Below are 56,727 nucleotides of genomic sequence, written 5' to 3'. Positions count from 1 at the left end.
CGCAACCTCGGAACTGAAAAAAATGGCGGCATCCCTAGAAGAAAGCAAGAAATAGTTTGCTGCTAGTTTCATCAAAGAACTGCAATTTACAACATGGCTATCAAACGTGATAATGGTAAAAAAAATTCAGGTAAATGGCACATATGCGTCAACTTTACAAATCTTAATAAAGCATCCCTAAAGATGCCTATCCACTACCTTGCGTTGACAAACTGGTTGATAATACCTCTGGTTTTGGTAGTTTAAGCTTCATGGAGGCATATTCTGGTTATAATCAGATTTTAATATATCTTGAGGACCAAAGTAAGACGGTCTTTATTACAGAATTTGGCAACTTTTGTTACACAGTAATGTCATTTGTTCTTAAGAATGCAAGTGTCACATACTAAAGGTTGATGAATAAAGTATTTGAATGACAACTAGGCCAAAACATGGAGGTCTACATTCTTACCAAAACTACAGTTACCTATATAGTTCAAAACAGCTTACTTATCCACATCCCATTTCAATAACTCAACAACAGATAATAGCTCTTTGGATTCCATCCCGTCAATCAAAAGTTTCATAATTATATCGTCATCAACACATCTATCCTCGACATCTAATATCTGTACAAGTTCAGGGGACCACGAGAGGGAATCTCTCTTCCAAATATTCATTCAGATAAAAAGAAAATTCGTCTAAAGCACTCCTAATCTTAACAAACATCATTTTAAAATCTTTAAATGATAATTTATATAGTACAAAATTGATCTACCATGGTGACTACTTAGGTTCACCCACAAGCTACTACCAACACCTTTCACTTGAAAAAGCGAAAAGAATAGTCTCAGAGACTGAGGTTGCTTGAGCAACTCCATCAATATCTAACAAAACCTAGGAATTTGGATGCAATTACGTTAGAGCAAAATTTAACCAATACAAAACCCCACATTAAAAATATGAAAATGACAACCTAACACCTAATTCCGTCAACAAACAGCAATACAAATAAAAGTAAGGTCAATCGCTCAACTTCTCACACACACGGTCATTCTCCCTACACAGCAACACCTCTGTATGTATTTGGCTACCTTTCATGACCGAAACATCTGAACCTATCACCTCTATAGATTCGACACTGTCAAAACAAGAAACATGACTCTTGACGCTTTCGTCTACCCAAGAGCAAGGGTCACTTAGATCAATCTCTACTTTTGATTATCCTACCACTAAGAAAAACCTAGAAAAGAAAATATTCAAAGAATCTAAGACTTACTTTTTTCACTCATGTTGGGATAAAAGAGAAGTTATACTTTTTTGTCCTTTCTCCGAAACTTCCACAAGTATCATCTTGGGGAAAAGAACAAAGATTTAAGATAAGGGCAATGTTACTGTGCTGAAGCTTCTTTTTTTTAGTAAGTACTGAAATGAGTTAGATGTGCCTAGAGAGGGACGCATATTGCTGCTGCTGCCAGACGCAGAGACAAGATCTCAATCAAATAAGCAATGGCAGGAACCTGTCTGAACTGATGCAGTGTGTTTGCGTTATGGGGTGGCATAATTAGTATGGATTAATTTATTCTTAATTATGCTAACAATTGGGTTGGATTTTCTTTTATTAGGGATGGGCTCTTATTTTTTTCAAGTGGTTTGGACTGAAAATGTATATACTTGATCCAAGCAATTTTGGCATAAGACTTTTTAAGAATAATAATAATTGAAGATGTGGTGAGGGCTAGGACTTTGTTTGAAACAAAACTCACATCCAGGAGTGTCCCACCTTCTTTTTATGAAGTGGACCAACAAAAATGAAATGAAATTTATTATCACTTCTCCCCTCAAGAATTTGTCATCATGCCTATTTTTAGTTTTTTACCCATTATTTTACACATCATTTTTAACATATAGATATTTAATGTCTATACAAAAATTTGATCCCAAATATATATTTTTAAATTTGTAATATAAATAATAATTTTTATGTTTTACTATTGTCATTTTTTATACTCATACAACTAAATATTAAGTTGTTAACGATGTATATTCATATAAATATGTAAATTATTATTATAAATCCTAAATATAAATTTTCATGTTAATAAGAAATTAAATTATATTAAAAAATTAAAATATTATTATCTGATATGCTTTATTTTGTTTGTATAAAATATACTATCGTAATTAAAGTTAAATAATATTTAGGAATTAAAAAGAAAAAATAATTTTTGTTAATATTTTATAATTTGATGATTTTGATCTTTTATTTTTTTATAAAAAATTTGAAGAGCACAGTAAATATAAAGTAATTAATGAATCATTAAAACTTTAAAAGAATAGTAAATTTATGAGAAAATAAAACAAAAAAAATATATATTGAATTTAAAAATAAGGATAATTTATGTTAATAAATTAATTGGAAGCCAAAATTACATAGATGTCTTGAATAAAAATTGATTACATACATATCTCAAATAGATCTATATAAATTGAATAAGACAAATTTAATTTTTAGGCATTTATATATAAATTAAATCAGATTGATTCGATTTATTATGCACAAGATATACACAGTAAATCGAATATATACATAATAAATAAGTATGGATTAAAATAAAAAATTTATTATAATTAAATTTTTATTTTAATTCATACATTAAAAACTTTTAATGTATTTATTAACATAAAAATTTATATTTCGGATTTATAATAATAATTTACATATTTATATGAATATACATAGTTAACAACTTAATATTTAGTTTTATGAATATAAAAAATGGAAATAATAAAACATAAAATTTATTATTTATATTATTAATTTAAAAATATATATTTGGAATCAAAATTTTGTATAAACATTAAATATCTATATGTTAAAAATGATGTGTAAAATAATGGGTAAAAAACTAAAAATAGACATGATAATAAATTTCATTTCATTTTTTTGGCCCACTTCATAAAAAGGTGGGACACTCCTGGATGTGAGTGACAAAATCTTAGCAATCATCACATCAATTATTATTATTATTATTATTATTATTATTAAAAAGTCTTATGCCAAAATTGCTTGGATCAAGTATACACATTTTCAATCCAGACTACTTTAAAAAAATAAGAGCCCAGTCCCAACAAAAAAAGTTAATCCAATTGTTAGCATAATTAAGAACAAATTAATCCATGCTAATTACGCCATTTCATAACATAAACATACTGCATTTGTCCGAACAGGTTCCTGCCATGGTTGACTTAATTGAGGTCTTGTCTCTGCTTCTGGCAGCAGTAACAGGCGTCCCTTTCTAAGTACAACCAATTTATTTCAGCACCTACTGAAAAAAAAAAAAAGAAACTTCTGCACAATAGCATTACCTTAAGACAATAGTAAAAACTACGGCTGTGTATACTTAACTGTCTTCAATCTGAATCATTTATAAAAAATATTCAAAATAAATTGATCAAACGATTAAGAATTCACCGAACATCAATCAATTTAGGAGCGCATGAAAGTAGGTAACATTTAAAATATAATTAATAACTAAACTTTTCACATTCTTCAAATGAATTAGAATGAATTTGAGACTAGGGCACTCTATTACACACCACAAGACATTACCGAGGTATAGAAGTAACAAAACTTGCTCTGTTTTCTTTGACACAAGTCAAGCTTGGGAGCTATGATGTGTATCTAAAATCTCGAACGGTTTAATTTCAGAACTCATATAACGATATGTTTGACTGACCATGGATCTCGACAAATCTCATAACTAACACAATAAATTCTTACTCTATATAAAAAACAAAAACAACACATCACAACACACTCATATTCTTTATTTATTTTGCTTTTCTTTTTTTTTTTTTTATAGTTAAAGATTTACTTATGACTTGAAGATCGAAGCATCTTTTGCAGGTATTTCACTTACGATGTTTGAATAAAGTTGATGTGTAGCCCATCCAACAAAAACAGCTCTTTAGGTATAGAAGTTGGTATAGCTCGGCAAGACCATCACAAACGGAACAGTCACCAAAAAATATAAACTTACTAGAATTTACTATTCAAGTTTCAAGATATATCAAAAAGATTCAAATTGACCATAAAAAAGAGATGAAAAAACCTCCATTTGTTCCTTCTTCAAAGCCAAAGCAATCTCAACACCACTATCACCATTTCTACTCTCAGAAAGTGCAAAAGCTCCGGTTTTATCCACCGAAGCAACATCAACTTTCTTAGGCCTTCCATATCCAAAATCAACCCCATAAACCCCGAACCGGGTTGAACCAGCAACGGAGTACGCTCTCTTTCCTTCCAAAAAAACAGATTCAATCTTCCTCTTCCATTTCTCTACGTCATTCAAAACCCCACTCTCCAACCCATTCAAAACCTCGCTTATCCCTTTCAGCACGGTAACGAACCCCTCGCTTGCCATCACCTTCTCTGTCTCTTCCGAAACCAAACGCCCCAAGAGGCAGTTACCAAAATAAGTTGGGGAAACCACTGGTTCCAATCTTGATCTACAATCCACAGGGAACACAAGAGCAACTTGCTCCTGCTCTGGTTGTTCTGCTTTCACTAAGCATGATAATGAATAAGCAACTGTAACAGAAAAAGTTGAAACCTTAACGATGCCGGTTTTGGATTTCACATAATTCTTGAGCTTCTGAATATGCGAGGGCTTCAATTCAAACACGCCTTTAACCGATTCATTATTATCGAGCTGGACTTCTTCACGGTTGTTTTTGTTTTCCCAGAGCCTGACGCTCCTATTGTTTGGTCCAGAGAAGTTCATCCACGTGTCAGAAAACAATTGGGCGAGTCCTTTCGCGTCCATTATAACGGATCTATCAAGAAACGGTGTTAGATTTTCAGGTAACGATATCGTTGGGAAAGTTGAGAGAGATGGATGTTCCATGATCTTGGAGCACGCGTACGCCCACGCTTTTACAAAAACCGTTGAAGAGTTTCCATCGACACCTGCATGGTGAGTTGTTATTCCGATGACGAAGCCGGAGTTTGGGAAGAGAGTAACCTGTAATGCGAGCAAAGAGGTTTTGTCATCGGAAACGCTCAAGCTAGGTACCAAACGGCGTCGTTTGGAAACCTCACAGAAGTCAGAGGAAATGTGGTCAAAGTCATCGTTTGACTCTGAAACAATGAGAGAAACGGAGTCATGTCCGGGGACGTAGGTGATGATAGGAATCGGAGAATCTTGTGGCCAAGTGATGTTACCGGCGAGGGGGAAGAAGTGTTGGAGAGTGAGTTCAAGGGAGCGTTTGAGATTGGGAAGAAGAGAGTCAAAGAAAGAAATGGTTGGGTTTGGGAATGCGTAGAAGAAGAGACGCTCAACTGGTTGAAGCCTTAGCCATCTTATGTCGAAGAAGGTGAGGGGTAGGGTGGTGGTGGTTTGTGACGGCGATACCCTGTAAACTTCATGGACTTTGATCGGTCGTGGTGTTTGCGCCATCATCAAAAAAAAAAAAAAAAAATGACAGAGATGCAAGTTATTAGATTTTATTTTTTTCGTTGCAACTTATGTATCTGGATGGCACTATGGCGCCAGTGTGGGTCCAGCCCGCACACAGCAATTTCTCTGGGAAAAATTTACACAGAGAATATAATATAGATATTTTTAAAAAATTCTTCAGATGAACAATTTTTATTATTTTTAGTTATTATTTAATTATGTAAATATTAAAATATTTTTAATAAATAATTTTTTATTTTATGTATATAAATTTTAAAAACATAAATGTAAATTATATTAATTCATATGTAGAAATTTTTAATAAATATAAGTATAAATTTATATTTTTTATATACAAACTATATATAAATATGAATATAAATGTCAAAATTGATAATATAATATTTATCAATAATATAATATTATTTATTTTTTTAAGTTTTAATCAAAATTAATTATTTAAATTAATTATTAATATAAAATATATATTAAAATATAAAATAAATATAAATTAATTAATTTATAAATATATTTATTTATAAATATATAATAATTAATTTTAATATATAAAAATATTTTTTAATATTATATAAATAATAAAAAATTAATCTAAATTTTTTTATTTAATATTTATTTATTTTTAAATAAATAAATATTAAATAAATAAATTTAAGTTGATTTTTTATTATTGCATACGTATTAATTGTTTTATTTTTTTTTTGAATATTGTAGATGACACGTTGCTCTCCAAAAAGTGGGCCATAGTTTGTCTTTATTAAGCATTATTTGCACCCATAAACATGGTTACGTGATTCAATAAATTTGAGTTTGGGAATCTGTTCTCTCTATATAAATATCCAAAAGAAAAGTATAAAAAGTCAATATCATTAGTATACAATATATTAGTATATAATAAGTACAATAGAATTAAATTAAAATTTAAATTAAATTATAATCAATTTATTAGTTTTAAATTTTTGTTAATTTAAAATTTAAAATAAATTAAAATTGATTGTCGTTAGTTATAAAAAAATAAAAACCAAAACACTTTTTTTCTAACGGTATTAACAAAAAAATAAAGACTCTCTTTCTCAATGGTGGTACATTTTTTTTTCGTCTTTTTTAACCGCAACACGGTCGTGCCAATGCCGCCGTTTACACCGGCAAATACCTAGCAGCGCCGGTCGATTGTGTGGATCGTTGTCACGGCGCTGCATCAACCTAGACCAGAAACGACTCCGACTCGTTGTCTTTTTTTTTTTTGGGATAAATTATTTTCTTCATGTGAATTGACAAATTCATTTTGCTATTACTAAAAACAAAAAGATAATTATGATAATCATTGGTTTTTTTATGAGTAATAATTTTTTCATTAGATTAAATTTTTTTTGTAGAAACACCTGCTGGGTACAGTTATTTATATATAAAATTGTTAATTAAAAATTATATAATAATTTGACATATTTAATTTTTTTAATTATTATTTAATAATTTTTAAATTTTAACTATCAAATATTACATCTACATAAATATAATTATATGTAAATTTTTAATTAAATTTTTAAACATTCTATTGCACGATGATTGTAATTTATTTTTATTTTAAATTAGTAATTCCTTAAATTTTCAATTCTACCTAATGGCTAAATTTAAAATTTATTAATTTCATTTTCTATCCTTTTAATACATCTTATTTAAAGATTTTTATTGTTATAAAGTAGATAATAATTAAAATAGTTAAGTGTATTTTTTGTCTTTAACCTTAATTTTATTTCAAACATTTTTAAATTTGATAAAAAAATACGCTTAGTCGTTAACAGCGTTGAACCATTAACGGAGCTGAGTGATACGAAAGTTGGGGAATTACTACTTTACCCCTCTAATTAAACGTTACTTCTCCGGTTCTCCCAAGCACACTCACTTAATCGTTGAAGCACGAACGGCGGCTCCAGGCACACTAGCGGCTTCAGTTGGACCGGCGACAACATGTGTTCCCCGACGGAGGCAACACGATCGGGGGTAAGCATCTCTCCTGGTTCTCGTTTGCAGCGTTTCATTTTTTTTTAGATTTTCGATTCTTTTTTTTTTTTTGGGTTTGGGGTTGTTGATGGCAAGGTTTAGGATTTTCCATGTGTGTTTGACTCCTATTGTTGAAAAGGTTGTGAAGAGCTGTAATTTTTAGGTTTAGCAACCATCATTGATGCTCTATTTTTTCAAATCCTGTGTATTTCGAAGTGTTGTTTTTGTTTCTTTGAAATTATTATTTTTTCGTTTCAAATACTGTTTTTTTTTTCCCTGAAAGAGTGTGCTCTATTTTGTTTTTAACCCTTTTGAAATGTTGTTGCTCTGTTTTTTATACTTGAAAATTTGTTCCTGTTAGGTTTTCTAGTTCATGTTCTAAACATGGAATTTGAAATGCATATCAGATATGGACTATTTTAACATTAAGTTCCATCATAGAGGAACCTTTAATAATAAAGAGGGAGTCTGACAGTATTTAAAAGATGAAAACACAATGGTGGATTGGACAAATCGTGATCAATTGGGGATAATTTAGGTTTATGACATTTTAGAGAAGTTAGGATATTTTGAAGACAACATTGCTGTGTTGTGGTACAAAGATTGTGGGTTGGGTATAGACGAAGGGTTGAGACAGTTGAAGACTGATGTAGATGCAATGGCCATGGCGAATGTTGGAGTTGAAAAGGGTGTTGTCAACTTGTTTGTGATGCATAAGACATCTGAGCCTGATGATTTTCCCTATGAGATTGGTTATTTAGATGTTGGTGGTGGTAACACTAATGAAGTAATGATGTTGATGTGGAAGTGGATGCCCAAAGTGTGGATGTGGAGGCCTAAGTTCCTAATATAGTTGAGGTCCAAGTTGTTAAGGATGTTGGTTTGGATAAAATTCAAATACATGGAGAAGAAGAAGCCCATGCCAACAATGCTGATTCTTTAAGTGAGGAAGATGAAGATCTTTACTTCAATGACAATGAAGATGATTTCTATGGGGATGATGCTCTCTTTGACGTTGACATCACTTTGGAAGAACTGTATCAAGAAATTAAGAAAAAGAAAAGAAAAGAAACATTGAGTCAAAGAAGAAGAAAAAGGCTGGCGGGGTGCAAAGCAGTGGGCTTAGTGAGGATGAGGGGCTGGATAGTAATGAATTAGAAGATTTGCCTACTGAAGGGGACAAAGAATACAAAACATTTCCGGTGTATAATGAGTTGACGGACATGAGTGCTTATGGGTGGGAGGTTAGAACATTATTTGCTACAAGAGAGGAATTCAAGGATGCGGTGACTACATATGTCGTGCATAGTGGCAGAAATGGTAAGTTTCCAGTTGTCGATAAGGGTTGAATGAGAGCTAATGTAAGGATGGTTGTGGATGGTTTGTATATGGAGTGAAGATGCCGACTGAGGATAATTGGTTTTTTTTTTTTTTTGAAACCAACCTTCAAGAGAGAAGGCTACACACATACAAACAAAAGAGCAAACCTAAACAAGGCCAGCCATACTCTAACCAAACTAAGAAAGAAAACTGTCACAGTTGCAGCTCATTATTTAACATCCGAGTGATGAAATCTAAGTGGTTTGGACAAGCTGTTTAAGAGGAAGGTTGAAGTGAATCCAAGACTGAATTTGAAGGATTAAAGAAAGGGCACAAAACAAGTGGAACATGTGCAATTGTCAAACCCAAAATCTTTAAGGGTAAAGAAGTTGGTGGACATCAATGACAGCTTTGAGGTACAATGGCGGAGGCTATATTACCATTGGCACGAGCTCCTGATGTCAAATTCTGGATCCTCAGTAAAGCTTCAAGTTCAACTACTTCCAGAGGCACTAACTAAAAGTCCTACCGTCCCAAGAGGGTTAAGCACGAATGCTCTTGTAGAAAATTTCATTTAACTGGTTTTCCTTGTCCTCATGCAGTTAGTGCCATAAATCGTGCCAAGAATGATGTTAGAAATTACGTTGATAACTGTTATAAAAGAGATGCATATGTTGCATTTTTTACCAACATGTAATTAGTTCTTGCAATGGAGAGCAATTGTTGGAAAGAACTGATCGAGCATCCAGATTTGATGCCCTCAACATATAGAAAGCCTATAGGCCGGCCTACCAAAAAGAAAACCCGGGGACAAGATGAAGAGCCAAGTGGTTCAACTATGTCTAGAGCTGGGGAAGCAACAAAAATGCTCAGGATGTGGTGTAATTGGACATAATAAGATGGGATGTCTACAAAGACTTCCAAGTGTGAGTTTGAATTTCTATTACTAGCCTATATCATGTGAGTTTAAATATGTAAGGCTGCGTTTGTTTCTAAAAATAGGACAAGACATTGAGAATAGGACAGGACAAGACAAGACACTGATGGACAGAGATAAAAAATTGTGTTCTTGTATTCTATTTGGTGATAAACTAGAACAAATTATGAAAATTCAATTTATTCCTATTTTTTTTTTCATTCAAAAAATTTGAGATAAAAAATATAACAATAAGAAATATAATTATGAAAAATTAACAAGAATAATGAAAGAAAAAATAAAAAATAAGTTGTGTTATTTGTTAGTGTCTGCGTGTCCTTCCTGTCAGGATGGACACAAAATACACTAATTTAGTGTCTCTGGACACATTGTCTCTGTACATGTCTCCTCTGCCAAACACAATTTTATGTCTCAATGTCCTGTCTCTGTAAATAAACGCAGCTTTAGGCAAAAATTATTGTTATCATAAGAAACTACCAATGTACTAGGTTCAAGACAAAACACGATGGTGACAAAGAAGGCCAAACCTTCAAAATTAACAAAAGGAACAAAAGAGACAAAGCAACAATCAGGCAAAGCAAACAAGATGAAGCACACAAAAGCAATAACTTTTGAAGCTTTCAAAGCAATGGAGAAAGAGGGTTTAGTTAGGACGGAGAGAATTTATATTAGGGATGTTCATAAAAAAAATAAAATGTGGTTAATCGGTTAAAAAACTATAACCACATTTTGGTTAATCAGTTTAATAACAATTTTAAAAATCATATCTATATTTTTTGAAATTGGTTAACCAAAACCAAATTAAAAAAATCGAATTTTAACTGATTAACCAAAACCAAAACCAAATTAAAATCAAAACCTAATTTCAAAATGACAACCGTTCTCCTCTTCGACAAAACCAAATTCACTCTTTGTCGCCGTCAACAGTTCTTCTCCTCTGCCTCTTGCCGGTGGTTCGTCGGACCTCTATCTCTTCGAGTCATCACTTTGATTCGAGATCTCTTCGATTCATCACTTTGATTGGAGACTCTGTCTCTATGCCTCGACCTCACATTCGCGACTTTGTCTTCACTTTGATTCGCCGGAGTATCTCTCCTTTTAGGTTCTCTTCTTTCGTTGGTGGCTCGCCGGAGCTCATCAATTGAGGTAAGCCTCCTCCTTGCCCTTGGTTCTGGGTTCTGAGTTTTATCTTGAATTTGTTATTTGTGTTTTTTCTATTTTGTTGATTTGTTCTGTTTTGTTCCTTCATTAGTATACTTCTGACATTTCAATGGATTGAAAATGTGCAGATTTTAAAATCTGCCAGTATTGAACTCTTCATTTCAATGGATCCTGCTGTAAGTTTCTTTTTCATTGTGGTTCACTTTTTCATTGGTTAGGACTTAATTAATTTGTATGAATTGAATGGAGAATTGTTGTTCTAATTATCTGTCTCATTGAATGGAGAATTGTTATTCTGGCTGCTGCATTATGATGTGTTTCTGCAACATTAAACTATAGTAATTTGGCCACTGATTTCAATTAAAGGGGGTTGTAGGATCACTTTGAATAATCATAAATTTGATACCATGATTCCACCAATAATCAAATCACCCTTTCTAACAGTAAAAGAGGGTTATGCCTAATCCTAATCTTTTGTTCCGTAAATTATGCAATATTTAATTTAATCTAATTTAATTTTTTGTGATCATAACCTATTGGTTTATCCAAAATTATAAATAAATGAAATTTTAAACTGAATTATACAATGTGTTAATCTATTGAAACCATTTATTACGTGCATGATATGCAATTTGTGTAGTTTAAATATTTGTCTTATGAATATATATGTTAGATGTTAGATATTAGAAGGAGTGGTAGAAGGGTGAACTTTTTGGCTACAAACTTGTGTGTGATTGTGTTTATTTAATTTTTTCTTCTTGGTCTTTTGTTGCTTTGTATTGTGAAGATTAGATTATAATGAGTATGAAGAAGGGTAGAGAAGTTGGAGATAATATTATTGAATCCAGATATGGGTTTTGAGATTTTGGATTCGGTAGAAGTATGATGATGATGCCAAGTGTGTTTGGAAGCAGAGATCCAGTTGACGGTCCTTTTTTCAGTGACCCTTTTAATAGCTCAACTAACTGCTTTAAATTACTTTTCTGTGTTCTCCATTACTTTTCTGCATTGGTTTATATAGTTGCACGTAATGTACAATTTTAGTCTTGGTATTTAATTGGATATGCCATTTTGCTTCGGCCCCTAGCTCACTGGGTGAACGTTTAAGTTCTGGAACCTAATTAGGGACTCCATCTATAAGCCTAGCAATTAGAATTATATACATATATTTTTTTGTTAGGTCCAATTATTTAGATAGTAATTTGATTACAAAGCAATAATTACACCTATATAGTTGCCTTAGAGCACTACTTGTTGATAAACTTCACATCATATTCTTAAAAAGTGGGATGATTATTATTATTCGGCCACTTCCTAGCTCTTGTTCCCTAAAATAGTAACATAATGTAATATAATTATTATATATTACATAATATATATTTCTTAACTTCTTAAATGGTTATAATTGATGACACTTCCTAGCTCTCGTTCCCTAAAATTTTACTTGGTAATTAGTAATTAAGCATGGTAATAATTGATGACACTCAACTTTTGGTGCTTGACTTTCAAACTCTAACAAATTCTCAAGTTCTCAATGGTTATTTGATTCAACATTTCATATGGCAAGTGGTCGATTCTTAAATAAATTGGATTGGATGCAACATGGCAGATAACTAGTGTTAATCTTATTACCTTTAACTGAACTTGAATCGATTTCAAGTATATCTATATATATATATATATATATATATATATATATATATATATATATATATATTGTTTGAACTTTACTTTGTGTTTGATAACTAGTCCATTATGTAAGAAGCTAATGTTACATGAATTAATTTTTTTTTGTGCTAGTATACTATATGGATATTTACATTTTAATTTGTATATATTTACAGATTTAATATTGTTGGAAGTATTTAATAATTAGATTTTATGGCTTCTTATTCAGAATGAAGTAGCCGATCGTGATATTCCCATGTCAGAATTTGTAGAGCATTCGACTTCTACATTACCTTCGCTCCTAACCACATCATCTGAACGCAAGATCAATAGTTTGGGACCATTTCAAGAGAATCTCTGATGATGAAAATAAGGCTCAATGTTAATACTGTTTAAAAGTGATCAAGTGTGGAAATGGAACAAAAGCAATGAGATCACATTTAAAGATTTGCATAAGCAATCCCGGTTTAGATAGAGGCAAACGACAAAAAAACAGGCACATCGCCTAGCTTAGAAGCACAAGTGGGTAGGTTTGATGCATACTATGCTTGGGAAAAATTGATATCGATGTTTATTCGCGAGAAGTTTCCTTTTCGATTTGTAGAAAGTCAAGGTTTTAAAGAATATTCGGCGGCTTTGCAACTAGGATTCAACACTCTTTCACGTAATACATTGGCACGTGACATCTTGATGCTTTATGAAACAAAGAAGGTTCAACTTCAAAAAATACTTTTCCAAATACGGAGGAAGGGTTTGTCTTTACAACTGATAACTGGAGTTCGTGTCAGAATATGGCATATATGTGTTTGACTACTCATTTCATTGATATGGACTAGAAATTGCAAAAGAAAATACTAAATTTTTGCACGTCATCGGCCACATGGAAGAGATTATGGCTCAAAATGTTAAAACTTGCTTGAATAGCTGGAAGTTGAACAAGATCTTGAGTATGACAGTTGATAATGCATCATCTAACGATGTAGGAGTTATGTATTTACAAAGAAGGTTGATTTTTGGATGAGTTTAATTTTGAATGGAAGTATCTCCATATGCGATGTGCGCATATTTTAAACCTGATTGTGAAGGAGATTGATGATTCGGTCGCCAAAATTCGAGATGCTGTAAAGTATGTTAGATCTTCAAATTCAAGATTAACTAGGTTCAAGGCATGTATTGTACAAGAGAATATTTCACATAAGAGTCTTGTTTGTCTAGATGTTGAAATGCGATGGAACTCTACACACTTAATGTTAGTAGCAATCTTAAAGCATCAGAAGGCATTTGAACTATTAGAGATGCAAGACAAAAAATTTGTTGAAGAATTAAACAAGGGAAGAGGAGTACATTCAATTCAAAATTGAGATTATGCTAAGTCCGTCTTACCGTTTTTAGAGATATTTTATGATGCTACACTTCGCATCTCTAGATCCTCTTGTGTCACTAGTAACTTATACATGAAAGAAGTGTTTGCTCTAAAAGAAGTGTTTGCTTTTGGAAGGAGGATTTAACAATATTGTGATGATGATGATGATTTAAGCATAAGTCTTATGGTAAGTAAGATGAAAGCAAAATATAACAAGTATTGGAAAAATGCAAAAACTATTAACATGTTGTTAATTGCCGTAGTTTTAGATCCTTGTCATAAATTGGATTATGTTGAGTGGTGCTTCATTAATTCTTTTGGTGCGGAAGTGGACGGTGAATTGAAGACAAAGTTGTCTTCTTGTCTTCATTCACTTTATAATTTATATCAAGGTGCAGATGAAGGAAACCAAGATGATATCCTCTCCCAACCGAGTGCAAGTGATAAAGCCAATGACATTTATGATATGGGGTTATATCGCCGATCAATGGGTTGCAAATCCAATGTTAAATATGAGTTTGATTGTTATTTGAATGAAGACTGTGAGCCAGATGATAAGCCTTTGGATATTCTAGGATGGTGGAAGACTAACTCGAATCGGTTTTCCGTCTTACCAAATATGCACGGGACATATTGGTTATACCAGTTTTAACAGTAGCTTTCGAGTCTGCTTTTAGTATGAGGAAGAATCATCGATCAATATTATAGCTCATTGACTCCTAAGATGGTAGAAGCCTTAGAGGAGGCTTTTTCTCATCTCTTGCACCTGAAAATTTCGAAGAATTTGAAAAGGTCGAGTAAGGTAAATTGAATATTAAATGTCTCTTAAATATATCATATGATAATTTATCAATTCTAATTTAGTTTGAATACGGAACATGCTTAATACTTAATCTTCTCTTGCATGTTCATCTCTAATCATAGTCATATGGAACATGAGGAATGATTGGAAGGGAAAAAAATTATTAAGGGGTGAGATTTGACCATCGCTTAATTGAATATAGAACATAATTTTATTTGTTGCTTAATTGGCAAAAAGAATCAGTTTGTTTGATTTATTTAGAAAATATTTTAGTTTAACTTATGTAGATTCAAATGATGAATAAAATTAATTAAATTATTTGATTAGACTTTATAATTTTTTTAAATTTATAATTATAGCTTTTTTTGTGTGCAAATTTGATTTTATCAGAAGACATTACTTGTTCAATGAGTCCAGGTTTAATTGCGATTGAGGATGACTAGAAAGTCTTTTTATAAAGCACAATTGAACTTGGACCTACTGAACAAGTAATGTCCTCTGATAAAATCAAATTCGCACAAAAAAAATCTATAATTATAAATTTTAAAAAATTATAAAGACTAATGGAATAATTTAATTAATTTTATTCATCATTTGAATCTACATAAGTTAAACTAAAAGATTTTATAAGTAAATCAAACAAACCGATTCTTTTTACCAATTAAGCAACAAATAAAATTATGCTCTATATTCAATTAACGATGGTCAAATCTCTCGCCCCTTAATAATTTTTTTCACTCCAATCATTGCTCATGTTCCATATGACTATGATTAGAAATGAACTTATAAGGGAAGATTATGTGTTAAGCATGTTCCATATTCAAGCTAACTGATAGAGAAAAACTATAGAATAGATATTGGAATTGATAAATAGTCATATGATATATTTAAGAGATTTAATATTCAATTTACCTTGCTCGACTTTTCAAGCTCTTCAAAATTTTCACGTGCAAGAGAAGAGAAAAAGTCTCCTTTAAGCCAATCTTCGGTGTATACAAGGGATTCTACTATCTTAGGAGTCAATGAGCTACGATATTGATCGATGATTCTCCCCTATATTAAAAACAGACTCGGAAGCTACTGTTAAAGCTGGTATAGCCAATATGTCCCGTGCCATATTTGCTAGACGAAAAATCGATTCGAGTTAGCCTTCCACCCTCCTAGAATATCCAAAGGCACAGCCTTCATTCAAATAACGATCAAGTTAAGATTGGATTGCGATCGGTTGAACGGCGATATAACCCCATATCATAAATGTCTTTGGCTTTATTACTTGCACCCGAGAGGGTATCATCTTGGTTTCCTTCATATGCACCTTGATATAAATTATAAAGTGAACAAAGACAAAAAGACAACTTTGTCATCAATTCACTGCCCACTTTCACACCAAAAGAATTAACTAGGCACCACTCAACATAATCCAATTTATGGCAAGGATCTAGAACTACGACAATTAACATGTTAATAGTTTTTGCATTTCCCCAATACTTGTTGTATTTTGCTTTCATCTTACTTGCCATAAGACTTATGCTCAAATCATCATCATCATGATATTGTTGAATCCTCCTTCCAAGAGCAAACACTTCTTTCATATATAAGTTACTAGTAACATAAGAGGATTCGAAGATGCGAAGTGTAGCATCGTAAAACACCTCTAAAAACGGTAACACGGACTTAGTATAATCCCAAATCTTGAATTGAAGGTACCCCTCTTTCCTTGTTTAATTCTTCAACAATTTTTTTGTCTTGCATTTCTAATAGTTCAAATGCCTTCTGATACTTTAAGGTTGCTACTAACATTAAGTATGTAAAATTCCATCGCGTTTCATCTAGGCAAACAAGACTCTTATGTAGAATATTCTCTTGTGCAATACATGCCTTGAACTTAGTTAATATTGAATTTGAAGATCTAACATACTTCACAGCATCTCAAAATTTAGCGATCGAATTATCAATCTCCTTCAATTCATCCTTCACAATTAGGTTTAAAATATGCACACAACACCGCATATGGAGATACTCTCCATTCAAAGCTGAACTCTTCCAAGAAATCAACCTTCTTTGTAAATACATAACTCTTATATCGTTAGACGATGCATTATCAATGGTCAAACTCAAGATCTTGTTCAAATTCCAGCTATTCAAGCAAGCTTCAATATTTTGAGCCATAATCTCTCTCGTGTGGCAGCTGACTTAGCAAAAATTTAGTATTTTCTTTTGCAACTTCCAGTCCATGATGAAATGAGTAGTCAAAAATATATATGCCATATTCTGACACGAACCCATTTATCAGTTGTAAGACAAACTCTTCCTCTGTATTTGGAAAAATATTTTTGAAGTTGAACATTCTTTGTCTCATAAAGCATCAAAATGTCGCGTGCCAATGTAATACGTGAAAGAGTGTTGAATCCTGGTTGCAAAGCCACCAAATATTCTTTAAAACCTTGACTTTCTACAAATCGAAATGGAAGCTCCTCGCGAACAAACATTGATATCAATTTTTTCTGAGCATATTCTACATCAAACCTACACACTTGTGCTTCTGGGCTAGGCGATGTGCCTGTTTTCTGTCGTTTGTCTCTATTTGAACTGGGGTTGCTTATGCAAACCTTTAAATGTGATCTCATTGCACTTGTTCCAATCGCGCACTTGATTACTTTCAAATAGTATTGACATGGAGCCTTATTTTCATCATCAGGGGTTCTCTTGAAGTGGTCCCAAAATGTTGATCGATTTTTGCGTTCAAATGATGTAGTTGGGAGAGGAAGTAATGTAGAAGTCGAATGTTCTGCAGACTCTGATATGAGATCACGATCGGCTACCTCATTATGAATAAGAAGCCATAAAATCTAATTATTAAATACTTCAACAATATTAAATCTGTAAATATATACAAATTAAAATGTAAATATCCATATAGTATACTTGCATAAAAAACAAATTAATTCATATAACATTAGCTTCTTACAGAATGGACTAGTTATCAAGCACAAAGCAAAATTCAAACAATATATACATATACTTGAAACCGATTCAAGTTCAGTTAAAGGTAATAAAATTAACACTAGTTTTCTGCCATGTTGCATCCAATCCGATTTATTTAAGAGACGACCACTTGCCATAAGAAATGTTAAATTAGATAACCTTTGAGAACTTGTTAGAGTTTGAAAGTCAAGCACCAAAAGTTGAGTGTCATCAATTATTACCATTTTAATTACTAATTAGCAAGTAAGATTTTAGGGAACAAGAGCTAGGAAGTGTTATCAATTATAACCATTTAAGAAGTTAAGAAATATATATTATGTAATATATAATAATTAGATTACATGATGTCACTATTTTAGGGAACAAGAGCTAGGAAGTAGTTGAATAATAATAATCATCCCACTTTTTAAGAATATTATGTGAATTTTATCAGCAAGCAATGCTCTGAGGCAACTATATAGGTGCAATTATTGCTTCTTAATCAAATTACTATCTAAATAATTGGACCTCTCAGAAAAAAATATATAATTCTAATTGCTAGGCTTATAGATGGAGTCCCTAATTAGGTGCCAGAACTTAAACGTTCACCTAATGAGCTAGGGGCCGAAGCAAATGGCATAGCCAATTAAACACTATACTAAAGTTGTACATTAAGTGCAACTGTATAAACTAATGCACAAAAGTAATTTAAAGTAGTTAGTTGAGCTATTAAAAGGGTCACTGAAAAAAGATCATCAAATGGATCTCTACTTCCAAACACACTTGGCATCAGACCAAGAAAAAATTAAATAAACACAATCACACAAGTTTGTAGCCAAAAAGTTCACCCTTCTGCCACTCCTAATATCTAACATCTAACATATATATTCAAAAGACAAATAATTAAACTATACAAATTGCATGTCATGCAAGTAATAAATGGTCTCAATAGACTAACACATTGTATAATTCAGTTTAAAATTTCATTTAGGGCAATTTACTAAATTAAATAAACTGACTCGCAAATTTATCAGAATACACATTTTGAAAAGTGGATACCGAAATGCTTTTTTTTCATAAACTATGTAAACCGCGGCAGGGGTGTTGTTCTTTACAAATAAACGTAAGGTGTTGCGGATTACGTTGGAGGAAAATCATCACATAAACTGCGGTAGGGGTATCTTTTTTATTATTTTGTTTCAATTTTATCAAAAGATCAATTTTTTTGGAGCCTGTGATGTGTTTATTTATTTAGCTTTTTTTAGGCTATGCCTTCTCTAATTATTTGCCCATTTCATTGGCTAAGTTCTCTGTCTAACAATTTATTTTTATATAATAACAAATATGAAATAAATTACAATCTTAAAGTAATTGTATTTATATAGATCAACCATTAAAAAATAAGACTAGTAAGTTAATCTATTATTCATGATAACTCTTTTAATTTAGGTAGTACCTACTCAGTGCTAAATAAAAAAATTTAACAAATATACTTGTTCAATCCTAAATTTTAGAACTAAATTGACTATAAATTCAACAAATGTATTTCATGTTTGATATTATATAAAAATAAATTGTTAACTTAATAAAAAATTAATTAACTAAAAACGTACATTTAATAAAAATATAATTTTATATTTTAAAATATTAAAAAATACATTTTAAAAATAGACCAGCTGAACATATTTTTGTTATTTTCAACATTTAAAAATAAGGTATAAAAAATTTAAGAGAAAATGCCATTCCCTCCCCTGAGAGATGTTAAAATGACACTCCCTTTCTCTCTATTTATAAAATATACATTCCCCACCTTTCCCATTTTTTTTTGTTATTTTCAACATTTAAAAATAAGGTATAAAAAATTTAAGAGAAAATGCCATTCCCTCCCCTGAGAGATGTTAAAATGACACTCCCTTTCTCTCTATTTATAAAATATACATTCCCCTCCCCTATAACCTTTAAAAAAACCCCTCTTTAATCCATTTTAAAATTTTGTGTTAACTAATGTTAACTTTATTCATTTTTTTTTTGAAAAACAAAATTATTTTTACAAAAATATCCTTTAGTAAAAAATTTTATTTTTTTGTTATTAAATTTTGCTTACTAAAATACCCTTTAATAAATTTTTTTTTTATTGATTAAATTATATTTTTACTAAAATATTTTTAAAAAATTAATAATTAAATTATTTTTTCTAATATACCCTTCAATAATTTTTTAATTATTAAATTGTGATTTTACCAAAATTTTTTGTTAATAAATTATTTTTATATTTTACTATTATTTTAGCATTAAATAAAAAATCTTACCACTGCTAATATGTATAACAATTAATATTGATAAATAATTTGTTTCATAAAACTATTGAAATTTATTAACAACTTTATCAAACCTTATTACTTGAATTGATAATAACGGCGATGATTACACAAAGTTATGCAGCAATGGCAGCACCTAGGTAGCGATGGCAGAGACAACCAAAGAAAATTGAAGAGATTGAAAGAGAAATAGCGTTGGAACGCGACTGTGAGGGAATTGGAATCCTAACTCAAAAATTGAGTTTAGTTAGTAAATAAATATAAAGGGATAGTATGGTAAATTAGAATATTAATTTTATTGAATAAAATATTTAATTTTTTTAAATGAAATATTCTGTTAATATTTTTAACTAAATGGATTAAACTGTACATTTTACAAATAGAGGGGAAGGGAGGGAAGTGTCATTTTAGTATTTCTCAGGAGAGGGGAGTGTCATTTTCCCAAAATTTAAATATAAGAAATTAAAAATAAAAATTATCTATAAAAAATAAAAATAAAAAACAAAATTTAAACCTATTCTTAACAATCCCCTTCTCTTTTTGTGAAACATCCAAAAATTATGCTCATGACTGAAATGATGTGCAATTCTATTTCCACTGGTGAGATGTCAGACATGGTGATGTGGTGCAAACTATGCTAAAATTAAAGGTTCAGGTTGAAAAACATGTTCAACTGGGAGAAAAAACACATATACACAGAAACCGCGAGATCCTGCGGTGGTTACTAACCATTTTGCATATCAACATAAACCGCTACACCGCTACAGCGGTTTATGCACATTTGCAATTCACACACAAACCGCGACACCCTACCGCGTATTATGTGCAGTTTGGCTTCGAACGTAATCCGTGACACCCCTGTAGCAGATTACGTGCATTTTGTAAACCGCGATACTCCTGTCGCGGTTTACATAGTTTATGAAAAAAAAATGTATTTCGATATCCACTTGATAATATTGATGGCCAGTTTATTTATAACAGCAAATTGCCCTTTCATTTATTTATAATTTTGGATAAACCAATAGGTTATGATCACAAAAATATCAAATTAGATTAAATTAAATATTGCATAATTTACAGAACAAAAGATTAAGATTAGGCATAACCCTCTTTTACCGTTAGAAAGGGTTATTTGATTATTGGTGGAATCATGGTATCAAATTTATGATTATTCAAGTGATCCTATAATCCCTTTTAATTGAAATTAGTGGCCAAATTACTATAGTTTAATGTTGCAGAAACATATCATAATGCAGCAGCCAGAACAACAATTTTCTATTTAATGAGACAGATAATTAGAACAACAATTTTCTATTCAATTCATATAAATTAATTAAGTCGTAACCAATCAAAAAGTGAACCACAGTGAAGAAGAAACTTATAGCAGGATCTATTGAAATGAGGAGTTCAATACTGAGAAATTTTAAAATTTGCACATTTTCAATCCTTTGAAATGAAAAAGTGAGAAGTATACTAATAAAGGAACAAATCAACAAAAAATAGAAAAAAGTCCAGATAACAAAATCAGGATAGAATTCAGAACCAAGGGCAAGGAAGAAGCTTACCTCAATTGATGAGCTCCGGTGAGCCACCAATGAAAGAAGAAGAGAATCGAAAAAGAGAGATACTTTGGCGAATCAAAGTGAAGATAGAGACGCGAATGGGGTGTCGAGACAGAGAAAAAAAGTCTCAAATCAAAGTGAAGACTCGAAGAGGTAGAGGTCCGACGAACTATCGGCGAGCTCCGCGAGAGGCAGAGGAGAAAAATAGTTGACGGCGGCGAATAGTGAATTTGGTTTTGTCGAAAAGGAAAAGAATGTTGTCGTTTTGAAATTAGGTTTTGATTTTAATTTGGTTTTAGTTTTGGTTAACCAATTAAAAACCGATTTTTTTAATTTGATTTTAGTTATCTAATTTTAAAAAATATAGATATAATTTTTAAAATTATTTTATTAAACTAGTGATTATAATATTTTAACCGGTTAATCACATTTTAAATTTTTTTTATGAACACCCTACGCTTAACTATTATATCCATTAAAAATAGCACATAAAACATCATGACAATTTTTTTTTTCTAATTATTGTAAAATATCTTTGACGGGGATATAAATATAGACAGACGCCAAAGTGGAAGGAACCTTGTGGGTGATCGATTGCAAAGTTTGAATTTTGGACTTGGAGAAAATTGTGTCTATTGTGTTGCTTGTGTCATTTTCTTAGGAAAAGTCTCGTTCTTTTGATCTTTTCTAAATTCTAATAAGTTTTGTCGTGATCGTAGTTTCTTTTATTAATTTTAGTATTTTACTCTATAATGTATGGACATTAACATAAATACGAGGCATAATATGAAATCTGTGGATATATAAATTTAAAAATATTATAAAATATGAAAATACATACATATATATATAATATAAAATATTTTTTAAATAAATCATAATAATATTTTAATATTTTATTAATATTAAAATATAAATTATTTTTTAATTATTTTTAATATTTTATTTTAATTATATAAAGTATTTAAAATATTTTTTGTTTTAATAAATAATAATATATATTATTTTAAAATTTATTTTAAGAATATATATTAAAAATAAAACTGAATATACTAACACGTAATAATATTTAGATGAATCTAAATATATTAAAAAAAATTTATTTTTTACTAAAATACAATTGGATATAATAGACACGTATATCAAATAAATATCAATAAATATTGTATCTAAAATATATTTGATATATAAATACGATAAAAATATCAATACTTCATAGGTTCCACTATGGAATAAAATAAAATGTGATCAGAATGAATTGTACACCTTGACTTATTTAATAATAAAGGAAAATAAACCAATAATACAGTGTATCAACAAAATATTGCTCACCTACATAAAATATTATAATGCCAACTTAGTCCCAAAACAAAGAAACAAGTTTAAATTTCCGGGAGTGCTAATTATTAGAAAGAAAAAAAAAGTAACTTTAAATATTATATCATCTTAAATTACTTAAAATAATATATCATAAGTATTAGCTAAACAAAAAAACACATAATGTCAGTTTTAAAAGAGAAATGATAGAAGATTAGCAAAATTTATTATTTTTAGACATTATTTAATTATTAACTTAATTTTTTAAATTAATAATTTAACAATATACTTTATTATATATTTTTAAATATTAATAGCCAAAAACAATTAATTTTGATGACCTTCTAATAACCTTTCTCGTTTCAAAAATCTTCTAGTTCATTTATTTAACCATGCTATGAATTATTCGATGAAAATAGTATCGACAAAAAGGATGTCGATGGAAAGACTAAACAACATTATGAGGTGGAAGTTTGATAAAATTACTAACAGGTTCTAGTGGGAACAGTTATTCTTAAAGGGTTTGAAATTCCACACATGACAAGAAAAGATTGGTGGAGTGTGTCTATAAATATGGTATTATTTTGCTGGATTTTCGTTCGACTTTAACACATATATTGATTAATTTTGTATCAATGATCTTAATTCGAGAAATAGATACTAAAAATTAAACTCAATCCAAAATTTAAGGACTTTTAATATTGATGTTTATTACTTTGCAAGTAGTGAAAAAGTAATGAAATTTTTGTGTTATTAATAACACATTGATACAAACGGATGTTTAACATGAATTAAAAAAATACAAATTGGATTAAACAAACTTAAATGCGGAACTAAAAGAAAGGAATGAAATAAGCTAAGATACTGAAAATACAAAAAAGAGATAAATTAAAAAGAAGAAAAGAATAAACTGAAAATGAAATAATAAAAAGTTTGACATTTAATATTCGCATGCATTTATACTTCATATTTTTTATAACGTTAATATGACTGGAATTTTGCGAAATTTTAGTGAGATTTATAAATATTAAATTAAAATTTTTCTTTATTCTTTGCTTCTCTTATTTATAGAGAAAAAATGCCCTCTAATATAAATTCTTTTTTTTTTAAATAGGCACTAGTATTAGAGAGATAATTTTTTAAAATTACTTTTTTTTAATGTTTTTGTTTATAAATAGCAAGGAAGGAGGATACCAAGGCAACCTTGAAAAACCAATTAACAATTAATTCCCCATTCTTTCTTCTAACACGCTCTCGCGCACGTGATGGCGCAATCTCCTCCAGCATTCTTCAAAGTCCATGAAGTTTACAAAGTTGCGCCGCCACAAGGAACCACCACCACCACAACCACCACCCTTCCCTTAACCTTCTTCGACCTGCTATGGCTAAGGCTTCCCTCCACAGAGCGTCTTTACTTCTACGAATTCCCAAACCCAACATCTTCATTCTTCGACTCTCTTCTTCCCAATCTCAAACACTCCCTTCAACTCACTCTTCAACACTTCTTCCCCCTCGCCGGTAACATTACTTGGCCGCAACATTCTCTCATTCCTACCATCACCTACGTCCCCGGTCAAGATTCCGTTCCTCTCGTCGTATCCGAATCCAACGAAGATTTCAACCACCTTTGTTCCAATCTTTGCCAAGTTTCCAAGTTCCAACAATTAGTACCTCGCTTGAGTATTTCAGATCACAGAGCTTCTTTGCTTGCGTTGCAAGTAACCGTGTTCCCGAACTCCGGCTTTTGCATCGGAATAACTACTCACCATGCCGCTTTCGATGGAAACTGCTCAACCATGTTCATGAAAGCATGGGCCTATACGTGCTCCCAGATCTCACATACGCCATCGATGTCACTTCCCGAGAATCTAACACCGTTCTTTGACAGATCAGCCGTAAAGGACCCAAAGCGAATCGCCGAGTTGTTCGCGAAGACATGGTTGAACTTCGGTGGAGAAAACAATAGGAGTCTTAAGATCTTGGAGACAGCCACGGAATCAAGAACCGATGTAGTTAAAGGGGTGTTTGAATTGAAGACTTCACAAATTCAAAAGCTCAAGAAACATGCAAAAAGCAGTAACTTGGAAACCAAGGTTTCAACTTTTGCGGTCACTAGTGCTTATTTGTTGCATTGCCTGGTGAAAGCAGAGCAAGCAGAGTCCAAGAAAGTTGCATTTTTATTCAACGTGGATTGTAGATCCCGTTTGGAACCTCCATTGGGGCCAACATATTTTGGAAATTGCGTGGCAATTCCGTTGATATCGGTAGAGAAAGAGAGGATAGAAGGGAGTGATGGGTTCATAAATGCTCTGAAGATGATAACAGAGGTGTTGTATGATTTGGAGAATAATGATAATGGGGTGTTAAATGGGGCAGAAAATTACATGTTAATGGTGCAATCTGTTGTTGGAGAAGGGAGTAGATTGTACTCACCTTCGGGTTCACCATGGTTTGGGGTTTATGGGGTTGATTTTGGATTTGGAAAGCCTACAAGAGTTGATGTTGCTTCTGTTAATAAGACAGCTTCGTTTTCTCTTTCTGAAGGTAGGAATGTCGATGGTGGAATTGAGATTGGTTTGGCTCTCACCCAAAATCACATGGAGACTTTTGCTGCTCTTTTTCACCAACAAATTGAAACCTTTTAATGCTATCTTTTTGTTTGAGAAAACTATAGCATTTGTATCTTTTATTCAAACAGAAATGTAAGCTAGGTACTGCAATCATATCAGCACTTATGAAATGTAAGCAATGTATATTTTTGTATTTCTTTTTTTAAGCACTTATGTATGATGAGATTGGATGGTTTTGTACTTTTGTATGTTCTATATCAATATAGTTATTTTTCTTCCAATATCAACTCCTATTATGCCACTCTTTATACTATATCCAACGAAAAATTATATTATATCCACCAGGAAGCCATGTTAAAGAACATTAAACACCATTGGCTTTACTGAGTTTCAGAGTTTTGCTTACCATGTCGAGTCACATGTAATATGTTAATTTGATTTGAATGGAATATTGTGGCCAAAATAATTATCAAAATAGTGTACGCAGATTTTTATTGGGTCAACATTCTTGACACCGAGTTGACAACAATAGTTTTATTTTTTTGGCATAAACAACAACCATCTACCGTTTACTATTCTTTTTAAAAAGGGGTATAAGATACGATGCACTGACACGGATATGGGATACGACACAACATGGGATATACTAACATGCAAATTTTAAAATCTTTTATATATATATATATATATATATATATATATATATAATATAAAGAATTTTTTAGATAAATCGTAATGATATTTTGATATTTTATTGATATTAAAATATAAATTATTTTTTAAGGGATAAGTATGATTTTGATCCCCAACATAGAGGCTGAAAATTTATTTCGTCCCTGACCTTTTTTCCGCTATAAAATGGTCCCCAAAGTTTCAGTTTGTTTTAAAATAATCCTTTTTACCAATTTTATTTTTTTATTACCAAATTACCCTTCATTAAAAAAAATTATAAAATAAAATAAATATAAAATAAATTAAAAAATAAAAAGAAGAAAGAAAGGGATACGAAGGGGGTGGGGAGAAAAAGAAAGGGGGGCGCGAGAACAGGGGGAAGGAGGGGGAGAGGAGGGAGACCACCGCACCACCGCACTGCACCGCGCCACCACCACCTTGTTCTTCTTCTTCTTCTTCCACCGCACTATCGCCCCTGCCGCACCACCGCACCGCACCACCACCATCTTCTTCTTCTTCTTTTTCTTCTTTCGCCGCACCACCAATTCTTCTTCTTCTTTCTTCTTTTTTTGTGAACTTGATTTGTTTGTGAAATTTCTGAATTTTTTTAATTTATTATGGAATATTGTTGTTGCTGAAATTTGTTATGGAATATTGTGAATTTCTGATGATGATGATGATGATGACCATGATGATAATATGGTGGTGGTGGTGGGTTCTAGTGGTGGTGGTGGTTCTGTTCTGGTGGTTTAGGTGTTGTTCTGATGATGATGATGATGATGATGATGATGATGATGATGATGATGATGACCATGATGATGATGTGGTGGTGGTGGTAGGTTCTGGTGGTGGTGGTGGGAGAAAACATAGTGCCGCCGAGACAGGGAGAGGGGGGAGAAAGAGAAGCGGGAGGGGGTGTTGTTTCGGGAAGAGGGGGAAGTGGAAAGGGGAAAGGGGGAAGGGGAAAGGTTGCCGCCGCAGCAGCTCCACACCGCCGCAGCCACTCCACGCCGCTGCTCCTCCTCTGCCTGCATTTGCGCTTCTGCTTCTGTTTCTTGTTGAGGAAGAAGAGGGGAGGAAGGGAGGGAGGGGTATTTTTGTCCGAAGGACTATTTTACAATAAACTGAAACCTTGGGGACCATTTTGTAGCGAAAAAAAGATCGGGGACGAAATAAATTTTCGACCTCTACGTTAGGGACCAAAATCGTACTTATCCCATTTTTAAATTATTTTTAATTTCTTATTTTAATTATATCAAGTATTTAAAATATTTTTTATTTTAATAAATAATAATATATACTATATCTAAATTTATTTTAAGAACATATGTTAAAAATAAGACTGGACACGCTGACACGTGATGGTGTTTAGGTGTGTCCAAGCGTGTCAGGAGAAGAATTTTTTATTTTACTAAGACACGGTTGGACACAGCAAACACGAGGGTCGGTGAGTGTCGTGTCCGAAATGTGTCCGACACGCGGACATGGCAACTCAACAAAGTATCCATGCTTTATAGGGTGTAAGTTATCGAATTGGATCGAAATTTATAGTAAAGTTGAACCAAAATTTACAATAATCGATTTAAAAACCGAAAAAACCAGTTTTTCCTAATAAAACCAATTGCTTTGGTTTGATTTGGTTTTTGATTGGCTCAATAGAAATTGAACCAAACCAAACCGAACCGAAGATTAACCTACAGTGTCAAATGTCTTTACTGTTTTATAATTTAACGGGTTAATACTCAAATTTGTTCCTGAAAGATCACGCGATCATCATTTTCGTCCCCGAATGATTTTTTTAATCAAATTAGTCCCTGAAATAATTATTTTAAATCGCGTTCATCCTTCTGTTAACCAAGTGACGTCACCGTTAGAAATCTGCTGACGTGGAATGTGAGCTGGCAGCCCACCCTAACCAAACGACGTTGTTTGAAAACTTGAGAGTGTTGCAGTGAAACGTGTGCGTTTTGAGGGTATAGTGTAATGTTTTACACTTTGTCTTTGATGTCTAACCTCGCTTATTCTTCTTCATTCTCACCGTGACTCTCTGTTTCTCTGACCCGTAAGCAACAACCACGAAGACGAAGAAGACTCCCCCATTGTCCGCAACCATTAGAGTAGCATGGAGCATTGTTCATACGTCTGCTCTGGAGCTTGGTGGAAAACTTGAAGGCAAGTACACAGTATTGTTTCTGCGTTCAAAGTGAGATGTAAAATTTTTTGTATCTTGTGAAAAAAATTGGTAACACTATGTAAACCCCTAGTTTTCGCATTATATGATTGAGTCATCGTTAAGAATCTGTTAGTGCATAGGGTCTAGGGTTTCATCCCAGGGTTTGGTTTATGATCGGCTAAATGCATAACTGAGGAAAGACTCTATTTTTTTGGCTTAGAAAAATGATAACTATTTTTTGTGTTAATGGAATAATGGTTACTGGTTTAGTTGCTGTGTTGGTGATGATTTAGTATTTTTCATGTTCTGTTTTAATTTTTTTTTATAGGGTTTGGAGGCCTTGCAAGTCTTAGATGGAGGGTCCTCCGATGACATTCATATTTCATCATGGTGAAAATTTTAAAAATGATGAGAAAGGAAGTAGAATCTACGAACCAGATAATACAAAAGTGTTGATGGGGTTGATGGGGATACGCTTGATGTGTTTTTTGTCAAAGGATACTATAAGTAACTGGGATATGCTGGGGGGGACATATGTTGGTGGAAGGTTCCTTGGCTGTCGCTTGAGAGTGGGTTGAGGAAGTTGGAGACTGATAAAGATCTGCTCAAAATATGTAAGACTTGTAGAAAGAATCACAATGTGATGAACATATTCTTTGAACATGGAGTTTCAGAGCCACACTTGGTGGAATGCATGAGTGAGGAAGATGATGTAATTCTGCCAACCAATGCATCTTTGTTGAAGTTGCCCAGCACACAGCCTACAATGCCAGCAACAAAAATTGTATCCCAGCCCACAAAGAGCCACTCACAGCCATTGACAATTAACCCTCTGTATCCCACTTCCAAAAATAAAGCCAAAGCCACTCCCAACTTTGCTGCACCCAATTCTCACCCCAAGAAAATGGACTATGTTAAGCCCAAAACAAGGTCCTCCCAGCCCACAGAAAAGCCCACTGAGAAGCCCAATTCTCAGCCCACCAGAAAGTGTAGTTCTCAGCCCACTCAAAAGCCCAAACCCCAGGCTAAGTTCCAACAAAAAAGTTTCTCCCAACCTGCAAATCCCAGCACTACTGTTAAACCAAGAAATAGCCACCAACCTTCAAAGAAGTTACATGCTCAAAATAAGAACAAAGAACCTCAGAAAATTGCACAAGATCTGGTCGAGTTGTTAAGCCACCCCCAATTCAGGATGATAGTGACTCTCATGACTCATATAAGAGTTCTGAGGACAGTCTCTATAAACCCACTAAAGGCTTGGGAGATCTTAGTGACACTAACAGTGAGAGGGATGAATTTGAAAGTAGAAGGACAAGAAAGACTAATTTTAAAGAGAAGCATAGACCAACTTCTTCTAGAAGGGATGAGAAGGTTATTGACACCGATGACTCTAGCTACGAAGATATTGAAGATGATGATCTATCTAATTCTGGTAAGTCATCGTTGGTATTTCGACCAATGTTACTGATGTTATTTTTTATGCACACATGTTGATTTGATAACTGCAATTTGTTGTGATGGAATTGACAGACTCAGGAGAGGAAACTGAAATTGAGGGTGAATCTGACTGTGACTCCTGGCACTCGGAAGATATGGATAAGGTCTTGGACTTTGATGAAGAGGAGGCTACTTTGTATCCACCATACAATGAAAAGGAAAAATTTAAAAATCTGAAGCTTGAGGTTAGCATGATCTTTAAGTCCAAGCATCACTTTATGAATGCAACTAGGGATTACACCATACAATGGGGGTAGAAATATCATTTTTACTAAAAATGATAACGTGAGAGTACGGGCTGTATGCAAAACAGAGGGATGTCCCTGGGTTGTTTATTGTGCATGTAATAAGCAGAATGGGGTATGGCAGATTAAGACACTAGTTGATGAACACACATGTGCTAGAAAGAGAAAGAATAGGACTGCAACACAAGAGTGGACCTTGGATAAGCTGGTTCCTAAGCTTAGAAAGCACCCAACTATGAAGCATAGAGAGGTATATGACTGGTTTGTGAGGAAGTGCAGCGTTAAGCTTAATAGGACCTGCATTACTAGGGCCTTAAAGGCAGCACAAAGTAGTGGAAGGAGATGAAGTTGAACAGTATGCACTTATCTGGGATTATGCTAACCAACTGTGGACCACCAACCCAGGTTCAACGGTCCAAGTTGGTGTCATTCCCATGCTTGAAAGTCCTCCACAATTTCAAAGATTTTATGTATGTCTCGATATGTGTAAGAAATGATTCAAGGCCGGGTGTAGACCGTTGATTGGCCTGGATGGAGCCTTTCTGAAGAGCTTGCATAGAGGGCAGTTGCTGACTGCTTGTGGCCAGGATGCCAACAATCACGTGTTCGTGATTGCTTATGCATTTGTGGATGTGGAGAATAGATATAACTGGCAATGGTTTCTTGAGATGCTGCACAATGACCTTGGTGACTACAAGGAAAATGGATGGGCCTTCATCTCGGATATGCAGAAGGTAAGGACGTATTTGATTCCCGAAAAGATTTTTAAGGACCAAATTGAATTAACGAAATATCTATTCGGACTTATTTGATTTAATGAAATATCATTTAAGGACTGATTCAATGCGAAATCTTGTCGATGTAAATTGTTTTTGTAGGGATTAATCCCAGCCATGCAGGAGGTGGCCAAGAGTTCACCATCGATTTTGCATCTGGCATATCTGGAGGAATTTTTCGAAACAGTGGGGGAGTATACAACTGAAGAAGCTGGTGTGGTAATGTGCTAGATCAAGGACTATTAGTGACTTTGAAAGAAACATGAAGAGGGTCAAGGTGATAAATGAACAAGCATGGGCTTATTTGGATAAGTGGCCAAAAGAATCATGGACTAAATCTCATTTTCGGGAAGGGCCAAAAATAGACACTATCTGTAACAATGCTTATGAGTCGTTTAATACAAGGACCAAGCATGATAGGGCTAAGCCTATCCTTACATTGGCAGAGGAAGTTAGGAGGATCATAATGAAGACCATGATCGACATTATGCAGAAAGTGGCAAACTACCAGGGTATGCTGCCTCCAGTGCAACAGAGCAGGCTTGAGGTAATGACAAAGCTTTCCCAGCATTGGTCCCCACAATGGAGTGGTGATCAGAATGAGGAGTTATACGAGGTTCACAGCTGGCCAACCACAATGGTTGTTGACTTAGGAAAGCGAACTTGCACATACAGATTTTGGCAATTGACAGGTATATTTACTCAATCTTTAAACAGATTCTAGCAAATGTACTGTATGAACAATGCAAACTTGGTCTAAAATATTAATTGCATGCACAGGTATGCCTTGTATGCATGCCATATCATGTATACAAGATAAGAATGATAAGAGGGCTGAGGAATATTGCCATGAGTGGTTAACCATGGAATCATACCGAAAAACGTATGTGATGAGTTTGGAAAACTCTAAATTTAATTTGATGATGAACAAACATTATTAAAACAATAAATCACAAATTATTAATTGGATCTTAATTCATACTTGCTTAATTAATAATTTTGTTTGTGCAAATTTTTGTTGGGCCGAAAAGAAAAGAAAAGAACATAAGCCCAATGAAATCAAAATCTCAACCTTGTGCAATATTGTCATATGAATGTTGGTTGAAGTGTTTTATTTTTTGGGCCAGATTGGATTATTATTGCTACAAGCCCAATTACAATCTTTGCTAAATAGACCAAAGCTTGGTCCAAAACCATTAAGCAAAGAAAGCAAAGTTTCATTGCTTCCAATGAATCCCACTTTTCAAGTTGTGATGGATTTCAAATTCAATTAACTTGAATTAACTTGCATTGGAAATAGGAGAGAGGTTTAGCACTTGATTTTATGGACATCATCAATGCTACACGCTATCTATAGCAAGGGAAGTGGAAAACTTAATTTACTTTATCACATTCATTATTCAAGTTTTTCTTTCCTCACTCTCATCTCTCTTCTCCATTTTCGGTCATATTACAGAAGAAAGAATGAAAGCTAAGCCTAGCTACCGAAAGGAAGAAGAAACAAGCAACAAGACCATTGTAATGATGGCAAGAAAAAGAAAACAAAAAGTATGTTGTGGCTGAGATCTTCACCAAGAATGGTAAGATTTGGTGAAGTAACCTCAAGCTCTTCATACCTAAAAATGGATGAAGAAGATCTCGGTCAACAAGGAGAAGATCCTTGGAGGGATGACTTGTTTCTGATTTTGCTCAACCACCACAGGAGGTAGCTACAGTAGCCACGTGATAGAGAAGGCAGAAGTTAGGGCAGATGAAGCTGTCATCATCATAACTCATCAAGGGCTAGGGATCCATCTTGGAGTGCAAGGTAAGATGGAAGGCTCGGATTGATGAAAGGCTCGGATTGATGAAGATTGGTGACCAAAGAAGACCCAGAGGTAATTGCATGTTGGTTATTGCATCGATTATCTCTCCTCTCCCTCTAGCTGAACCGGTTTTGCATGAAGAAGAAGAAGTTTGGCTTGGTTCAACACTTCAACCGTGGAGGCTTTCCCTTCTATAAATAAGGGAGAACAGCCAGGGCTTGAAGTAAGGAGCAAGAAAAGTGAGTGAGCACAGAGTTCTCATAGCTACCCAAGCTAACAGAAGTTCTTCTCCTTCAATGTATTCTCTTTTGTAATTTTCTGTTTAATTTTTTCTGTCTTGAGTCTCATGAAAAAAGGCAAACAGTGAGGTTTGTAAGAAAAAGCCATAGAGCGAAATAAGGTAGAGAGTGCAAAATTAAAAAAAAAAGCCATAGATGTCCTTAGAGGTCCTTTGTACATCTGTGTTGTGTTTTATTATTATTCGTTCTGTGTTGTGTTAGGGTTTTGCAGCAGACTTTCAAAGTAATTAATTGGAGATTTTGCACAGTTAGGGTTTGAGAGAGACTAAAATCAAATCGCATTGAAGGACTAATTTTTTCTCATCATTTGGAATAATTTCACTTTGGTATTAACGGACACTTCATTCACTTTAACAGTACACGTCAAAAGCGACGTTAGGTTTTATATTAGGAAGGAAATAGAAACTGAAAGAAGGACCAGTTCATCGTCTGCTATCCTGAAAAATGTAATTGTTACTTTTTTACTCTAGAGACTAAATAGTCCGAATATAAAATCGTCAAAGATCTAATTATCATTTTACTCTAAATTCAACACAATAATAATCCAAAACAAAACAAAAAAAAACAACATACACACTCAATGATATCATATGTGAACTTCATCTGTCATTTACGGTACTACTGGTCCAAAGCTGTAGTTGTGAGGCAGAAAATAACGAAAAGAAATCCCTCAAGGTTTGTAAGAAGTCCAGTTTCTATTGTATATGTAATTTAATTTAGATATTAATGTTGAATTTGAATTTTCTAAATAAATAATAAAGATGTTATTGTATTACATGTGTAATTGTATACTACGTACCATACACGGAGAAGCACGTTTTTCGAACATTCTCCTTCTCTAAGGCGAAAAATCCTTCAAGAGAGAATTTAGAGAAGTGTGAAACTCATCAAGATAACTTTTCTTAATTATAACTTGCAAATCGTCATTGTACAATAGGGTTAGTGAATTGTACTCATAATTAAGCAAGATTAGCTAACATGTTGCTTAGTGCTTATGCAATATACTATATATTCTTCGGTATTTTCGCATAGGGAAATTACATGTATTAGAAGATGAACTTTATATACGATTTTAAATAGTAAACTCATTTATACTCACGTAATCAAATATACCCTAAAATGAGATTTTATATAGTTCATTAACCATTATCTTAGATTCCTCTAAATTTTGTCTCTGGGCAGAACACAACATTGAAAAGTTCCTGCTGACTAAATCTACTTACCAGTCAATTCGAATTTCGAAGGTGCTATTGCAGCCACTAAAATCTATTATTATATGAATATTATGAAAACCTCTTTGACAATATGCAAAAGTGGCTTAAGATTTAATTTCCGTGGAGCTTTCATAATTATTTTCTAGTAAATGCATTTCGTATGGTTTGGTTCCAACTGCAACAAGAAAATTCTGAACACCTCATTTTCACATGCCATTGTACATCATATTAAATCAAATCAAATATAGTTCTCAACTCAACAATGTGTTTACTCATGATCAGAAAAATGGAATACAGTATTTTGATATTCAGTCAATCAAGCTATGCCAATTAAAGCAACTTACTCAATTCTATTTCATTTATGCCTATTTACAAGCTTCTAACAACTACTTTTTTTCTCTAATATTATTCCTCACTGTTCAAACAAGTGGGCAAACACTACACTTTCCTTTTTTTAAAGAAAGCTAGAACATATAATTGCTCATGCGATCATCTTCCATTTCTGCTACCCTTGAGCAAAAATCCGGGGATACTAGAATCACAGTTGGCACCAACTCATTACCAAAGGTGAAAGGAACCTTTATCAGTCACATCAGAAACAAGAATTGCAGAAAACCCGGTCAACATTGCTGCTTGTTGTAACAATGAGAAACATAATAGCATCTCTACCGGAGAATACACATGCACCTGAGAAACAACTTACAGTAAACTTGTCATATGCAACCAGAACCAAAGACATTGTTGGGATCATGTGGGGGAACATGCCTTTCCTTACATTTACACCCAATAGGAAAAAGAATAGTTTTTTTTTTCTTTTTCTTTTCTTTTCTTTTTCTCCTCACTCTAGTTCTGCCAAAGATGCGAAATAAGTTAAGGAAATTGATTGTATGCTATGATTTTATTTGGAGAATACATCATATGGCATAGGCATGTATGGCATCGCATGGCATGTCGTGGATATCAAATATCTGCATTCTTCTGCAGAATCTTCCCCAAGCCCCCTACACCTAATCAAGGAAAGAGCATGGAAAATTGGGGGCACAACTATAATAAAATATACAATGGGGGGTGTTACATACAATTTGGAACTCAACCTAAGAAAAAACACAAAAAAAAGGAAGAAAAAAGAAAAGCATCAAATGCCAAATAACAAATTAACAAGGTGGCAAATTTCTAAAATCGCTATATGTCAAACGAGAACAACCTCACAAAATGGGGGTGGGGCTAGCATGATGGGGGCTGAAGTTGTTTAAGCCGTCTCACAACTTGTTTCATCGTCGGTCTGGTAGAGAGCGAGTCCACCGTGCACACAACTGCCAAGTGTAGGACTTCTACCAAATCATCTCCTGGTCCTGCATCCCACAACCCGGCAGTGAAGAACTCCTTAGCCCTGCCTTGCCTCAGTAACATGCATGCCCATGCTACTATGTTGAAGCCATTCCCGTAAGAGGAGAATGAAGGATCCAATGCTTTCTTGTCTGAGAGCAGCTCTAGAAGCACAACACCATAACTATACACATCAGCCTTATCAGAAACACGGCATGTCATGGCATATTCAGGAGCCACATAACCAAATGTTCCTGCTACACCAGTGGTAGCATGGGTCTCTGAAGTACCCAGAAGCCTGGCCAATCCAAAGTCGGACAGATACGCATTGAAATCATCATCCAACAAGATGTTGCTGGGCTTGACATCTCGATGGAGAACTCGAGGTACACACTGATCATGCAGGTAGGCAAGTGCACGGGCTATGTCTAATGCAATCTTGTGAAGAATTCTCCAATCCACAGCTCTTGTTGACCTCTCCTGGATAAATTTTTCCAGATTGCCACCTGGCAAATAGTTGTATATGAGAAACATCTCTGTCTCACAAGCATGATAACCGATGAGTGTGACAAGATTTGGATGATGAAGCCTTGCAAGGGTCTTAATCTCTGCATGGAATTGTTGAGCACCTTGAAAGCGTCCAATTGCCAGGCGTTTGACTGCCACCAAAGTCCCTGGTGATATCTCTGCCTTGTAGGTTGTCCCAAACCCTCCATTCCCAATACAGTTGCTTGTATTGAAATTCCCAGTGGCACGGACAACATCTTCATATGTCAATGGAACCCCGATATCAGTGAAGACAATGACCTCTTTTCTTGTGGACCCAGCAACCCTGGACATTGGTTTCCACTTCCTTGTGTAAAGGAACAGAATCACTAGCGCTACAAGAACAGAAACAATAGCTGATGCAGAAGTTATGGATGCTATTTCAATGGAGTTGAACCCACTCTTACTGCTAGAAGCCTGTTCTGGTGCAGCACTCTCAGAATTATCTGTTGCTTGCCCTTGTTGATCTGGTGATTGCACAGAGAGAGAAAATCCACGACAAGAACGTATAAGAGGATTCCCCACAGCACTGCTGCATTTAATTAAGCTGCTATGTGATGGCAAGGACCCAGATAAGTTATTGAAAGACACATTAAATGCAGAGAGCGTACGGAGGCTAGCCAAACCAGGAGGTATGTGGCCAGAAAGCTTGTTGTTGTTGAGGAGCACATCAGTTAGGTTTCTCATGTTCACAATAGCCTCAGGGATCTCACCAGTAAGCGAGTTGGAAGAGAGGTCCAAGACTTCTAAGTAGTGCAACTGCCCCAAGATTGAAGGAATCGAGCCACTTAAATTATTGCGTGCCAAAGAGAGAAACCTTAGATCCTTCAATTGACCAAGGCTGGAAGGAATTTGACCTTGTAATTGATTCCGACTTAAGTTAAGAGCAACAAGAGAAACCACGTCCCCAAAACCGGCAGGAATTGCTCCCGAAATATGATTTCCGGATGCGTCCAAAAATTTCAGTGATTTGCATATCGCGCCAACATTGGAAGGAATCTTACCAGACAAGTTATTATAACTGACATTTAATAGCAGCGAATCTACACCGTCACATTTATCAAACAGATTCGATGGTAACGGCCCGGAAATCTTGTTTTCTCCAACATTAAATGTGTACACAGTTTCTTTCCCTAGCCGGTCAGTTGCTATTGGCAGAGAACGAATGCCACTTAAGTTGTTTACCCCAAAATTATGGAACACAGATAGACCAAATCCTCCTAATGATGGCAAAATGGAAGTTCTATCCCTAACATTTGACATAAAAAACAATGCATATGGCAGGGACAAGTCATCATATTCAAAGAGATTCCCATTATATGAAGGAACAGGGGGACAGATATCACCAACAAACTCGGGTATCGGACCGGACAAAATGTTCCCACTAACATCAAAGACAGTCATACAAGGAACACCAAGTTCAGCAGAAAGCTCACCAGTGAAGTTATTTGAGCTCAAATCAAGGAAATGCAGCTTCTTGCAGGACATAAGCTGGTTGGGGAACTCCCCGGTGAAGTAATTCTGAGCCAAATTAACCACCTCCAACCTGTCACAACTGCCCCAATTTCTTGGAAAATCATTTTCCAGGTTAACCATGGGAGCCCACAACAATCTCAGTTTTGGAAGCAGTGCAACCTCCGCAGGCAATGCACCTTCAAAATAATTGAATTCGTCGTTCACAGAAACTGGCTGCCCTGCTGAAGAATCATCCCAGGAATCCCTCACCGCACCTCCGGTGGGATCAAAGAGGTTTGAGAGCACAAGGACAGACAACTCCGAGCAGTTCCCTAGCTCGCGTGGCACCGGACCACTGAGCGTGTTCCTCGAAACATCCAACACTTGAAGGCTCTTAAGCTTTCCGATTTCACTGGGAATGGCATCTACCAAAAGATTCGAATACAGAAGCAGAGTCTTCAACCCGGTACAGTTACCTAAATTTACCGGAATGCCCTGGACCAAGAAGTTCCCTGACAAATCCAGATGCTCAAGGCTCCCACAATTATCCCCTATCTCCTCCGGGATAACGCCGACGAGCTCGTTAAATGACAGATACGCCCCTCTAAGCCTCCCTAAGAAACCAGGAACAGAACCATTCAAACCATTAGCAGCCAAATTCAGAACCTCCAAGCTATCGAGTGATACAATTGAGCTCGGTATCTCTCCAATGATTCTGTTGAACCCTAAATTCAGAACCCTCAGCTTCTTCAAACCTTCGAACCGTAACGGTAGGTGACCGGTCACCAAGTTCCCTTCTAGATCAAGCACCTCCAAGTTCCGCAACCCCCAAATTTCGCCGGGAATCTCGCCGTCAATGCCGTTGAAGGGGAGAGAGAGGATCCTGAGCTCGGAAAGCTCGCCGATAACCGGCGGGAGCTTTCCGAAGAGGGAGCCGCCGCTGCCGTTGCAGCTCCGCCTGATTCCGAAGCCGTATAGAGGGAATTGAGCGAAATCGGAGCAGAAGCTTCGGCTGCTCCGGCCGTTTCCGGTGAGGTTGATGGCTACTACGCGCGGCGGCGAGGCCAAGTCGCAGAGTACGCCGCGCCATGAACAGTGGTCGGAGTCGTTGCCGGCTGTGGGGATCCACGTGGAGAGCATGCCGGAGGGGTCGGAGATAGAGTCTTTGAGCTTGAGAAGTAGGGATTTGTCGGAAGAGGGTGAAACGGCGTCGTTTTTGTGAAACGAAAATAGGAGGAGGAAAAGGAGGAACATAAAGTGGAACTGAGAAGTGAAGGTGCTCCATTTGATCACTGAACTGGAACGAAAAGAAGAAGAAGAAGAAAACATCTCACAGAAGAAGATGCAAAACTGGAATTCAAAACACAACAAAAATCTTCTTTTATTTTTGTTTGTTTCTCCCTTGGGTGAGTAAAGAAGGGAGAAAAGGGTTTTTCTGAAAACCCTAATCCCGATTTTGAAGGAAAATTGCAAGAAAGAAAAAAAAGGGGATGAGAGAGAGGAGGAGGAGACGAAGGAGGAGAGAAACAAGATTCAACGGTGTTCTTTTTCACAAAACGCGTTTTTCTTCCTCTAAGCAACAGTGTTTTCTTTTTCCCAAAAAAAAAATAAATAAAAAATAAGAAAATAAAATGGAAAAATAAATGATAATGATTCTTAATTAATTTTGATTTTCGTGAGGGAGTGTTTCGTGGCGTCTGGGAATTGGGATTGGATGGTGAGAGGGTCCACAGTACGTGCCAGGTAGGATATGGTGGTGACCATGTGCAGTCAACAAATGAAGATGCCACGTTATATACAAATTCCTGAATACATCAGGCTTACGTCATATTATACAAAAGAAAAAATGTTTGTTGTACACGTTTTTTTATTTAAATAAAAATAGTTACTCAAATAAATTAGACTACAAAAGTTTATCCGATTTAGAGTTTAGGGTGTTCTTTTTTTTTTTGGAAGGCTAAGATTATGAAAATAAACATTATACGATTTTTGTTTGTATTAACAATGAAAAATTGGGCAAAAATAAATTTGACATTTTCGTTGCTAGTAACTACGAAAATGAGCAACATTTTCACTAATGTTGATAGCGAAAATGAGCAAACATTTTCAATGCTGACTGCGAAAATAAAGTAATATTTTTGTACTCACAAACGGTGAAAATGTGGCAGTTTAGGTTGTTTATTTTTTCATACAGTACTTGTGAAAATAGCAGCAGTAAAGTTTAAATATGTCGCTTATAAATACGTGAAGTCATCTGTAACAAATGTCCTACCACTCAATTATAATGTATATTTAGTGATTATAATCGTTTTGATTGAATTTAAAAGTTTTATTTTGTTGAATATAAATTTATTAGGAATGAGACATATAAAAAATTAGATATCGGTTTTATTTCTGGATGAAAGTCAAAGTATGCGATATAAAGTATTTTGAGAAAAAAATGGCAAGCATGTTTGTGCTATGTTTAATTGTCATAGTAAGATTATAGGACAACAAGTGCTAGAGCTTTACATTGAAGAATTGATATCGGTGGCCTGAGGATTGTGTCATTAGAACTTGATTTTGTACCAATGAGTGTTGGATTTTTGGAAGACTCAGAAACGCATGAGGAGTGGATTAAAATTGGATCTAATAGTGATAGCGACGAAAGATAAAGTTCATTTCAAAAATCCAACTTTTCGGGCTTCCACAATCATGATTTATCCTTCTACCACTGTCTCCTCTTCCTAGTCATTCACAAGTTTCAAATCGCTATTCTTGATTTAGCCCTTTATGCTATGAAGATTGATTTGATGCCCTTTAATCCTGGGAGCCTTGACGACTACAATACAGAAGACAGTGTAGAGTTGCGAGTTAGACATAAATTTTATAATAGAGAGTCCATGAACCTAGCCGTCAATAAGTACAACAATTGCAGGAATATTGAATATCGGGTAATTGAGTTAGATTGGCTAAAGTACCACTGCTATTACAAGCATTATGCAATTAGCTGTCGCTGGAGCAATTGGGTTGCTTTTTTATAGAACTTTAGATACTGAGAGATTCTTAAATATGAAGCACAATAAGGTAATCTATTTGTTCCGATAAGATCATAAGGGTGTTACAAGGTGCTGTGGAAGAATAATATAAGTTTATAGGAAAAGTATGAGGAGCCAATGAAATACTTGTACAATGTGTACAATGGAGGTTTATGGAGTATTAGAGATATAACTATTAGTGTTATTTTTTTCCATCCGTTGAAACTTTTGGGATGATGAGTAGTATCATGACATGGTATTAGAGCGTTAGATCCGAAAGGTCAAGAGTTTGATTTTTGGTGAATCCCAAAATCAGTTTAATTTTTTGGGAAGATGTTTATTATCCCTAGTACTCGAATGGTTATTCTAGATAGTATAGAGGATGTTCATTTTGTAACTCAATAGTCCATTATATACATTGTACAAATAATCCATTGTCTCTTTAGCGAAATCCAAGTTTAAGACATCGTACATAAAGATATGGATGATAAAACAAAAAGTAATTATTCATTTTTATAGGAATTGAAAAGAGTCGTACCACCAATTTCTAAGGTTGTCGAATATGATAGAACATTATTTATTGGGTATAGTGCATGATTTTCAATATTTGCTGTAGAAGAGGTAGAATCATGCGAAGGATGGACTCCTCACATGTACCATATTTGGACACAGAAGGTTGTGATTGCGGGCTAGCTTTTTCAAACTTACATTATCCTTAGTGTAACAGCATGTGCAGCTATGAGAATTGATTGGACTAAAATACTTTTAACGTTTAGTTAGTTTTAATTTTGTTTCTAACTTTTTAAATATGTTTCAATTATATTCTTAGAGGTTAACATCGTTAACAAATATTTTAATGTTGTTATCTTAAACTAACATGTAAACTGTAAAGGTCCTACGATGTCATGTTAGAGTAGAATTATCATGCTATATGTTATCAACATTTAGAGGTATAACAATTAAAAATATAAATACGTTAGAACTGTCACACTGATATTTTTACTAGAATTTAATTTTGATGCATTATCATTATAAAATAGTTTTACATCAACAAAAATAATTATATTTTATAGTGATCACTTGAATGATTATTCAAAAAAATAAATATAATTATACAATTATATAAAACATTTTATATTATCAATATATTAAAATTAAACTTTTCTTAATAATGGCATTAACCTCCAAAATTATAATTAAAACATTTTTAGGGTTTTTTGACAAAATTGTAACATGATTTACTATTTTTTGAATCATAATATGACTCTTTTAATTTAAATTCAACACAAGTGTGCATGGGTAAACACATATATATAGTTATGTTATGTGTCTATTTAAAATTAATCTTTTATATAAAATATATATCTATATAATATATATAAATATATAATAATTTCTTTAATGTCTGAATTTTATATGTATATAAAGTTTTTTTGATATGTTTAAAGGAGAGTTTTATTGCTCTTCCCTTTAAAATCGTGAATATGGCCAGTAACATTAAATACAAACTATAGATATCACTTCTATTGATTTCTCTCTCCGTTTTAATAAAGTAAATAACATTAGAATCATCAAAATTCATTATTTTAATTATTATTTAGTTATTAATTTAATTTTTTAATTTAATAATTTAATAATATATTTTATCTCATATTTTTAAATATTAATAATTAATTAATAACAAAAAAATAATAAATTTTAATAATTTTTTAATGTTTTTTATAAAATAATAATTTAAAACATACGCATACTAAAAACGCTTTTTAATTTGTATATGGAAGCCTGGCTGGTGTTGCATCTGGTTATGGAAAGGAAGCGGCTACACGTTGGTGTGGTGTCAGGTGCTGAAGGAAATCGGGCCGTGCGACATCCAACTTGCAACATGGACGGTTCGAGAAGTAGCTCCCAAAACGGACGGTCCGCGTAAAACTCACTCCCAAACGGTGCCCTGAATATCAACATTAACCATGCAATAAGGACTCTCACCATCCGAATTATCACTTTCACTTTCCGCATTTACTCTCAACCTCAAAACTCCATTCTTCTTCTTCATTTCTCTGCTGCCAGTGGGTGTGCATGGTGGAAAAAAAAAAAAAGAAAAATGTCAAAGAAATGTAAAATTAAAAATGTTGATCGTCCTGAGTTTCATATTATACATTATCTCAGTCATTCTGATTATGTAAATTTGTGTAAAATTTTTTTAATTTTTATAATTATAATTATTTTTATTAGAAATTTAGTTGTTCTTATTGTTGTTAGGATCTGAAGTTAGAGATATACATAGAATGGTTAGGACTATTCAACGTTTTTATTTTTTTTCTAAAATTTTTTCATTATTTTTTTATAAAAAATATTATTATTAGGGGGTTAATTATTATTATTGTTGTTAGACATTAAATCTGAAAATATAAATAGAATGATGTTATATTTATGTAAAACAAACGCAATATTTTTTTAATTTGTTTAATATTTTTTATTATAATTATTAGTGTTAGGAAGTGAATTATTAATATTTAGAAAATTAATTATAAAATGTAAATCAAATTATTATTAATTTTTTTATACAACGTTTATTTTTTTTGAAATCTTTTTTAAATTTTTAGTTATAATTGTTAGAAAATTAAATATTATTGTGCCTGTGAGTAATTGAATTTAGGAATAAAAAAAACTGAATGGTTAGTATTAATTTTTAAAAGTACGTTAGTTTATTTTTGTTAATTATAGTTATCATTGTTAGGAAGTTAATTATTATTGTTATTAGAAAATAAATTTAGGAAGATAATGAGAATGATTATTAGTAATTTTTAAAATTTAGAAATATGTGTTTAATTTTACTTAAGTAATAATTAATAGATAATTAATATTACAAATTATAATGTTATATATTAGAAAAAAATTTTCTACCGCAAATAAATAAATAGCATCTCTAATGTTGTAACATTCTTGAGAATTGATTAGGAATGTATGTATTAGTTAATGTTATTAATAGTTAGATTTGAAAAATTTTAAGGATTAATAATTCATTTCATTTTAGAAGTTATAATTATTTGTTTTAGTTGGATTTAGTCAAATAATTTATGACAGTTGTGTTGTTTTAAGTAATACGTGTTGTTGAGTTAGTTGTGTAAATTTTATTAATGAGTTGCTTCAGTTAAAAAATTCTTGTCTTTTAGTAGTAAGTTAGTAATAGTTAATGAATGAGTTGATAATAATTTATTATGTTTTTTTGTAGAAATTAAGAATGTTGACATGTGACCATCCAATTCTTCTGGATCGGTATAACGATAGGGTGGAGGAGCATTTACGAGTTACTGGATTTTATCATGCATCTCAGAATGGTGTAGTACAATGTCAGAAAGCACTGGTGAACGCTCTAATCGAACGGTGGCACCCAGATACACATACGTTTCACCTTCCCATTGGTGAATGTGTCGTGACTCTTGAAGATGTGCCTTTAATTCTTGGTCTTCCGACAGATGGTCTTCCAGTCACATGGATGACAATGAGTAGTTTCGAAGCCTTGGAGGCGGATTGTTTGCATCAATTTGGAGTTGCACCGCGTAAGTCAGACTTTAGAGGATGCTGCATAAAACTGACGTGACTGCGGAATCTAAAATAAAATTTTCAATTGACTGATGAAATAAGTATACAGAGGTATGTGAAGTACCACATTATGTTGCTGATCGGGACGATCTTGTTTGGGGATAAATCTGGGGCAAGTGTGCACTGGAAGTTTCTACCCTTGCTTTGTGATTTCGGCAGTATTGGACAGTACAGTTGGGGATCGGCATACCTAGCATACCTCTACAGGGCATTATGCAGGGCATCCCGCTTTGACTGTAAGAAAATCGATGGTCCACTAACACTTCTACTTGGATGGGCTTGGATCCGACTGCCGTATCTATCGCCGCTTTCTAGGGAACCCTGCAGTTTTTTGCTAGCAAACAGGTAATATTCTGTTACAATGTACCCGTATCTTGATATTTAGAATTCAGTTGAACTAAATAAATATATCATATTAGGTGGCGTAACTGGGAACGTGGTGACCGATGATATAGATATCTGACGCTAAGTCACTTTAGGAAGGCCTTTGATAAACTTCAGAAAGGCCAGGTTTATTTTTATTAAAGAAGTATTAGTTTCGGGTTTAGGGTTTAGGTAAATCTTATGAAGCATTGTTATTGTAACTGTTATGTGGGTTGTAATTATGAGTTTCATTTATTTTTGCCAGTTTGTGTGGGCTGCTTATACTGTGGATCGCGTGGATCCGAACATAATTCCTACCGAAATCTACATGCAGTCAGTTGTCTGGAGCGCTACAGTACCGTTGGTGTCATTCGAATGTATCAAGTGGCATGCTACCGATAGGATTAGGTGACAGTTCGGTTTCGTTCAGGGAGTACCTCATCAGGAACGGAATCTGGATAAGGCGCATGGAGAAGTCCTGACTGGTCCTAAGAATCTTAACTGGGTCACGGCACCGAGTCATTCATTTTGGGTGATGCATTGGACAAACAGGTATAACCACGTTATTTCTGAGCTTCCCATGCCTTCACAGTATCCATTGGATACTTACATGTACTGGTACTGATCAAAATTTGGGGACCACTTGAACTTGTCAAATCTTGTGGTTCAAGAGAATGATGAGGATAATCAGGATATGGATGAGTGTAATCAGGATATGGATGATGGTAGTCAGGATGCAGATGATGAAAATAAAGAATAGGAGCCACAGTCGCCGCCACCATCACATCCAAATCCGCTTCGACAAAAACAACCTTAGTCCTCAAGCCAGTATGTACCTCAGACACAGTTTACCCTGTCATTTTCAATACATCAACAATATTGGGGTATGTCACAGTTTGAACCAGGAGAAGGAGGTTCTTTTAGCCAATTGCTTGGGTTCATAACTGCAAATGCAGGACAATTACAATATGGCAATTAGCCTGAGTTCATGGCAGATAGGTATTCGTTGGATGCAAGGCTTCCGTGCCATACCTCATCGGTTACTTCTGGAGGGTCCGTATCTGTTGACTCTAGTAGAAGTGAAGGTGGACGCGAATTTCTTAATAGTCAAAATCCTATCCGTGTTTCCATGGGACCTCTTGAAGAAGATGCTAACACACTCGAGCAGGAGACCAATGCGTATCTAGTAGATGACCCAGATGACGAGGACGATGAGGAGGAGGATGAAATAGAGGAGTCGATGAGGATGAGGAATCCCGTAATGATGGTATTATTTTGTGTATTTTGCTTTACATATTCGATTAGTTATTCATTTTGTGTTCATAAATGGTATTATGTTGTGTATTTTGTGTTCATAAATGGTATATCTGTGTGGTTTGACTAAATGATATGTGGTATCTCTGTTGGTTTGATTACCTAATGTGCTATATTTAATTATTTTTATTAAATTGTATACAGCTCAGGCACACACTCCGTATGAGAAAGTCAAAGGTTACAATCTGAGGATTGATCTGCCACGTCGTAGTGCTAATCGCTACACTCCATCTGTGTTCAAAAAGGCCGCAAAAAATGCAAAAACTTTGTGAAGGATATAAAGTGGACAATGAAAAAGTAGTTGTGGTGTAGTAAACTTATTTATGTAGTGACGTCATTCGCGTGTCCATCTCATTCAAGAAGCACGTCATTCTGGGGCGACCTTTCGTGACGCGTCTGAGGAACGGATTCGGCATGAACCGAGGTCCGTTGTAAGCAGGCCATGTAGTGGGATTATCTAGTGGTCGAAACCTTGCTCGGTATACCCGCCGAACTTGGTCCATCTTATACACATCATGCACAGACACTTGCCAATCCAGTCGCTAGTTGGCACAACATGCGAACACATGTCGACAGGAGATTCGGTCCACCTGGAACTCACCACAGTCACATCGAAGGCCACGTAGGTCGACTGCAAACTCCAGTTCACTTGGCATCTCATGCACTTCAAAGACCTCATTTTGCCGGTCAAAGCAACTAACCTGAATGTTTCCTGATGCAAATTGGTTTGCATACAACTTCGAGGTCATGACATCAGAAAACACATGGCCAGCATTAATCCGGGCTTCTGCCTCGGATCTTTTCCGGGTGAACAACTTGTTAAGCCTGTAGAATGTTGCCTTCACAAGGGCAGTAACAGGGAGATTACGTGCACCCTTCAATACTGAATTGATGCATTCCACTAGATTTGTCGTCATATGACCCCATCGATATCCACCATCAAAAGCCAACGCGTACTGTTCACGGAGAATTCGGTTTAACCAGTTAGTTTAGGCCTCGCTCCGTTCTCGTAAACGCTAGTAATGCACTTCATACTCACGCACCGTCCTCGAATATCCTGCAGGATAAAAAGAAACAAATGAAAAAAAAATAGGTCAAAAACACTTATTGAAGGTAACTCTATTACTAAATTAATTAGCTTTACTGAGCGCTACCTATATTGATGACCAGTTTCTGCAAGTACGGCGCCTTGAATTTTCTCAGAAAATTCGACTCTATATGCCTGATGCAAAACATATGAAAAGCTCTAGGAGGTGACCAAGCCCCCTTACTCCTTTTCACAGCTGCATTTATGGATTCGTGATGGTCAGATATCAATCCCACACCATCCCGAGTGACAACATGCTAACGAAGGTTACTAAAGAAAAAGTGTCACGCATCAGAAGTCTCTCCCTCCACAATAGCAAACGTAATTGGAACGATATTGTTGTTGCCATCCTGTGAAACTGCCACTAGTAGACAACCCTTATATTTTCCATACAAGTGAGTCTCATCCACCTGGACAACTGGCTTACAATGTCTGAATACTCTAATACAGGGGTAATAACTCCCAAAAGACACGATGCAATACCCGAATATCAGTCACCAAGTCATTGCCTTGATATGCAGGCATAATCTCAAAATGAACAACAGCTGATGGCTCCTTATGACACATAGCCTCAAACCATATAGGCAAGGCTTCGTACGATGCTTTCTAGCCTCCAAATATTTTTTCTACTGCCTTTTGCTTAGCCAACCATGCTTTCCGATAACTAACGGTGTAGTTGAACTTCGATTGCACCTTTGCTATAACCAATTTTACCTTTAAGGCGGGGTCAGCCTCAACCAACGGCTTTATTGCTTCTGCAATTGTGGTCGAATCCAGCTTCGAATGATCCTGAGAAATTGTGGCTCTGGTACATGTGTGACTGCCATTATACTTCTTTATAATCCAACAATACTTCTAGCTGATCATGCTAACCTGGATAAGCCAATCACACCCTGACCCATACTGTGTACACTTCGTATAAAATGTCAACGGCTCAGACTCATACACCCGGTAGTCTACACTTCTTCGTATGGTATACTCTTTTATCGCCTTAATAACAGCTTCTCTGAAACTGAATTCCATCCCAACGGCAAATTCACCATCTGCGACAAAAGGAATTTCTGCCACCAGGACAGCCATACAAAAAATATTTAATACACAAATATTTAAACATCAAAAATAAAGGTAAATCAATTTTTACTACATCAATTATGATATAAATCCAAACTATTTATATTTAACTAATTTACTAATTTAGTAACAAATACTTATTTATATTCAAGTAATTTACTAACAAATACTAATTTATATTTAACTAATTTACTAGTTTACTATTTTATACTAATAAATACTAATTTATATTAATCTAATTTACTAATTTACTAATATATACTAATTCATATTTACTTAATTTACTAAATTAACTCGTAAATATTAATTGATATTTAACTAATTTACTAATTTACCAATAAATTTTAATTTATATTCAACTAATTCAATAACTTCCTAAAAAATTTACTATCTTAAACATAAATACACAAATAGGTAAACAAAAATAAATACTAATCGAGTATATTTTCACACTTCACTTAGCTAGATGGTCTAACTATCAAGATAAATTATTAAAAAATTCTAATCCTTTTTATAAATACGAAAAATTACGTACCTGCACTGATATAATCCGGAAATTCCGGAACATGCATGACTTTCAAATCCAAAACTCGCATGAATGATGACTCCTCAAACGGCACTTCATTTGCCAGTGCATTGCCACACCTAACACATCCGAAGCCATAGGTTCGTCACCTTGATCTTCATCTCCATCTGGACCAACAACTTCGCAGTTGCTTTCAAACTCTTCTTCACTGTCACTATTGTAATCTTCCCGTAGAATCTGGTCGGCCTCAGATTGCTCAAACTCAACATACAGCTCGATGAACGGGAGTTGACTCCGATTTTCAATATCCATTGAAAACATCTCTTGCATGCTCGCTTCGTCCGTTACATATTTGCCAAACACTTGTATAGGATATATATATAGAATACAGGATATTCTTCTTGCCCTCTCAGAATGAATCTTTTCACAGATTACACCTTTGAACTCTTCAAATGAGATTGTAAAAGGAATCACAACATCTAATAGATTTTCATAAACAAATGTTACTCCTTCAGATGTTTGTAACAAAATCTGACCAAAATAATACACCTTCAATAAAATTCTATCACTCATTTCTCTCAATCACATAAACAAGATCATAAACTTGAGTACTAAATTTTTAGCTATCATGACAAGCAAGTAAGAAATAGAGAAACAAGAAACCTGAAGAAAGAACCGTTGAAGAAGGAGAAGAAGATGCGATTTGTTCTGATCCAGCATCCACCCACTTTTATTTAAAGTCACAAACAACTCGGACCCTGTGATTAGGTTTAGTACGTTCAAAAAAAATATAAAATACTAAAATTGCACCCTCCAATTTCATAACCCAATTCATAAAAAAAAAATACACATTACTAACAACTCAGAGGGTACGATTACCACCCTTCGAAAATCCAAAAATTTCATCGTCTCCAAATCAGACTTACGGATTTGTTGAGCCAAATCTAAAACTCAAACAAGTCGAATGGTCCGAGTTCTTGGACTTGACACTATCAAAAAAATTGCCCCACAGATTGGTCAATTCTATATCTAGGAAAGACACGCACAAGCCTTTCATATCAAAAAAATTGAGCCATATATGTTATCATTTCTAGTAGACACTATAAAAATAAGAAAATGTATAGTACTAAAGTTTATATGTTTAGTTTCAAAATATAATATTTATGAAAAAGAATAATCTGTAAATAATTTAAAGTTTTTAATTGATTTTTTTAATTATAGAATAAAATAGATCATATATGTTCTTTTCGTTTCAAAATATTTGTTCGAAAATAAAACAAAAAAATATTAAGATTTTTATGACCCAACATATACCTTACATATTCCGATTTAATCAAATTGAAGTAGGTTGTCAATTTGATACACAGCGGATAAGATAGAATACGGGTAGAATTTTTGTGCGAATTAGATAGGGCGCGAGTTGAACCTCAACTCTACTCGACTAACCCGCACCCTATATACACATATATTATATAATATAGTAATATACTTATATAAAAGTACATTTTAAATAGATGTTTAATTAAAGACCTCTCATTAAATGTAAAAGATCCTTATTCACTAAAATAAGATCATTATTAATTGATAATTTAATACATTTTTTAACATAAAAATTAGTTCTATTTTAAATGGACAGAAGTCGAGTTGGTAGTTCACTCTAAATTATCATCAAGTTATATAATATTATTACATCTTTTTTTGTAATTTGCAAGTAGAATCGGGTTCCTGCAGATTAAGAACAGCTAGGATTAAGATTAGGGTATTCTCAACTTATAAATAGAGTAAGGTTAATTTTATATAATAATTTTAATTCACATATAGAATTAAGGGTTAAGTACGATTTGGTCCTTAAGGTATAGACCAAAATTTTTTTCGTCCCCAACCTTTTTTTGTATACAAAATCGTCTCTAAGGTTTAAAACCAAATTTTAAAATTGTTCTTTTTACTTAAATCATAAAATTTTGGATCAAATTATCCATAACAAAAAAATATAAAACAAAAAAAATAAGAGAAGGAGAGTGTTTCTGCTCCTGTGAAAGAAAAAGGGAAGAAGAAAAAGAGAGAAAAAAAGAAGAAAAAGAAACTGTCTATAATCTACCTCTACCTCCACTTTTGCCACAAAAAATTTAAAACCAAGTTAAACCTTAGAAACAATTTTAAAGTCAAGTTAAACTTTTAGAACCATTTTGTATACAAAAAAAAAAGTTAGAGACAAAAAAAATTTTTAACTTATACTTTAAAAATTAAAATTATACTTAATCTTCAAATTAAAATTAAATCCAAATTCTATTTTATTCTACCCCTCACCTCTCCTAATGTCTCCAACATATATTACACGGAAAGGAAAGTAATGCAGAATAAACAACTTATGTTAATATTTGTTAATTAACAAAATTTGTACATAAGTGGACTCATTCTCTAATTTTGTCAAACAAGTGCAACCCCAGATGGTACACGCATGATGTGTTCAAACTTAAAAAGTTTCATATTAATATATATTAGTATTATTATTGTAATGGGCTAATGGCCCCTCGATCGGTTGGTAGGCTTAAAGTTGATAAAGGGCTTTAAAGATACCACAAAAGTTAAACACATGGCTCTGTAAAACCATCCCACGTGGGATATTGTCTCAAAATGCCACAAATATGATGATATGATATGATTTTTCTTTGTATTATTATTCTTCTTTAATTCTTCTTTTCTTTTCCCTTACATGGTTTTCTTATTTTCTTTTTCTGGCTATGGCTTACATGGTTTTTTTTGTCATCTAATATGAGTCCTTAAATGGTTTTTTGTTGGATTTGAAAGGAGTGCCGTTTAACAAAAAGAAAAAATCGGTGCACATCTTTTTAAAATCTAAATAGCATAATTTTCGTATGGATATTTATTAGGTATAAAAAGATCAAAACAATGTAATATACCATTGACAAAATTTCCAAAACAATAAAAAATTAAATGGATTATTAATTTCTAATTAAATCATAACCCTAACTATATATATATATATATATATATATATATATATATATATAATTTCACTGTATTTCTTATAAAAAAAAAGAAGTGATATTAATTATCAAATAAAAGTAATATTATCATTATATATCAACTAATATATATAAATGCTGTTATATTTAATTTATTTTTAATATATATTTTATACGTATGTGTATGATTCATTTAATTGTTGATTTTTTATGTACATAAATAAAGTAGTGCATCTTATTTATAAGATTGTTTTTTCAAAGATATCACATAATTCAATTTAGTTTAATAAGATTTATTGTTTTAATTTAACCTTAAAAGTTATTAATGTGAATAAATTGTTACAAAAAAAATTTATACATATGATGGTTTGTCATTAATAACTGTTAACATGTAATTAAGGTAATTAAAATCAATCTTGCATGGCATATTTTTTGAGAACCTGCAAAAACATTTCGACACTCAAGTCATAATGAATTTAAAATATATAAGGTGCGTAGAGTGAATGATGTACTTGAGAAAGTTGGAGTTCCTTTTTATATAAGTGATATTATCTTATTTGGCTAAAATAAGAGAGGATTTGGTTTTGAATGTTGGTTAGAAAATCTAGTAAGCTGGTTTGGACCTTCTAAAAAGAGGAAGCAGGTCGAACTCGGATAGTCGGGCTGAGAGCCGCTCTAAATGTGGAATCCGTGTGCCAAATCCGTAACAGATTTTTTAAGATTGATTGTTTTAATTTAATCTTAAAAGTTATTAATGTGAATGAATTGTTACAAAAAAATCAATACATATGATGGTTTGTCATTAATAACTACTAGAGTGAATTCCTCATTCAATTCCTGACAATTATTTCGAAAGGACAACGAGACCTCCAAGAAAAAAAAAAATCCAACCCGACCCCCTAATTTTTTTTTGGGACTGATTAGTCCCTCTACAAAAAAAAACAACATTGACTTTTTTTGGCATAGGGGCTAATCAGTCCCATAAAGTAAAGCTCAGGGACCGGATTGAGTATTTTTTTTGTCAAGAACCTCGTTATCTTTTGAAATAATTGTCAGGGGCTGTTTTGAATTTTTCTCTAAATACTAATATGTAATTAAGGTAATTAAAATCAATCTTGCGTGACATATTTTTTGGGAACCAAAAAACTTTAGTATAAAAAGCCTAAAAGTTTTCTTATTTGACTTTATTTAAATCATTTTTATAAAAAAAATTCTATTTTTTAAGAGATACTAAAATGATATTTACATTTTTTTTATTTATAAAATATACACTTCCCTCCCTTATAATTTTTTAAAAAATTTCTCTTTAATCTATTTTAAATTTTTTGTGTTAACTAACATTAATTTTACCCATTTGTTAACAAAAAATAAATTATTCTTTTATAAAAATATCTTTTAGCAAAAATTTTATTTTTTTGTAATTAAATTTTGTTTAGCAAAATACTCTTTAACAAATTATTTTTTTATTAATTAAACTGTATTTTTTTCAAAATATTTTTTTCAGCTTTTTAATTATTAAATTATTTTTCTTAAGATACCCTTTAATAATGTGGATTCAAAATCTTCTAACCGAGCTTGCATGTCCTTTATCAACAGTTCCTCAAGTGTATTGTGATAACCTCCATGCAATTTTATTAGTAGCAAACCCAATTCTGCACTCAAAATTGAAGCACTTTGAGCTAGATTTGTATTTTGTACAAGATTATGTTGAGAAGAAGTCTATTCATGTAAGTCACATCCCTGAAATCAGATAAATTACAGATATTCTAACTAAAGCTACACCATTCAGCACCTTTCTTTATTTTTGGTCCAAACTCAATGTTAAAAGCTCTTCAAACTTGAGTTTGATGGGAGAATGACAGTGTATAGATAATAAACAGCATATAATTAGTAAAATTAAAAGATGATTCTAGCGTAGTAGTTAGTTATGCTATGTCAGCTAGTTAATTATGATAAGGTTAGTTTGAGTGCTACCCAAAATCACTCTATATATATCAAATTGTAATCAATTCTCTGAAATACTTTAGAATCATATCTACCACATCTAAAATGCTTTCTTTCTCATCTCTCTATTCTCTTCTCACCTAAAAAAATATCCTGCTACCTTTTACTCTCTAAATCAAACTAATTTATTAATAGCTCTATAAGTTATATATTGTTGTAAAATAAATAGATAAGGAAGGAAAAATAAATATAAAATAAAGAGATGTAAATAGTATTAATGTTCACCACAATCAATATCTCAATTTAATAGAAATGATTTTTATATATATTACTAATATATGTAGTAACGTAGATATAAAAGAAAGAGAAAAGTGTTTATATATTCTCGTAGTATGTAAAGAAAGAGAATAGTGTTTTGTTATTGTTATATGTCATATGTTTCGGATTCTACTAGTATTTATACACATATGGAAGACACTCTTTTCAAATTTTATTAAATACAAGCACCCTTGATAACCTGAGTCTTATAAAAAATAGACATCTACCTCAAGCAATCTTATCACAATATATTCCCACTTGAATGACCATTTAGGATTATGTCTCATTAAAGCTTTACTAAAGAAAAATCTAATGAAAAAAAATTTTAGTGAAGAAAAAAGAGTGCAATATCCTTTGTGGTGGGGACTGTCTCATTAAAAACCTTGTCAAGAAAAATCCAATGGAAAAAAATCTGACCAAGGAAAAAAGAGTACAGCCTCCCCTTCTTGTCATCATTATTTAATAACTCAAAATTGCCGTATCCCAATCTGATGTACCAATCTTTCAAACGAGGATTTTGGAAGTGACTTCGTAAATAAATCTTCCAGATTATCGCTTGAGCGGATCTGTTAGACATTACTTGTTTCTTGATTTTGAAGGTTGTGAGTAAAAAATAATTTGGGAGAAATATGCTTTGTTCTATTACCTTTGATGTATCCACCCTTGAGTTGAGCAATGCATATTGTATTATCTTTAAACAGAACAGCTGGAGCTATTTTATGATTAATCAGTTCATATGCTGACAGAATATATTGGATCAAACTCCTGAGCCAAAAATACTCGCGACTAACTTCATGTATCGCTAGTATTTTAGCATGATTAGAGGATGTTGCTGCAATCGTCTGTTTTGTGGACCTCCATGATATAGCTGTACCAACATATGTGAACAGATATCTTGTTTGAGATCTTTCTTTGTGTGGATCAGACAAGTATCCTGCATAGTCAACTAGCCATGACTTGGATCCATATGGATAAAACAATCCTACATCAACCGTTCCATGAAGATATCGAAAGATTTGTTTGGTTCCATTCCAATATCTTCTTGTTGGAGAGGAACTATACCTTGCTAGTAAATTCACCACAAATGATATGTCAGGTCGTGTATTATTAGCAAGCGACATTAGCGCTTCAATGGCACTAAGATATGATACTTCAGGACCAAGGATATCTTCATTTTCTTCTTTAGGACGGAATTGATCTTTTTCCACATCCAAAGACCTTACGATTATTGGGGTACTTAATGGATGTGACTTATCCATATAAAATCTCTTCAAGATCTTTTCTGTGTATGTTGTTTGATGAATAAAGATCTCATTTTTTGTATGCTCGATCTGCAGGCTGAGATAAAATTTAGTCTTTCCAAGATCTTTCATCTCAAACTCTTCTTTTAGAGATTTTATAATTGTTGGAATCTCTTAAAGGGTTCTAATGATATTTAAATCATCAACATACACAGCAGTTATAATGAATCCAAATGCAGATTCCTTTATAAAAACACATGGGCAAATATCATCATTCTTGAATCCGTTTTTGGCCAGATACTCAGTAAGACGATTATACCACATTTGTTCAAATTACTTTAGACCATATAAAGATCTTTACAATTTGACTGAGTATAATCCCTGTGAATATTCATTGGATGATTTAGATATCTTTAATCTTTCAGGGACTTTCATGTAGATATCACGATCTAATGATCTGTATAAGTAAGATGTTACCACATCCATTAAATGCATATGTAGTTTATGGTATGTGGATAAACTGACCAAATAACGCAATGTTATTGCATCCACTACAGGAGGATATGTTTCTTCATAATCTATATCGGGACTTTGTGAAAAACCTTGTGCCACAAATCGAGCCTTGTAGCATACAACTTCATTTTTCTCATTTCATTTTCTCACAAATACCCATCTGTATCCAACAGATTTTACATCTTCTGGTGTACGGACTACAGGTCCAAAGACTTCACGTCTTGCAGGTCAGTCTAACTCAGCCTTCATAACTTCTTTCTATTTTGGCCAATCATTCTTTTGTCGACATTCTTCAATTATTCTTGGCTCAAGGTCCTTACTTTCATGCATGATATTTAATGCCACATTATATACAAATATTTCATTGACAAATTGTCTTATTTCGGTCCCATTTTTCTCTTGTAAAGACATAATTTATCGAGATCTCATTATTTTCACAATTTTTAGGTACTTGAACGTCTTTTGCCATCAAAACTATATCGGAAATTTGGACAACTGCATGTGTCTTTACTATGTCTTTATATTTTTCAACAGGAATAGTATTTACCTATTTTTTTTTTTGGAGGATTTTTGTTTTTAGAACCGATAGGCGTACCACGCTTCTGACATGAATTTGTTTCGGTGGCCATTTGTCTAGCTGGGACGTTGGAGTATTTTCAGCTGGTATATAGGATTTAGTAACCCTTTTTGTATCAGAAAATGCATCAGGAAATTTATTTGCTATTTTTGTAAATGTATAATCTTTTAAACTTCTAGTTCACATTGCCTTGATTGAGGTTCTAAATGCATCAAGAATGATGCATTCCAATTAAGTTTCTTTTTAGGAAGCTTGTTCTCTCTCTCTCTCTCTCTCTCTCTTTCTCTCTCTCTCTCTCTCTCTCTCTCTCTCTCTCTCTCTCTCTAATGTTAGAAATTTTGATTCATCAAAATGATAATATGCAAATCGAGTTTTAAATACATCTCCAGTTTGTATCTCAAGATACTTTACTATAGAGGGAGAATCATATCCAACATATATTCCCAATTTTTTTGGGATCCCATTTTAGTGCGAGAAGGTGGCGCAATGGGAACATATATCGCACACCAAAATATTCTTAAATGAAAAGCATTTGGCTGCTGTCCAAAAGCTAATTGCATATGAGAGAATTGATGGTAACTTGTTGGCCTCAAACGAATAAGTCCTGCGGCCTACAAAATAGCATTCCCCTAAGCCGAGGTTGGGAGATTTGCTCTCATAAGTAAGGGTCTAGCAATTAATTGGAAGCATTTAATAAATGATTCTACTAACCCATT

At 33.4% G+C, this 56,727-nt stretch overlaps 3 protein-coding genes and 1 long non-coding RNA gene across 5 annotated transcripts; 2 read left to right on the top strand and 2 right to left on the bottom strand.

The window, feature by feature from the left end:
- Positions 1–3,932: 3,932 nt before the first annotated feature.
- Positions 3,933–5,465, bottom strand: LOC130958009 (malonyl-CoA:anthocyanidin 5-O-glucoside-6''-O-malonyltransferase-like). Its single transcript, XM_057884883.1, has one exon. The coding sequence runs from the start codon at positions 5,442–5,444 to the stop codon at positions 4,053–4,055; it is 1,392 nt and encodes a 463-aa protein (XP_057740866.1). The 5' UTR covers positions 5,445–5,465; the 3' UTR covers positions 3,933–4,052.
- Positions 5,466–7,374: 1,909 nt separating this feature from the next.
- On the top strand, positions 7,375–13,130 carry LOC130954747 (uncharacterized). 2 transcript variants are annotated; one of them, XR_009076402.1, is made up of 5 exons: positions 7,375–7,460; positions 7,868–9,706; positions 10,206–10,863; positions 11,007–11,054; positions 12,776–13,130. It is a non-coding gene; the product is annotated as an uncharacterized LOC130954747 (long non-coding RNA). The 2 variants fall into 2 exon arrangements; XR_009076401.1 differs by having other exon boundaries at positions 7,868–10,863.
- Positions 13,131–24,059: 10,929 nt separating this feature from the next.
- On the top strand, positions 24,060–25,723 carry LOC130955654 (phenolic glucoside malonyltransferase 1-like). Its single transcript, XM_057882574.1, has one exon. The coding sequence runs from the start codon at positions 24,138–24,140 to the stop codon at positions 25,515–25,517; it is 1,380 nt and encodes a 459-aa protein (XP_057738557.1). The 5' UTR covers positions 24,060–24,137; the 3' UTR covers positions 25,518–25,723.
- An 8,645-nt stretch (positions 25,724–34,368) lies between these two features.
- LOC130954602 (LRR receptor-like serine/threonine-protein kinase RPK2) lies at positions 34,369–38,991 on the bottom strand. Its single transcript, XM_057881359.1, has one exon. It carries the CDS (start codon positions 38,777–38,779, stop codon positions 35,348–35,350), a length of 3,432 nt encoding a protein of 1,143 aa, XP_057737342.1. The 5' UTR covers positions 38,780–38,991; the 3' UTR covers positions 34,369–35,347.
- Positions 38,992–56,727: the final 17,736 nt, after the last annotated feature.

The sequence above is a fragment of the Arachis stenosperma genome, chromosome 10 (assembly GCF_014773155.1).
Source record: "Arachis stenosperma cultivar V10309 chromosome 10, arast.V10309.gnm1.PFL2, whole genome shotgun sequence".
Classification (NCBI taxonomy): domain Eukaryota; kingdom Viridiplantae; phylum Streptophyta; class Magnoliopsida; order Fabales; family Fabaceae; genus Arachis; species Arachis stenosperma.
This window is presented reverse-complemented; position numbering and strand designations above follow the sequence as displayed.

Coding starts and splice junctions, on each gene's coding strand:
- LOC130955654 (XM_057882574.1), top strand. CDS start 24,138: ATGGCGCAATCTCCTCCAGCATTCTTCAAAGTCCATGAAGTTTACAAA.
- LOC130954602 (XM_057881359.1), bottom strand. CDS start 38,779: ATGTTTTCTTCTTCTTCTTCTTTTCGTTCCAGTTCAGTGATCAAATGG.
- LOC130958009 (XM_057884883.1), bottom strand. CDS start 5,444: ATGATGGCGCAAACACCACGACCGATCAAAGTCCATGAAGTTTACAGG.